The 72,089-nt window shown below is 37.2% G+C and overlaps 1 long non-coding RNA gene across 1 annotated transcript; it reads left to right on the top strand.

Moving 5' to 3' along the window:
• The first annotated feature begins 32,566 nt into the window (after positions 1-32,566).
• Positions 32,567-58,626, top strand: LOC135327511 (uncharacterized). The gene is made up of 3 exons (XR_010387731.1): positions 32,567-32,657; positions 44,348-44,554; positions 54,006-58,626. It is a non-coding gene; the product is annotated as an uncharacterized LOC135327511 (long non-coding RNA).
• The last annotated feature ends 13,463 nt before the right edge of the window (positions 58,627-72,089 follow it).

Here is a 72,089-nt window from a genome sequence, read left to right as displayed (position 1 = left end):
AGGTTGATTAAGCATGCTTTCCCTTCGGAAATCCATGCTGACTACTCCCGATCACCTTCTTGTCCCTCATGTGTCTGGAAATGGTATCCAAGAAGAGTTGCTCCATCACCTTCCCAGGGCCTGAGGTGAGGCTGACTGGCTTGTAGTTTGCTGGCTTCACCTTCTTGTCCTTCTCAAAGGTAGCAGTGACATTTGCCTTCCTGAGTCCTCAGCAACCTCTCCCAGTCGACATGACCTCTCAAAGATAATTGAGAGTGGCCTAGCAATGACACTGGGAGGAAGGCCACTTCCTGTAGCCCACATGGGAGCATCCCAGTAGGGCCATGGACTTTTGTATGTCCAGTTTATTTGAGTGTTCCCTAACCTGATCCTCCTCCACCAAAGTAAGTCTTCTTTGCTCCAGATTTCCCCTCTGGTCTCAGGGGCTTGGAATTACTTGTTGCAAGATCAGTTTTATAACATCTCAGTCTTATAACAGCTTGGTTCAATGCTGTCTGCATATTAACTCCCAAATTTCTCCTCCATCCTCATTGTTCTGATTAGTCCATTATTTACTGATGACTATCATCCATGCTGATATTAGCTGACCACTTAAGAAAAATATTCAAAAATATTTTTCATAAATTCTGAATGGCAATTTGAATCTGATGTAGTTGCAAATTATATATTCATGCTGCATAAACACTATTTTGAGGAAAGTTTCATTCTTACCATAGTTGACTGTAATTAGAGAAGTGCAGCCAGGGTTTAATTTATTGAAGAAATAAAATATAATTTGATTTTGATAGAAATAGAAAAAGATCTAGTAAGATTAACTGATCCAATTAGTGAACAGAAACACCACCATGTGGTGTGGGTGACCTGTCACAAACCTTGAAAATCAAGGATAAAAATGTTTACTATGACTATTCCATCAATTAGTCAATATCAGAACAACTCATAGATTCAATACATCAATATAACTTTTCGCTGAAAAAATGCCAAATATGAAAACAGTCGGCAGTGATGATCTCTTTGTAGATGATACTTCCTTAAAGAATTCTCAGAAAGTTGCAATGTGCAGATACCCTTCTCCCTGGAGAACAGTTTTGCATAGCTTCACATGTAGTTTTTACCCTCTGCTTATTACTATTTAGCATTACATTAAACCAACTGAGGATAACATGAGACACTTAGGTGTTAAATGTTAGTACTAGGTTTCACAGTACACAGATAAATATTATCTTCTTTATTTTGAGTAAAATACACTATTTCCTAACTTAGAAAAAAATAAATACGTGGATGGAAACCAGGCAGTTTTAGTTTAGCCTGAGTTCAGCAGGGCTGATGATCAAAGGGACAAGTGCAACTCCATAATGCAAAAGGTCAGAATGAGTTAAAATGTTATCTTTGTAGTTTTCTTGTTTATATTTTGAACAGAATTTTTGGAAAACAATGCAGGCGTCAAACTACTTCCTCCATTCTTTCCCCTGTCCCCATGGCCCAAGAGGACCTAGTTAGTGTTTGTGCACGATATCAGTTTTAAATGACTGAAAGAATGTCATTTTGTTTTTGACATGTTTAATAAATGATGCCACAAAACTAGAGTTATTTTAAATGTCATTAGCTATTTATTAAGATATTTGCCAAATGTGTTTATTCATAGTGTATGTATACCATCCTTGCAAATTGTAGAGGATCCAGCAATCTCAGAGTTTAAAAAAGAGGTAAAAATGAAGTGTATAGAGAGATGGCAAAATGATCAAATTTTCTTGGATTTTTTGTTCAAATGTTAACACATGTAACTGTAAATGTATCCCACTGTAAAATTAATTTTCAGTTGGAAAATCTTTTACGAGAAAGCATTGCTTTTATTGCATCTGAACATTTTAATGGGAATTTTGAAATTGTTCTCACTTCATTTAGAATTTCCATTTCACTGTGTTTCTTTGGAAAATTGAAAAGCTTAAAATCCACTTTTTGATAATGAATGTAAAAAATGAATAGAATGGAAATATTCCTTTTCAAACGTCTATTTTTTTACCTTTTTCCCTCTGGAGTTTTTTAAATCTTTATCAAGATCAGAGGATTGTTGATAAGCAAAGGAAAAAAAAGAAAGTATACAGTCTCATCTGTATGTTCAAGGAATTTGAAGGAAAAGAGAAGAATTAAAGAACTGAAGAACAGAAAAAGGAGAAATACCCTAGAATGGGTTTGTTTTATTTGTATTCCTGTAAAAAAAACCACTTTTTTTTTCCATTTACGTATTTTCATAAGACAAAAGTGATTTTCACCCATAAAAGTGGGTCCATCTAGTCCCATGTAGATTCTGAGAATGGCCAACAACAGATGAGCAGGAGGAACAGAATAGCACAGGCTTACAGGTTGCTTCCCCAAATGCTCTACCAGCATCTCATGATCTGTGAGTTCCTCAGCCAGTTGTGATTCCTGTGTATTTAATAACTTCAGTGTATTCCTCTAACATCACTCTGTGGCAAAGCATTCCACCATTGCTTTATAAAAGATCACCTTTTTTAATGTTTTGAACCTTCTTGTTGCTAGCAACATTTAATGCCCCCTAATTATTATACTGGAAGTGACAGTGAACTGACCACCCCTGCCACCCTTTCCATGTGACAAACGTTTTAATGGACTTTTATTATACCTCCCTATAGTCATTTATTTTCCAAACTGAAGAGACTGAAGTGCTTCTTTAGTGATCCATACTCTTGATTGTTCTTGCTGCCCTCCTCTGAACCATTTCCAATTCAATTATCTTCTCCTGGAGATGCAGGGACCAGGGCTTGTGCCAAGCAAGATATCAGCCAGGCTTCTGCTTATCGAGTGAAATAATAATATTCCCTTTTGTTCTCTTGTCTTTCCCTTATAATTCCTGACAGTTGACTTGCCTTTTTATTGCCACAGTGCATTAAGTTGATGTTTTCAATGAATTTTCTATCATAGCCCCTCTGTCATAGATCTCATACCTGAGGAGCTATGGTTAGCTCATTTTATATAGAAAGGAAGGATTGCTTTTTTTTCCATATGCACCAGTCTAAGTTTATCTAAACTGAATTACATGTGCTGTTTTATTGCCCAGCCCTTGAATCTCATGAGATCCTTTTGCTGTTCTTAAGTTAGCCTTTGTTTTACCACCCTGAAAAAATTTGTATGTTCATAAAATTTGTCACCTGGTTATCCTTCTTCTTGGGTCCATGCTGTTCATGTTCCTAGGGTAGATCACTCTGTTGGTACCCTCCTTTCATCATGAACATTGACCATGTATTCCTACCTTCTGTTTCCAGTCTTCTAGTCCAGTATTTATCCATGCAGCAATCCCTTTTATCATGTGACTGCCTAGTTGCACTGAAAACCCTTTCGGAAGTTCATGGAAAATATCTGTATCTTCCCTTATCTACATTCTTTTGTTAAACTCTTCAAAGAAGTGTCACACAACTAATTTAAAAATGCTAATAGGCACCAGAAAGATAAATGGATCATATCCATGTTTCTCCAGAAGAAAACTTGTTGGGTTTCCCATAAGATTCAGTATGATTACTGAAAAAAAAAAGTTATATTTCAAATGTATCATACTTATGTAGAGCACTGGCTTAAATTTAGACTGTTAATCGATTATAATAACAGATTGTTTCCTATCCTTTATGAAAAAAAACAGCATGTTTTACTTAAGTTTCCTATTTCTGATTTAGTTTTGTCCTATAAGAAAATCCTGATTAGAATTATTTGTGGTGATTCTTCTATTTATTAAGGAAAGGAAATCTATATTGTACACAGTTGTTCAGGAAGAACAAATAGAAGAAAGTTGTTCATGGTAATAACATAAGTCCTAAATAGAGCAGAAAAGTGCAAACTGGAATCTCAAGTGTTGGAGATAGCTGCATACTAGTAGTGGGGATACTAATATTAAATAGGAGGAATGTAGCAAATACAACAGAGTACATTTAAAATTATAACTAGGAATAATTATAGGATTTTCTGTAGGTTGAACTGACTCATTGACACTTTCTAGAGAAAATGCTGTGCTATTACAGTAATGGTAATATGAGAATGCAGACACTTCCAAGCTGACCATAGCCAATTATGTTGCACTTAGCATTCAGCTGTTTTCCTTTTTGCTTCACTCAAGATACAACATCTGGAGGGCCTCATTAAATGAAGGTTAGATAATCTACTAATAAACTATCTAATTAGGAATATACCAGCAGGAAAGGTACTAAAGCCGTTATTTGTCTTTACTAACATTTATTTGTGAGGGAAAAGAAACCATGCTGGAATTTTTTTCATCTTTGAAAAACACTTTTAAATTAAACTTACTGCAGTTAGAAGACACCAACTATGGAAGTCAAAGTTAAAATTTAAAGTAGTATATTAACTCTATAGAACAATTTTCCTTGTTTCATTCTGCCTTTCAGATGACTTTGTTGATTTCTTATCCATATTAGAAAGTTAAAAAACAATCAAATGCATTGCTTTTACATTGTATCTTTCTGCCATTTTCATATGAGCATCAGCAGGGAAAACGTTTTCCTAACTTTTAATGTATGACTAGCTGATGTACAATACTCTTTGTCAGTGATCCTATAGTGCACTCATACTGGACTTCTTTAGCATGTATTTCAATTATTCTAACACCAGTCTATTATGAAATATCCCTTGCTGTAATAAAGCTATCTATTTTGGTGAGAATGCTGAAAGAGTACCAATTTTGGGTATCTTCTGAGATGACTGCTCCTGTTCAGTATCAACTGGGTTGAGGCCTTCTTAACACATTTCACTTGTGATCTTTTAAAGCTGTCAGGATGGAATGATTTTCAGTCACTTTGCTCTGGAGTGGATTTAAAATCATGTCCCAAAGGTGGTAGATTAATAGATTAAAAAGGCAAAGTATTAATCTAATGCACTGCCCTGTCTCCTTACCCATAACTTATAGTATAACTGTCATATGATTATGGCAGTTCTCCGATGAAACAAAGTACCTATATTTTGTTCTCTGTAAAGCATTTCACTGACTGGTGCACTTGCTATTTCAATACATTATTCTGTATGGAGCACAGCAGTTAGCTAAACTGATTTTCATAGAATTTCAGAGCATATAAATTTTTTCTTTGATTATATGGACATGTTTGAATATGATTTAATTATATGCAGTAAATCTGAGTATTGCTCGGAAGAAACAATTTTCCTGGAAAAACAAAATGTATTTGTTGTATAATGTTGAGTCTCAAGAAGGCAGAGAAAGTTGTAGCACTAAATATCTTCATTCGTTTCAGGTTCTGCTCAGTAGCTCAGCTGGTATAAATTGTGGAAACAAATCATTTTTGTACAGAATATAAAAATGAGTTTTTTCTTTCAGCAATTGTGATGGAGTAGGTCCACCTGTTCATTAGTGTGTGTAGTCAGGATCTAGAGAAATATTTTTTGTATTTCAATTTCTGTCTTTTTCAGTGAAATTCAGATACCTTGCAAGCTTACTCTGTAAAATTGCTTTGCTAGGCTAAGACCTAGATTACTTTGGCTAAGGAATTCCTGAGATATCACTATCCCTTAAATGACCAGCTTCTACATTTATTTTTAGAATTTTCTTTGTACAGTTTTTAAAAGAAAGTCACTGATACACCCACTGAGGGAATTTACTGCCTAGTACCATAAACCAGCTCAACATCTTGGTGTTTTACAAGAAATGAAATTTATCTTTTGACTCTCTGAAATGCTGTTTTGAACTATTATGGGCCTCTGGCACTGCAGAGCTTCTCCTTGCATTTGGACATCAATATTGGCTAAGAAAGCAAGAAACCCAAGACCACAAGATGCAGTGTTTTTTCAGTCAGTGGCTGAAATGCCCATCTTTACAGTTTAACTTGCACATTTGGTGAGATAAAGGCTGCATAAGTAGGTCTACCAAATGTCCCTTGGTTTAAATTTGGAGGTTTGAGTAATGTTCTCTTCTGTGCATACTAGTATTTCTTAGATATGCTTGCATTTTTCAGACATGCGAAGCTGTACAGGGAGATCTCATGCCACACCTGTTCACTGGTGTTTTTCACATTTAAGTCACAGCTCTCAAAGGATATATCAAGGAATCCACACAGTTCTCATCTCTTGGTTCTCATCTCCTAAGAATATCCAAGAATTTATTCCTCTCTGTGTTTGCACAGACTGTTGGGAACAGACTCCTTAACGCAGCAGACAAAGCTTGAGTTCTTGTCCAAAGGAAGAAAAAAAAAGGAACATTATGTTCTAGGACTAGTAGGTTGAACATACAAAAAACAGGCAAGAAAGAGTCTGAGAAACTGTTTACAAAAGGCATAAAAACTGCTAATCATTTTTCAAACATATCAGGAGTAGGAAGCCTGCTAGGTGATCTGAAGGATCAAGCTCAGAGAAGATAATTTTACAGTTAAAAAAAAATACTATTTTTGCAGCTTTGTTTAAAATGAAAGATTTGGGTGGTTTGAACAGTATAGCTTTTTGGGGGTGCAAGTCATTGGCTCTGTCTCCAAATAAAGTGTTAGTAGAAAGGGCAGAGGAATAAATCAATAAACTGAACACTAAAAACTGTCAAAAGCATCTCACATTCATCTGCCTCCCAGGTTCTAAAGGATCCCTAGGATGAAATAGCTGAAATATTAACTGTAGCATATAATTTCCCTTGTACAACAGCCTCAAGATAAGAGGACTAGTAACAAATACTGTTTTTTAGGGGAACATTCAGGGGGTAATATGAGTCTATAAGGTATGCATGTACTAGGATAACTGTTAGAAACTACAATAAAGGATAGAATTATCTAACACAGGAATAAATATAGTATATTATGGATAAGGAATATAATACATGAAGAAAGGATCATCAGTCTTTGGGAAAAGAATTCTAATAAACTAATGAACCACGACTTCTTTCAAGAAGTCAACAAGCACATGGATGGCAGATCATGTAATGTTACTGTTTGGATTTCCCTAAAAACGTTTCAAAGTTCTTCTCCAAAAGCTCTTGAACTAAGTTGCCATGAGATAAAAGGAAACGTCACATGGATAAATAATTGGTATAAGATGAGAAAAAGCAGGGAGAAATAAACTTTCACAGCAGATGGACATCACCAGAGGAGACTTACATGGGACTCTGTCAGGTTTGTGTTGTTCGTTACAGTAACAAATGATCAAAAAAAAAGTGAGCAGTGAGGTGAAAAAGTTCATAGGTGCTATTAAGTTAACCAAGATTATAAAGATGAGAGATACTTGCAAAATATTGCAGAAAGACTTCATGATGCTGAGTGAGTGGTTGACAAAATGGCGAATGAAATTCTATGCAGATAAATGTGAAGTGATATGTATGGGGGAAAAAAAAGACTCCCAACTTCATAGTTCCTTGAAAACCATGCTCAGCACTGGCTAAGAGAGCACATAAAATATTATGAAATATGGCAACAAATACAGATTAAAATAGAAGATGTTACTGTTGTGCTGCATAAATCCTCAGTGCACCCATGTAGTGAGTATTGGGTGTATTTCTGGTCTCCCCACTTCAAAAAGAGTGCAGCAGAACTGGGAGAGTTAGCAGGGATGATCAGAGGCGTGAAGGACTCCCGTACAAGTAAATATCCCATGTGATTGGGACTTTTGTAAAGAAGGATGTGAAAGATATCAATACATTCCTGACGGGAAGGTGAGAAGAGCAGTTGTCAATATTTTTTCTACTGGAGACATCAAATGAAATAAATAGCTGGCAGGTCCCAAACAAGGGAGGAAGTTTTTCTTATTAGGTGTGGTTAGTTATGGAATCCCTTGCCAAAAGGATGTGTTGAATGCCAGAAGTTTACCTGAGATCAAAAAGTGATTGGACAAACTCATGGAAGAAAAAATATAAATATGAAAATCCTACTTATGGCTCAAAAGCTTGAGTTCACACTGAAAGATGAAAGATTACCCAGCAGAAACATTAGCATCAGTTTGTCCTGTTCCCTAACTTTTCCTGAGGCGTCTTCTGTCAGGTATTGTCAGAGAAAGGATTACAGGGATCTTTGGTCTGACAAGATATCACTGTCCTAGTGTTTTCATTTATTCATTTCCTTGCAGTCACTGGTTGCTGAGAAGCCCATCCCCTAAGAGATGTTACTGCTTGGTGATAATAGACAAATGGGTGTGGTAAGTGTGGTAATGCAAGTGTGAAGGTTGAAGTTATTTTGTGTTCAAAGCAAGAGGCTGAGCCACAAGAAAGCTTTTTTTGTCACAAGCGTGCACGTGTCAGCTGCTTTTAGACTGAGCCTGATGTTTGTGCTCCTTTCACTTGCCATTCACACTGAAGAGAGGGAGATGCAGAAACACTCTGTTAGACCAGCACTGAGTCCGTTTTATGGGGAAGCTGATGATAGGGAGACTCACACTGACGAATGGGAGAAGGGAAATACAGTCTTGGGAGCCATTTCCTATTTGTACTGCAGAGACACAAACTATGAGTGAACTCATAGCTCCAGCACATGTGGTCAAGCATGAATACTGAGCTACAGTGTACGTCTTCAGGTTGTCAGCTTAATTCTGAGCGGGTTTCCTCAAGCAATTTGCCTCCTATCCTCAAGGCTTGCTTTATTCACAGTGTCATGGGAACAGTGAAGGAAGAGGGATGAGGATGGTCTTTGTTACCAAAAGACACCTCCTGTGTATCTTTTCTTATTCTCTGCTTAGAAAGCAAACAAACAAAAAAGCACCTAAAAAGGTATTGCACTGTAACAAGTTGAAAATTAATAAAAATTCATATTGAAACAGCTGTATAGAAAAATGAGAGATGAAAACTACAGTAATTTCCTGCCCTGACTAACATGAAATGTAACAAGTGCGTTTGAAGATGCATCAGTCCCCTTAAAAGATAAACAAAAGCAAAAAAGAGAAGGGAGGGGAAGACAGACCAGGTATCTGCTGGTCTGACCTGCAGTTTACTAGGCAAAATACCCTGAAGGTGAGGAAGGAAGAATTGTTTGAACTGAAGCCTTTGTGGTATCTTCATGTGCTTTTCGAGTTGCCTGGGGCAAGGGCCCTGCAGGGCACTGTCAGTTTCCGGAGGGACCTTTTTACAGATCTTATTTCCAAATTAAGAAAGTATTTTCTTGATAACTCCAAATCAGCTAAAATGCATTGCAGGAGGAAGGTGACATTTACCAGTCCAGACAACTTGCAAGAGATGAACAGGAAGTGGATTGAAAGGCAATATTTTGTCAAGGAAGGCAGAAATAATGGAAAATCCAATAGACATTACAACTTACTTTCTGTGACAACAAATAGAGGTCCATCAGATGACAGCAATCCAAACCGTAACCCATTGTCAAGCTTTGATCTCTGTCATGCCAAGGAACTATATTTGAGATAGCAGTAATCAAACCATCTACTAACTCTGATAAAAGCCATTATTCTTGAGCAGCTAAAGATTCAAATTTTTCAGCTCTGCATTGGATATACTCAAGACGAAGTGATTCTCCCTTTATTAGGCTGGAGATATGTTACATAGCCAGAGGGAATATCACATTGGAAAGAAGTATGATTGCTTTCTCTGGTGGCTATTCAGATCTTATCTGGAAATGTAAGGCGAGAGGTGAGACTGGAGAAGGTAGGAAAAACAGTCAAAGTGATTTTTTCAGACACAGATCTGTTTTGTACACTAAATGGGCCATCTGGGGCAAGAGTCTAGGAGATACTCTTTTGTAAGTGCTTGCAACATACCATAAAATAAGTCTTTTTTACTTTTACCCCCCTTAGGAAGTAGGGGCCAGGATCTGGAAGAAGCAGCAGATTTGGGAAGCAATGGATGATGGTAGGAAACTGGGAGGCCAGGGCATAAAAGGGTATTTAAATGACCATGTTTCCTGGAAAAAGATGACAGGCAGTTCATGCTTATCTAGTTATTCTTCTTGATCCCCAATTCACTTTGTTCGAGGATGCACTAACCTGATATGCAATGGGTAGCATAACTGACCAGTCTTTATCACATATATAAGTCCATCTCTTTTTGTGTTATCCTCAAATTTTATTTTCTTTTCAGACCTTTAATGATAGTATCAAATCGTATTGTGCAAGAAATAAATCCTTGCAGCACACTGCTAAAAATACATCAGTTAGATGGTGAATATCCAATTGCACTTATTTATACACAGTTTAATATTTGCTTCATTAATTTGGTATGTTACTAATACCTTATTGGTTCTCTCTCATATGCTGCTCAGCAAATTGATTGTGTATTTGTAGCACTAGTAGTCCCAGCCACTTTAACTGAGCTGCACAGCAGTAGCAATGAAGATGCTGTGCACATGCATATTGGTTCACCAGCACAGATATCTTGGGTATTGGGAGGTGTTGTTTTGTGACGTTTAGCCATACCTACTGTCCAGCGCCAGATGAAAGGCCAGTCACACGCATACACACACACAATCAAACCTGAGCAGATAAACCTGAATTTTTTTAAGGAATCCTTAGCAGATTTGTTTGCCAAATCCTATTCTCCATAAAATTTTCTACAACTTCCTGGTAACTTCTAAATGCATCATTTTCTGAGCATCTGCCCACCTCAATTTTTACAGTTTTTCTTTGACCAACCATTTCTTTTCGTATGTGAGCATTCATGAACGTTCAGTCAGTGGTGGTACTTATGTCTGTGTTAGACCAGGGTCTTGAACCTAGAGTCACAAAGGGGCATGCACCCCTAAAGAGACAGCTGTGAAGTCAGCTGCAGACGGTTGCTTCTTATCACTTCAAATCAGCAAGATATGGACTAGCTCCAGCAGGAGGATGGGTAATCGCATTATCACAGTGCTGCACCTCAAGGAATAATCCCTACTGGATTCACATATCTGCTCTGTCTGAGGATATTTGGCTCTTTTGCCTTACAGCTCCCCCAGCCTCTTTGGGGTGGAAAGCTTGTAGGAGAGAAGGGAATGAGAGTGGTCATGACTAGCTGATGAGTCCTTTCCCTTATCGGTGAGAAGTCTAGGATTGTGCTTATTGCTTTGGGCATTTTGAATGCAGTAGTCATTGACTAAAATGCACTGGCAGCTTTGAACTTTGAAGTGAGAGCTTCCTCACTCTTTCTACTCCATAAATCTCAGGCAAGTTATGTAATCTCTATACTTTGATTTCTCAGATCTCTGATAAATCTTACTGTTGGCATTTTTAATGCTGATCTTAAAGTAATAATACTCCTTGTAACATTGATCTTAAAATAAAGATTATCATAAACTGCTTGCATTATTCATAGTATGTTGGTTTTGTTAAGCTTGGGAAGATGAAAATGGTATGATCAGAAATAAGTTAATTTGAATGTAACTGTGTAGTATCTTAGAATCTATTTGCTGTCTGCAACTGAGACAAAAATATTAAAATATCCTTCTGCTTCTATCATCCAGCCAAATTACAAAATAATAAAATAAATCTTTCATCAGAGAATAAAAAAATACAATAGTAGTGGGAAAGCACAACCTATAAAGTGACACCTATGAGTGAAATTTGCAGTTAGAATTTCTTATGTCTTCCTTTACAGTAATATAAGTTGTGTTGATGTGTTCATATGCTGGTGGGTAAAGGGTTTTTTTGGCACCCAAACAGAAAAGACTTTTTAGGCATGCACCCTGCTTTGTCTACCACAACTGTGCCCCATCCCCACATACAATGTGAACCCACCCTCCAACGCTCAACAGCCTCAGAAATTTCTTACTTAAATTTGCCCACTCCTTGATTTCCTTAACTGTTTTTCTATCTAAGAAAACAATTTCCTAAGAATGTAGTTGCTTGCAGGCACTTACAAGCAGGGCAAGAATTTGGTTGTTTAGCAATAGAACTGTGTAACCCTTCAGTAATTTCTGTAGTAATTTATAACAATATCAGTAAAAGATAGTATCTAAAGTCAATGACTGAGGGTTTTTTCCCTATGCTTTTTGCTTTGTAATGGAAGTCATTGCCACAAAATTAGCAATGGCCTGGCAGTGAGTGGCAGACAACTGATCTGGTTCAATGTAAACTTTTTTTTACCTCTGTATGTGAACATCACACTAGTTTTAAGTCATTTAATAACACCCTAAGCACAGCTGTTAACTTCCTATCATTCTTAATAAACAGAAGAAGAAAGTATTTAAGGTGAGGCAGTGATTATTACTTACAAGTTTTTACTACAATTTAAAAAGTTGCTCAAAACTCTAAATACATATTTATCATCACTGGCCAACTGATAAAAATGATTTTATTGTAAGCCATTAAAAATTTCAAAAGGACTGTTTCTATGCAAGTATTAAGCATCAAATACTGAGCCTTTGCTGAAACAGGACACCACATCACCTTCTGCTTTCATCTGGTGGCAAGTTGTTTCTCAATATACACCACTTCTTGCAGAAGTAAATATTTTGGGATTTAAGAAAGCAAAGGACAAACTGTTTTATAACCACTTCAAACTGTTCTGGGCACCTATCAAAACCAAGTGCTACCCTGATACCTGGACGGTGTTTCTTAGCATCACATACTGCATGGCTAGATCCAAATACTCCAGTTTCAGAATCTGTGCACCTGTTCAGACCTGCCCTTTCCCAAAGAAACTTTGTCTTAAAACGCTAGGGGCTCTACAAGGTGAGAGTAACTGTTTATAGGAAGAATTTTATGGCTTTTCACCCACACCCACACCAACCTCCTTTCAGCTACCGCGCTGTCAGATGCATTTAATTATTGCCATAAACTGTAAACACTACTGCATGACCATTTCCCCTTTAGCAAGATTGTGTGTGTGAAAAAAGTAAACAGATTGTATAACAAAGTGTTCTCTAGCTGTCAGCAAGGGCTTTTAAAATAAAACACTTCCCTCCTGACTCACAATTGGCTGACAGTTGGCACATAATGAATAATAGCTTCTGGGGACCAGCAGAAAGATGTGTGGGAAAACTTTAATTAAAAGCTTGTCAGTACAATTTTACCTGGGTGACATCACCTGACTGAAATTCTGCTGCTGGGCTTTGTTGTCTGTAGGATTGCAGGTAGCACACTTGTTTTGCTGACAGCAAACAATTCAAAAAGTACTTTAAAACACTAGGAGGAAGACGCTCCATTGCCAGTAAAATATAATCCATTTGTGGTGTTCTAATTTTCTAATTAGCAGCTATGGAAGGCTCTTCTCCATTGTGGGAGGAGGCTGACAAACAGGTTTTTGTAGCTCGTTATGTATGATGCCCTCTTGATTATGTATTTTCTTGACATTCCATTCCAGAAAAGTGTGTTCTAAAATCAAATACATTTCCAAATGTAGACAGCTGGGCTTGAGTCAGAATTGTAGACCTAGCATCAAATTCCCAGCTTGAAGCTTTCTAATGTATATTAAATCTGAACGCTGAATCCAAGCAGCCTGAAAGTTCACAGCAGATGACTTTCAGGATGGGCAATGCTCATATTGAATAGGATGCTTGTGATGGTCCAACACAGTCAAATGCATAATCCGGGAAAAAAATCAAGATGAAGGATATGATTCTGCCCAGCTCTGGCTGGTAGTAAATAGCAAAATGAAGAGTCACCTGTGCTTATGTATGCTTGTTTGCAGAAAATAGCAATGGGAATCTGAAAGCCAGAACTAGGTCCTAAAGTCATAATTACAAATATTCATGGAAAGAAACTCTCATATAACACTACTGAATTCATTAACACTAGTAAAGCTTGGCCATTTTACAAGTAATTTGTAGTAATGCAGAGCAGTTTCTCATAACTTAATGCTAATTAATTCAGTTACATCATGATCTAGCTCAAGTCCTGAATGGACTTTAAGGGAATTGGCTGGGTCTGATTCAGAATTTGCTGAGGCCAATGGGAGCCTTTCCATTGATTTTGAGATAATTTGGTTTGGGTGTGTGGATGGATGGAGTTTGTTTACCTGACACAAGGAAGACTCTCACTGAATTTTGTGTTTGCTTTCCTTGTGAACATTCTCTCAATTTCCTTAATTTTATGTAATTATGATTCTCAAAATGTTGAGGAAAGTATATATCTAATTAGTGGTGAATAAAAGTAAACAGGAGGTTTATTTTCTTATTACAAGCTAAAATTAAATGTTGTTTTTGGATATGTATGTGTGAGTAATAATACAGAAAGCAACTCCTAGGTAAGACTAAAGACAAAGCTTCTAAACTCAAACAGTATTCTATCAAGCAACTCAAACAATTTCACTGTGTCAAAAACTTAGGTAGCCTGAAGATTAATGAAGAAGTTTTTATCATTTATTTTGGTGGAAGAGGATGGAGTTAGGCAAGTGGGAAGGAAAATAACTGAAGCAACCACTTAAAATTTTCCTTATCTTTTGCTTCTCTGACATACTGTGCAATAACACTTATTTCTTTAGGTTAGTAAGAAATATGCCCATCTGAGGCTCTGAGTACCTGGATATTAAAAGAGAAGCATGTGCTTTCATATTCCAAGGGGAAAAAATATGTTAAAATGTAAAATAATTGTCATTTGCCAGTCAAAATGATCAGCACTTATTTTTGATAGGCATTACTTGAGAATTCCAATTACAGATGCATGATGTGCATGAAAGTTAGTGTGCTGCAGTACCAGAAAATTAAGACTTCCAAGGGAGGCCTGGATTCCTGATGCTGTGTATGAGTCAGAAATCTCTGATGAGGCTAAGTGACAGGTGGCATTTTGAGCAAAGTGCCCCAGACCTCCTTCTCCTTGAGACTTAAATCCTTACATTCCAAGACAGTACCCTAACAGAAAGGGCACAGAAAATTCACTGCTTTCACAGACTTCCTCCTAGAAATCTGCCATCTTGCATGGCACATGTAAACATGGCACAGATGAGTGTGTATGGGAGGGAGCTAAAAGAAGGATGAAAGATACATTGACTGTTAGGTGTAATGTTTAGAACATCCATCTAAGGAGGGAGATGCTACAACTTCAGTATTAAGTATTTGATGGAGCATCAACTGGAACTCACAAGTGTTCAGATACTGAACTGGAAAGCCTTTCTCTGTTTCAATGACTACTTTAGAGTGACATGAAAAGTGAAAACTTTAAAAGAGGTGAGAAAAATCTCATCCATCCACCATGGAAAAACTTTGAACTTGATGTTTAGAACATTCTCTTAGGAAATTCTGCTGGCAAAAGCAGAACCCAGACCCAGATTTCCTATAAACTGGGTGAGCATTCCAGTAGAGAACATAGAGACAAATTCATTTTGTTTTTAGAGCAGTTCAGGCAGAAGCTGTTCATTTGGTTTATGTTCACGTATACTCACATACACTTCTGCCATGTCTTAAAAAAATGAAATTTTAGGTATGATAAATAACATTTTTCTAATATTCCTCCTTGCTTTCTCTAGTACTCTTTTGTTGGATCATCAGAGGGAGCCCTTGATTTTTGGAATTTGCTAAAATGAAAAGCAGAATTTTCTCACATCACTAGCTTCATGCAGCATGAAGCATTTTGGATGGAAACTCAGTCATTTGCATTTATTTTGGCTAGCAGAAGGTTGTCATTGCTTCAGTCTTCCCAGCCACTTTCACACCACTACTCAAGAGCTGAAGCTTTGGAAAAAAACGAACTTTGCAGCCTAACAGCAGTAAACTTGATCCAAGACAGAGAAATCTGGCGAGTATTGAGAGCAGGAAAAACATGAAATAAGCTTGATGATTTCATTCCTGGTTCTGAAATCAGGAATTCTCATCATGAACTCTGTAACAACTGTCATTCTCAGCAGGGTTAATGGAGACTTCAAGGGATATTCTTTTCTTCTCAAGAAGTCATCCTTCAAGGTCATATGCATTAGTGATATGGTACAAGAATGCTTGCAGCCTTCCTCGCATATATAAAACTAATGTGATAAACCACTGTTGAGTATAGATGCATTACTATAAGCAAACACTTTGTTGTTTTTGTTTTTAATAAATAAATTCTGTGCCTAGTAAAGCACTAGACAAAGCATTAGGAGACAGTTTCAATTACTGTCACAGACTTCCTGTGTGATCTTGAGCAAATCACTTATGGCCTAATTCATTAAAGTGCAAAGTGTTAAGGATTAGGTGCCTGCATTTTAGGCTGTTGGTCTGTTGAATTCAGATCCCTACATGAAGGAGTCTTTTTTAGCTCTTGAGTTTTTTGTTCAGCACATAGAATGAGTTTGGAGCTGAAACAACCACATGTCAAATGAAACATGGATTTCTAGACTGGGCGTGGGGAAAAGCCTGCAATGAGTGTGTAACCTGTCTGAAGAAATCCCCACATCAAGGTGCAGAGAAGGGTCTTTAGAGGTATTGTACATCTATACATGTATATAGCTAGCTAATTAAAGAGCTTTAAGGTCATCTATTACAATACATATTGATTTTCATAGCATGCGAGTTTTTGGGTAACAGACTCTTCTACAAATGAAGACATAGCTGTCTTTTGCCTAAGTCCTGTTTTAAGTGCCTTTATCTTTTAAACTTTGTTTTGGATCTATTAATAGACTGTAATTTTTGTTAATATTAATAAATATACTGCAAATGTTCCTCCAATCACAAATTATGAGCCTGCTTGTGTAGGTGGGAAATATTTGTCCTGGTAGACATTTAGTTATGCCTTGAGTCAGAGCTTTGGATTTCTTAAAATGATGCCAGCTATATGAGTTTGCAGATGATAGTTGTTTTTGTCACTACAGGATTGTTACAGAAGCCACTAAGAAAAGTATAAGCAGACACTTTTATTTATTATTTACATATTATAAAAGTGAAAGAAGCCTCTTTTCATTTAGGAGAACTATGAAAAGATCTATAGGAAAACAGATTTGCTCTTAGTATTTGATAAACTACAATCTTTGATTGTACATGTTGATAAATTAGGTGGCTAGTCTCAATGTTCAGTCTGATTTACAAGATCATTTGAAATGAACGATGCCTCTCAGTCTGCAGTGTTATACTGCAAAGCAGAAGGATCTGAACATACTCGACCAAACAACACCATGTTTTGTTTCTAATAGGTAAGTCAGACAAAGCTGTATAGAGACATTTTTAAGTCACTTGTGTGGTGAAGCCACTGCATCATACAGAAGAAAAAGTACTTTATTTTAAGAATGACAGGTCTGAAAACAGAAGTTAATAGGAAGTCACAAGTCTTTCTTGTGACAAGTGTGTGAAATCTAAAGAACAGATTCCATATGGTATCATATTTCAAGTTGTATGTCAGTGACTTCATCAGAAAGTTATATCCTTTCAGTAGGAGAAATGATGCCTTTGAAAACATGTGTGGCTGCGTGTAAAAAGTAAGCTCTCCCTGTCTTCACAGAGAGCCAAGGCATTTTCTGCTGAACAAGCAAATGGAAGAGCAAGAACAGATGTAATTATCAATCACACACTGTCATTAGCCTAGCTCTCAGGATTTGTAGAAAAGCAGAACATATCATGGTCAGTTACTGTGCAAACCATAGCTGGCTTCATTACCTATGTCTTGACTCTAACATCATGAAGGCAGGATTAACCCGAATGTCTAACAGTTTATGCATGAGGATGGCTGCCTAGTTCATATGCATTTGCATATGGCAACTGGAGCATGTCATGCCAATGGCACAAGAGAGATGGGCCAAGGCACAGAAAGCACATGCACCAAGGTTCATATCAATCAACATCCTGCACAAATTCTCCCAGATTCATCTCTTTGGCACCATGTGCAGTGGATCTGCAAAGTTCAGATCTACTCTCTCTGAAAACCGAGGAACTAGTGAAGCTGCTTTCCTTTCTATGGAGGAATGGTCACCTACGTCATGAAGATCAGGCTTCATACTGCTCCTCTTCAAAGGGATTCAAACCCGCATCTCTAAGATCTCAAAGGAATGTGCTAACACAAGACAACACTACATATAGCAAATATTTAGTTCATTGCTTCTCCCCTGAGCTATTTCTGTTGTAGGAAAACATTTGCATCTATGCTGAGATACTACAGTGTTGTGGATAATTATACATTGCTGTTGATAAAGAGGCACCTAAAAAAACAAAGCTCAAGGTGCTTCTCTGAAGAAGTGGAAAAGCCAATACCAGTGTTTTCAGAAGTACCAGTGGTTGGGCATCTGTATTTATTTGCATTCTGGATGGCAATGAGAGTAGCTGCTAATCAGAACTACTGCATCTGACTAGATTACTGAGCTCTCAAAATGTGGATTAACAAATACAGCGTTATTACTATCTAAATATGGAATATTACTCTCTAAATTTTCTCATCTGTATTTGAAAATATAGGTTTTAATCACTTGCCTGTAGTTACCTTGTCTCTCAGTCTTTGCGTCTTCTAAATCCAGCTGATTTTCTCTAGACATCTTATCTCCCTAATATAGGGCCATTCTTACATTTTTTTTTTTTTAGTTAGAAGCAACATTTACTGTGCATTTGCATATATTATTTGTAAAACTTAGACTTCACAAAAGACAAAGGAAAGTAAGCTATCTAACTTCAGTTCCTTCTAGGAAACTTCTCCATAGGACATGGATCCAAAGAGCTCCACATGCATTCCAGGTTTTAAGGGACAGGAGAAATAACAGACTGTAATCAAAGGCAGTGTCCAGTTCTCAAAGGTTAAAAACTAACAGGGGAAAACCCACTAGAAGTTTCTCAGTCTGAATGGCTTAGTGATATCCTGTGAGAAAACCCTAAATAGCATTTGTGAACATTACTAAAAGTTCAGTTAGCTCTCAATGAAGCATTTTATTTTGTTTCTGCCACTTTTCTTTCACATATTAGAATGAATTACTTCATTTTGTGCTTCGTTCCTGTTCAGGAATAAATGTTGGTGCAAAATGATCTAACAAGTGTAGGGCTATTCTGTTTGGAAATAATGGATCAACTTGCTGCTGGACTGCTTGCTTCAAGTCTATACTATCAATCTAGGCTTCGGATGAGTAATCAACATAAAACAAATAGTGAGATACATAAGTGGTCAGTAGAAAAATGTAGATTGCTCTTATCAAAATGTCACTTTCTTCTGAATAGACACATAGGTCAGGAGAGCCTAGAGGATTAAAAAGAGCTTAGCATTATCCTTCCCAGAAAAAGGAAAGTCCATTTGGCAGTTCTGAGTTCAAAGATTTCGGAATCAAAATTGGTGAAGAAAAAAAAAATCAAATATATTACTATGAGATTGTGTCCTGCACAGGCAGCTAACTGTCAGACTTGCACAGACTATTAAAATATTTGCACAACAAAAAAGAATCCATAAGACCTCTGTTTAACTAGAAAACAACTTCTCCATTAGTAATAAGCACTAAGCTCAGCTGCTTTTATCATTTACTAACGAGAATAATCCTGACTGCCAAAGACTTAAATCTTATCTGAAGGGCTCTGCTTGAAAGATAGGGGGTTCTAACTTTCTTCTTTAATTACAGGAATATTTCCAAAATTGTAATCTCGATACAACTCAATTATGAACACCAGTTCTTGTTAAAACATAGTTCCTTCCTGAGACTCTTTATAACTGGGACCAACAAATATATCTAATGCAAATGAAATAGCCAAAGCTCTTAATTTTATTTTAAATTGGTCTGGCTTGTTTCATGGCATCCATTTCAGCGGTTTCCAAACTACAGCCTGGGAAGCCTGTTAAATTTATCCGGAAGTGTTCTGTTCCATTAAAGTTTTTAATCCATCTGTTTCAAATAGACAAATTCTCAATGCTAAAAGATATCAGGAACCGGACATAAGGTAAATGGAGTGACTAGTGAATCTATATTTTATTGTTGAATATTAATTTTAATATATAAAGTATTAATTTTAATATATAAATGTATTACATTTATATGTGTTTATATATAATGCATTATTGTATATATACAAAATAGATAAAGATATATAATATGTCTATGTATATTATGTAGATATAAATTTATGAAGATGTGAACTCAGTTGCCAGGTGGAAAAAGAAGTCCTGCCTTCTGTGTTCCTGTACTGGAGGTCCTGCCCAGCAGCAAAGTGTGGGTCCTTGCTTCGGAAAACTCCAGATAGTCCCCTAGGTCTCCTGGAAAACCATCTTCTTTCCATCGCCCCTGATGCTTGGTTGCTTGTGCACCAGGTGCTTCAAGCACCTTGCCCAGCTGCATGTGCCTGGGAACCTTCGAACAGGGCAGTCTCCCCTCCAGCCACCAGTTCCCTTCAGACACAGGATGTAGGAGCCGGGACAAATCAAATAGGCAGCTATGACCCAGCTGCTTAGCTTCAGCTTTTTTGAAGAAACATCATTTACAGAAATCTCAGCCCCCCAACCTGTTAATGTGTTTGGGATGAACTACAGTGCACAAAGGAAATATCCTCTCTTATCTGGTTATACTGCTAAAATGCAATTTTTCATTATTAAAAAAAAAAGCAAACTCTACCTTCCTTCCTTCACATTTATGCTTTCATCATTATTTGGCACAGTACTGACTGTTTTTAACTGAAACATGATATTAATTTTAAATAACTTTAATTTCAAATCTTATCTCCTTTCTCCTGAGAAGAGAGAAGGGAAATGAGCTGTTCAACTGATTTCATAAAAATGGTCTTAGCCTCCCTCTTTCCCAGCAAGAAAAGCTGGAAATTTTTTTTTCATTTTTTGAAGTTGCTTTTGGAACTTTAAAATTTATTTCATGATGAGTATTCCTTATTTATTTTTATTTACTACTTCTTTTTGCCATGTCTTTAATGCTTCACTGGTACTGTTTGTGTTCCTAGGCCCAAAGCACCTATATCTGTTTACAGGCTGGAGGTCTAGCAGTTTGAATAGCCAGTTATAGTAGAAACAGTGACCAAATTAAGTAAGCAGTTTCAAAAATTCTCCATATTTTTCAGAAACATTTCCATAAATATATTTATATCCCCGTATTTAGAAATCTTTCTTTTTCTTAATTTGTGAGAAAAGTCACTGAAGGATGACTAAATGCAAGCTTTATTAGTGGAGAAACTTTTCAAATATCCTGCAGTTTTCTTTGTCTGACTGAATTTTAGAGTGATCTTTCCCAAGCAGCTTCCGAGGTCTTATCTATGATTCCACATGAAGAAGCACCATTCACCAGGCTGTGCTCTTCCTTTCCCCAAGACAGAGGTTTTCATATCTGTCGAAGATGGTTAGCACATGGCAGGAAAGCACAACATTTATGGCAGTTTTTAATAAGTACTAGAAAATTATCTTTAAAAATAAATACTGGAGCTTTGCTAGGTTTAACTACTTGCTGTAGACATATTCAAGTCTTGGATCTCAAGAATAAGGCATCAGAGTGTATTAAGAGTGGAATTCAGTTGCTCTGCACAAGTAGAGATAACTTCTTCCAGGTTTTTGAGAAGGGAAGGGTTCCTCCATTTGTTGATTGGGCTGTCGGTGGAGTTAAGTCAAGGAAAGTTGGCTCAGCCCAGGAGTAAGAATCTGTTCTCTTGAACCATTTCCTGAAGGAATTCAGAGCATTAGAATCCATTTTGATATTTTCTCATTCGGCATATAGGTAAGAGTGTAGTTTAATGTGTCTGTGTTTACTTCAGCAAACCCTCTCCTTTAATGAAACTTCCGGAAAATAAGGAAGAGAAAGTTGTACCCAAGATTAACTGACCAGCTCAGTCCATTTCTCATTCAGCTGACCTACTTAATTATCATTCAGTTGATCTACTTAATTAGAAAAAAGAATCTTTTCTCCCAATTTTTCTGGAAAGGAAATAAAGGAACAAAATTGCAAGTTTAGCAATTTCCATTATGAAGTTAACTTTTCTCAGGCTACCAGTGTTCTAAAGAGTCTATATGCATTTAATACTTTTTCATGCTGCTGTAGTGGTGCTCATCAGCCATACATACAAAAGAACTAGGCTTTCATTATTGCCAAAATAGTTTTTTCCAACTTTGTGTGATAGAGAAAATTCAATATCTGCCTTTCTGCATCTGAAATTTTTTTTCAATACTTCATCTGGATTCAGGGAATTGCTCTCACCAAGAAAGAACTAAATAGTTGCCAGTTAAACTGGGAACAACTCCAAGAATTTGGAAACATGTTTTAGTTGAATCATCTTTTTTGTCTACAGATATATCTGCAATTTGAAAGGAAATTCTTTTCTTCATCTAGTTGATTGCCTTTGTGAAGTCTCAAAAGCAGTACCCAGTGATGAATATGGTAATACTTAGGAAGGTCTCCTTAGAACTTTATCACAGTGTAATCCATACCTTCTGGGATATATTCTACATTGTGTAGTTTCTTCTAAGAAAATGTCATTTGGTAGATTGAAGAATGGGGAAAGCACACACAGAGTATCAACCCAGTAATACGCAAATGTGAAAGGGCAAGTTCATTTTATTCTCCATCATATTTAGTATTGTATCTCTTATTCCCTACTAATTGAAATCTGTAGCATTTAATTTTCAGAGGAAAAAAATAGAAAAATAGTTGCAAATCAAATCATCATACTTGAAATCTAGTCTACATTTAACCTATGTGAAATGTTCTGCAGTACTTTTCCGCTTAAGTTTAGATATTCTCCCTTTTTAATCTGTTATATTTTACTTATTGCCTTTCTCCCATCTTCTTTTGTAATAGTAAGTCTTCCACCTCATGGAAGCTGAATGTTAATGTAGTGCAATTTAGCTATACTGGCATGTAAGAAATCACTTCTCAGAAAATGGTACAGTGCCAAATGTACTAACCTTGGACTGTGGTCACTGGATGCTAATACAACGTAAATCAGTGACCCCATTTAAAAAGCAAATAAAAACCTAACACAAAACTAAAATCTCCAATGAACCTCTGACGCTTAGCAGGAACTGTATAGAGATTTTATTCTTCTCTAAAACTTAATCCAATCAAGACAATAAAGAAACACTATATTTGCCAAAGATGAAGAATGGTGGAAAATTTTAATATTGCAAACGCAGTGGCCTAGGTGTATATGTCAGTGTGAAATTAAAGTATAACCTTTCCATGACTATTAATTTTTAGGTTCTAAGTGCAAAACAGACATAACTTATTAAAGATTTTGATGAGCCAATCTCTTGATTTCTGAAAATCAACAAGAAAGTGTAAGTGGAGATTCTGGTAGCAGAACCTGGAAGAGGAATGACTAAAAATCCACAACTGAATTGTCTTTTTCTTGAAAAGATACAATAGATGCACTCTATATTTAGATTCCCAGGGTCTATTTTCCTTCAGTGTCCTAGATGTCCTGGATGTCCAGATTCTTCATGCACAGAGTGCAATTCAACCCAGTGAATTTGTATATTGTCTTTCTCCACTTTGAAATGTGGCTAAAGTAAAAAAAAAACTTTGGAACCTGTCAACCTACTTATTAGACACTCAGCATTTAGATCACAACTTGATCTCTGCATGAGAAATAAACTTCATATGTATTTTGATTTTTTTAATTACTCTTTTTAACAAGCTAACTATTCCAGCTAGGTTAAATAGTGAAATTTGCATTATGAAAGTAGAGGCAACATATATTGATAAACTAAATGCATTTCCAAAGATTCATTATTTTAGTTGGTGTGTAATTTTCAGTTCTGCTAGTTCAGCATGTCCTGTGGTGATTATAATACGCTAGATTGGGCACACAGCATTATGCTACCTTTTTTTCTAAAAAGAACATTTATAATTTGCAATAAGACATTCTACGTATGTACTTTGTATTCAGTGGAAAAAATACCTTTTTTCATCTTAAAGAGAGAGGAGAAAATTCTGAAGTGAGTATACATAAAAACCATCACAGCCAAAGCTGTGGCTACTGGTGAAGGCTGGTTAGTGTTAGCTCAGCCAGAATTCCTTCTGGACTACAGTGTAACAGAAATCACAGTAGCAAAAGCCAAAGGAAAGAAAAAGTGAATCATGAATGCATTACAGCCCAGAAGCTGAGTCTTTTCCCAAGGCTGAGTGACTACTTTTGCTTTGTGATTAAGATCATGCAAAAAAGTTCTCTGCCGCAAATGGAAAGGAGAGCTATATTTCACTAACAGTTCACAACCTGGGCACAGATTAACTGATTTAATTACAGATTTTTCAAGAGGTGGACTCTCAGCAAAATATCCTTGACAGATAACTGTTCCTAAGAAAGATGGCTATAAATCATTTATTCAAAACAGTAACTGGAAGTTTTGCTTGTCAGATTTTTTTAAAGCGCAGAAGTGTTTCCTTGAACTTTTGCCTGACTTTGGCTGCCAATATATTACTAGCACCTGGGAGAAGCCTCAGGCTCAAACAGTCAGAAACACATGAAGTTCCATTTTGTTTTAATAAGGGTCCCCTTCCTGAATTAGACTTTTTTGTATTATTTAATTTATTCTATGATTAAAACTAAAAAACCTGAAAAGCTGGCTTGCCATCAGAAGACACTCAAACTTAGGTTTATAGTAAAAATGGTTTTCATAAGAGCTCGACCAGAATTTACTAGCTTTTCTAATTCTTGCTGAGCCATCCTCTGCTCTGCAAATACTGTGAGCAAAACAAATGATGCACCATTTCTCTAATGCATTTTATTCCTGATTTGAAGGAACAAAGAGGCAAGGTAGTTCAGTGTTGAGGTCATCTCAGGCCATGGCCTTTTTGCCGTCCAGGTGTGATGGTGTCATAATAATCTGTGTACTGATGGTTTACAAAAGTGTATTTGGACTAATGCAAAAGAGTAATAATACAGTACATGCATGGCATGAATACCTGGAGCAGTCTAGCTAACTGAAGGTCCCAGTACCTTCACACACAAAGGTTTACTAGAAGGTGTTTTTTATTTGCTTCCTTTGAGAACTTCAAGAAGAAGTTGAAAAAAGGAAGAAAATAAAGGAAAAAATACGAGCTTGTTATTGTGGTGCTTCTGACTTAAGGTTTGATTGAATTTCCCATTTAATTCTCTCTGTGTAGAGTATAGCTCCTGTTTTATAGGAATAATATAGAGCATAATCTCAAATCTTATGAGTTCAAATTTGAAGTTGAAATTCTTGAATATCTCCTTTTAGAAATAATGTGAACTTTTTGGATCCCTCTGACTAAGAATCAGCTGCTGTACAACCTTTTGGCTGCTCCAAAAATCATATAACCACTGTCTCACTAACTTTCAAATACACATTGCAAGAAATTAATTTGTGGCTATAAAATTTACTGCCTTTTGCTTTTTTTTTCCAGCATTATTTCAATATCCCTTTCATAAAATGGCCACTATTTCCAATAACTTTCAATGGTATTTTAACCAAACAGAAGGGAACAGCTTACGTTCAGACTATTGCAGCATCAGTAGTGGCTTGACTGGCCACTACTCTCATTTTTCCAATGACATTCAAGTTACAGGCTGCCACAGGGAAATGGCAGACCTCTTTCTTAAAATTTTCAGTTATATACTTGAACTTTCAAGACTGCCAAAATGTGACACAATCACAGTGCATTCTAAGTTCTCAGGATATACAACTGTGTTTTATTTTGTGGCAGGCCATAGCTGAAAGATTGTAATGGCTTTTCCATTATAAAGCTTGTAGGAGAGTTTTGCATCATGTGAATGTCACAAGCCTTTAAAAGAAGGGAAAAAAACAGTAATGTTATTGTTGGCAGCTGTAAGTATCACCACTGAGGCTGCTATTAGAATGTAAACTTTCTGTAGCCTATTTTAGAGTGCCAACAATCAAGTTAGTGTTTGCTTCATGTAGACCTACCTGCATAAAAAGATGTTAAACATTTAGTACTTGTAAGGCTCAGCAATAAAATATCATCTGGGAGGTATATAGTTTTTTGCAGCAGAGACACAGTATGTGGCCTCGTGGCTAATACGGATCTTCAGTAGCCATCCTAATTAGTACTTAGAATAAGAGAAAGTTGGTTTCCAAGCACCAAGGGCTGTAGACTTTGCTGGGAAGGAGAAATAATCCAGGAGGTAAGAAATGATTTGACGGGCTGCATAGTCAAGGCTGAAGACATGCAAATGCTCTTTGCAGAGCCAAATGCTGGGCTAATACAAATCCAGCACACGAGTCCTGTCTTTGCTAGGTCTTATTTACAAAATTAAACCTGTTTATAAAATGGGAGGAGAGGGGAGAAGAGAATGATTCCTGTCACTTATGCTAATAGGAACATATCTGCTCTCTAACGAGCAAAATTTTGCCGACTGCATCTTTACTGCGTGCAAGAACAATTTCAGTATTTTCTTGTGCTGGACATCATGTGAGTATATCTGGTTGTACATTTCTTCTGTTGACCAGGTCAACTCTTTGCAGACCACTTGTCCATGAGAAAAGAACATCAGTAAGGTTGATTGGTGAGTAGGGTTCTCAATGTTGAAAGAAACTTCAGCAAAGTATATTCAATCAACATAAACTTTGGAAGTGTTTTGCTTCATTTTTATTCATTAAAGTACCAGTGCAATAACTTCACAGAGTATTAGATTGGCAATCTTTTAAGTGTTTAGCATTTTATGTTTCTTTGGGAACTTGCCCAATCTGACACTTTTAAGGAATTTTTCAGTAACCTGACATGGTTTACGTTGGATAAAGTGATTGCTACCATACTCTGAGCTAATGGTATACTTGAATGTCAGTAAAGGACAGTCATTCACATAGCTGTGGCCAGAAAACTTTGTGTGAAAACTGTACTATGGTTTTTAAGTACAGTTCATTAATGTAGGGGCACAATAAAGCAAACTCTGCAATTGCAAAAACATCACAGTTTTATTTGTGTCCCAAGACGGTCACTGTCAGACACATCTACTCTGGGCAACTCAAAAGCAGAAAGCAAAAAGTTCTGGCAGGGAACTGATTTATTCATATGACCACCTAAGTGGGCCTGTTCTGCAGCGTGCCTACGTGTAAGTCTTAGCAGCTACCAGTACACCTTTTTGCTACACCCTTCTTTCATAGTTTCAAGCCTTAGATTTCAGATGTGGGTGTATTGGATAGTAACTGCTCCTCTCCTTGTACTATTTGATTGCCAGTTATTCTTTGCTTTCAAAAAAATGGGAAAAGATATGTGGTTTCCTCAAATTGAAATGGTTTCTGAATTGGCTTATTCACTTCTCATGGTAGCAAATTTTTGTTCACAATAATAATCAAGTATTACTAAGAGTTTTCTTCGTAATAGAGACAGGTAACATAATTGTTAACTTAATGTTCAAAGATTATTCAATCAAAAAAACTGAAAAACTGGAAGTTAAAGTAATTTCTGTGAGGAAGCATCAAACTTTTCCTTTAATCATAACTTTGCCCTCAAGTTGACTTGTGTGTCCATGATGCCTCTAAATCTATGACTTGTGAATCTGTGCAAATTATAGCTGTAGCTAGTCCAGGACTGACAGACAGAAGGAAAATATTTTATTCTTAGAAGAGAATGGCATAAGTGAAAAGAAGGGATCTAAAGCAGCCTGTCTGTCCCACAGCACTAACAGTTGTTTGCAAAGCCTCTTGGAGGTCCTGGTCTGGTTGGTCAAAATGGAGCTCATTCTAACATATGATGGTGGGAAGGCTGGTTTGGTTCAGTTGGCAGTCAGTCCTCCCAGGAATGAGGAAGCTCAGCCTCGAGTGCCACGTGGAAGTTTCAAACTCTTTTGCTACAAGAAGGTTTAAGCATAGTGCCTTGTAGGTGCTGCTGGGAGCATCTCTGGAAGTAATTCCACTGTGTTTTTTGTAAAACAAATCCATACATCTTTCTCTTCACCATTTGTTGGCCACAGGTGTTCCTGGTGATTGTGTCTGTCGGTGATCATTCATGAGAAATCTGATCTGGACCTTGTAACTGCAGGGAATCTTTAATAGTATAAGACACTAATAATCATTAAAGAAAGCTACTTGGAGAGAGTAGGATTTAAATATAACTCCTAAAGAGTGAATCTGGAACAACATCTGATGGGGATATTCTTTGGTAGAGGTGAAAAAAAGAAGGGAGGAGGAGGACACAGATTTCTACATGATCCACTTTGCACTGGCCTGAAGAGGAACCTTTGGTGACCCTGCAGAGGGAATCCCATGTTATCTGTAGGACTCTGGCCTGGTAACTCTATCTCTTGCGCGAGTATCATGGGCACACAAATGCAGGACATGCATTAGGATAACTCCTGTTGTATCAGAATGTTTCTGATGGCAGTTCACATAAGCTTTGGGTAAGTGGCTAAAGCACAGCCAAACAGTTGCAAATCTCCTCCTCTGCTGCCTGAAGTGGGAGCTGTTTTCCCCCCAACCTCATGATTAGCAAGGAATTACATTAATTACTCCTTGAAAAGTTGTACAATGACTCAACTTTCATTCTGTGTGCGTGGGTGACCTTTGTCACTGCTTTAGTTTGATTTCCTTGAAAAGTAGCAAGGCAGCACAAGTGAAGAGATAAGCATTTGAGTGGTTGTCTTCAGACCTTCATAGATGTCCACCCCATAGGAACACGAATATCTTCTCTGCTTCTGGTCAGGCCTAATGAAGTTCTACTTTCTACTTGTTATCCTTCGCCTCCACCATCCAGGTGGAATAGGCAACACAGGTACATCTGAAGTCATGGGGGTTTCTTCTGCCTCTACAAAGGAAAAATGGTGCCATGGCTACTGGTAGAAAGGTTAGAGCCCTTAATAGGCATGAACCTGTATCTAGCACAGATTTTCAGATGAAATTTCCCTTTCTAAATATTTATATATAAGTGAAGAAATTAAGAAATATCGTGTCCAATAAAGAAAGATTTGGGGCTCTGTAAAAATAAATGGTTGTAAAACCATAAAAGAAAGCCATAATATGAAGATCCTGAAACTCAAGTGTATCTTTTAATATGCCAAAACCTTCTAACATGGCATGGCATCGCTGGAAATTTTTGAGCTCCAGAGGGGCAACAATAAGAACTGAAAGAAGATCTGAAATGTCTTTCTTGCAGCCCTACATTATGTTCTATGCCTTCCCCTTATCACCACACAGTTTGAAATCTGTTAAACTGCTCCACAATGTAGCCCTTGGGAGAGAAGCATGTGGGGACAGTAGACAGCCGTCTTTTCCTTAGGGCAGCAGTGGTTGTACCTGAGACCACAGCTTCTCCAGAAAGTAGCTTGGGGCTGTCCTGCTGCTGTCCTGACCTTCACCAGCACTTCCCTCATTCCACCGCTTCCTTGTTACGCTGCAGGAACATGCAGCTGGTGTAAACTAAACCTGAGGTAGACCACATAACCATGGAGAGAGTTGGCTTCAGGCAGTCAGTACAGAAGAGCTGGAGGGAATGTGACCTCAATGGCTATGTCTAAGTTAATTCAGAGCTCTCTGATGTGGGTGTGTTCCCAACCTACATCTGAATAAGAGCAGATATGCATAAGTTTTCCCCTTCCTCCTTCCCCACCCTCCAAAAAAAAAAAAAAAAAAAAAAAAGGCTTTGTAGGAAAAAAGCAGAGGCATGTCAGCCAGAAGGAAGCTGCATTCTCCCAGGTGAGGCCCCACCACTCAGGCAAGATATAGGGGAGCTCTTTACACAGGCAGAGGATATGGCTGTTTTCATGCAGGCTTGTGTCACCTCACTCTACAGTGAAGACACACACTTCAAGGCTCTACTTCATTAATCTTGCTTTTTTGTTCCTGTATAGCACACTTTTATGAGATGTAAGGGTATCATAGACTGTATGCTATATGCAAGACAAGTCAAATGGCTAGTATTTCTTGGCCCTATGTGTTTATAAAAGTTTTTTTTTTCTTTGAAATGTTTGAATAATAGGTTTACTCAAAATTGAAAGTTCAAAGCAAAAGTCTGCCCAAGCAAAAGTCTGTGAGGGGTAATGAGCAAAAAATGAAAAATCTATTTCAAACCACAAATTTGCCTGGACAGCAAAGAAGCTAGAGAAATACAAGGCATAAAAAATGCAATAAAATGAAAACTTTCTTCTTCCTCTTTGGTCCTCTATGTGACTGTTCTTTCTACAGTGCTCTTAAAAGACCCTACCATGAAAGTAAAAGAACAATTATTTATGAATATACGTTGTAAGACTGTCGGAGTAAGGTCTCATGCATCAACAGCTTTTATACAACTATATACTCTAGTGTGCACTAAAAACTGAGTAGTTGCCATGGTAACTGTAACATCAAATATAGCTTTTCCGTGAAGACACCTTGAAGTCAAGCATTTGTACTATCATTAATACTTTGAGATTGTGACAATGGGTGGACTTTACATTCTTTTCAATCAAGATTAAATATTGTGGAAATATTGATTCTTTTCAGCATCATTTTGATTTTAATTCCTTCCGCATATTATAACAACAAAAAGTAGTATGGGGATTCAGAATTGTGTTAGAGTTCACTGTGAATGAGCTGTAGTAGGCAAGGTTTCTGTGATGGAATTAGAGGCAAAGTGAACACGAGAGCATTCTTTACTTCTAAAATCCTGCAGTGTAAAGCCATATCATTTATGCCTTGTGATGTTTCGGAAAGGCAATGATATTTCCAGCTATATATTTGACTAATATTGTCCTCTAGCTCATTGTGATTGTAAATAAAACCAGTATAATAACTAGTTATTTGCACTACAGCTTAGGTAGGAAAAGCTGCCAACATTGCCATTATGTTCAAGTATCGTTTTTCCAGTTTTCAAATAGCTAACAGCATTGCTTTATTAAATTTCCTTTTTAAAAATAAGCTATTAATTTGCAATGTGTACTATCTTTACATATTTTATGTTCCATTTGTTTTTATTTAATTCTCCTAACTTTTGTTGGAACAAATAAACCCTACAAAGCTTTCTTCTTTGCTCTAATAACTTTTCACGTGATCATAACAAGCCACTCATTGCAAACTGAAAAAACAAAGAAACATCAAACCAGACTGAAATGAATGTCAAATAGCTTTGTTTTTTTTTTCCTGAGAAATTGTGCTTTCAACTGCTCTCACGTTTCTCAAATCTCTTAATTCTAAATAAAAGTTCTGTGATAGTTAATTGTCTGTACTTACTTGTGCTAATGAATAGCAGAGTTTGGAACAGAGAATTTTACTAGCTTCCTGCCCTACAATTACATGATAAAGTGTTTGCAAATATATGTTTGAAGGAAACTGTGGAACTGTATTAGTTGACTTAATGTGCCACTAAGTAAAATGGCATAATTCTATTTTAATGGTATCATAAAATCCTCTATGTGTCTAACCAGTCTTTAAAAGCAATATTGATTTATTATTACTCCTAAGTTTTGCTGGACGATTTCTAAGCTGCAAGAAAACTGTTATATAAGCATTTCAATTATAAATGTTATAAAAAAAGAAGAAAACATCATTAAATATCTATTATGAATCCAGTCTCGCACTCTTTGCATATCTGAATTTCCAGCTGAAGCAGTAGCAATTAAGTGACTGGAGACTCAGGCTGCTCACTTGGTTTGCATGGCAATATGCTTTAGTGACCAGGGGACAGGTAATGGTTTGGAAGACATGGACTCTGCTTGTGGCTCTGTTACTGGTTTGCTGGCTTAACCAGTTTCTGTTCCTCAGTCGTCCTCTTTGTAAACTGGGACAATAGCATTGATCTTTGTACTACTGTGTCCCAGTATCTGCAGATGAAAATATAGAGCTAAGGTTTGTGTTATGTTTTGTATGAATTGGGACGAGTGTGCATGAAGCAAAAATGGCCAACTGTGAACTAAGGTATGGTGCAGAAAAGAGTGATAGATGAGAAGAATGGAAACGAATGAAGGACAACACTTGATGCGATAGGCAAGGAAATGGAGAAAGCCATTAAGTAAGGGGTACTCATCAGTATGGCAATATCAGTGTAGCACTGATTCCCTGACCAGGGAAAAATACTGATAGCTCTGGGGTAATGATGTCTGGCAGCCAATTGGCAGGAAAAACAGCAGATCTGTAGAACCATCTAGTGATAAAATAAAAACTGTGAGATTGTAGCAATGGCATGGATTTTGTACACTTTTCTAAAGCTTATTAATAGTAGTTAACAGATTGAACTCTTATATGCTTATATTTACCATTATGACCTGCTTTCACTAATGAAGCTTTTACATCTGTAAACAGCTGATGACTGAGTTTAATACGCAGTATCAGTGCTTCAAAATTTTTAAATTTTCCATCTTTGGTAACCATACTGTGCATAGTCAATTCACATGTTCAGTTTATAATAGTTCTGTAGAAAAGATGAGTGCCAGAAAAGGCAAATGCATTTGACAGCTGATATCAGGTCAGAACTGAGCTCTTTGGTGCTTACAGAGCATCTAGCAGTTGTGCTAAGTAGGTTCAAATACCAAACACTAGCCAGCAATACAGTAGGACATACTGCTTGTTATGCCTTTCTTTGCATGGTAGTTGTGAGAAATTATTAATTTTTTAAGGGGAAAAAGGAGGTAGAAGAGTCTGCACGTGTGCCTGATGACACATGCCTGTTTGTGCCTAATTCTTTGGAAAAATTGCTTAAGAACTGTTCAGCCATGTTCAAATATGCTGCCAAAGTCAATGGGACCATTCCAAAAGTGCTGGTTATGTGAGGTAAAAGTGCTTGAGGCAGCTTCAGCTTAAGCATTTTTGTATATTTGCTTGATTTATTTGGAGAGCAGATAATCTGATGGTTTTGGCAGGCCCGTTTCTGAGTATTACTGACAGCATACCTTGGATGGCTCACAATTGGGGTTGGGTTTGACTAAGTGTCTAGAACATTGTTGTACACAGGCACACAGCACGGATCAACTGAGGGTGCTGAAAATATGTTCAGGCACTACAGATATTCAAGTCAAATTCCATTTTTAAGATAGCGATAATCCAGAGACGGAAGAGAGGTATGTAAATGCATGTATTTCTTGTCCTTTCATTATTTTATGCATTCCCAGGAAGAATCTAGAAAAATGTGGAATGAGTTGATTCCAATCTTGAAATGGTCAATATGCAATATTTGAAGACAATCTGAAAGTAAGTTAAAAAGAACAGCAGTATCAAGTACCAGACATTGCTGTCTATGTGTCTCTGGAAATAGTAGCTAGGTAAGAAAACCAGCCTAGGCAAATATAGTTTGCATTTGTATCTGTGAGGCTAACCGAGCCTGTTTAGATGGTTCGAGTAACTGGAAAAAGTTGCTCGGTAAAACCTGGCCACATTCATCTTAATTGTTTGCTCTTCCAGCCATTGTTTTGGCAGTGTGGTTTGGTTATGGCTTCTACCCATTGCAGACGAAGAAAGACTCTTTCAGCAGAGACTAAAAGATGTTTAGAATTGAAAGAAACCCAGTGTTTGCTTAAACTTTGAACTTTAATATAGGCCAAGAAGGGAGAAGAGCTTGGTCCTGATCCCATGAGAGTGAGTGTGAACAGGACTAGACATAAAAAATACTTTGCTTCTCGTATTTCTCTTAATCAACAAGTTTGAAATAAGAAAGTCCCATATATAAGGAAGGCTGTTCTGGGTGTGGTTTGGTTTCCAACCTGGTGGTTAAAAAACACCTCCAGCAAGCTTTACTGCCCTTGCTTTTGGGAGCTGCAATGTCAGTGCTTGGCTTAGCAGGCATTTCCTTTGCCCAGGACTTCTGATTGCCTGAGGCTCAGACCTGGAACGCCTCACAAGCTGGCCCAGGCTCCCTTCACCTTGGCTCTTCTTGCAGTTGGCTGATATTCCCGTGGCAGGAATATCCCTGAGGCAAAGCAGGGTGATGATACAAGTTCACCTCGTTTACTGGAATGTCATTTGTACCATCCAGTGTTTTTTGCATTGTAATTATTTCCTGGGGATAATTGCATGCTTTTTGGACTTTCTTTTGTGCTCCCATGCTCAGTGCAAAAAGGGCCAGAGGGCACTGCCGAACTGTTCCCAAGGAGAACAGCAACGTCTACGAGTCACTTTGACATTACTGTTATTTATAAATCCCAGACAGAAAAAAATAAGGGGCCAGATACTGCCTGACCATCTATTTGGGGTAGGGAGCTGGTCTGACAGTCCTTCCCCTGATAGTGCTAGGTCTGCACTAATCATGTGCTTTGGTGAGAAAATTGGGACTGCGTACTTCTCCACAAGTAAACGTGTTGGGGATGTGTCAAAGTGGTAAAAAACAAGCATAACTGTCAGTGTCTCTTTACATGTGTCAGCCAGTAAAGCTATCCAAAAGGAGAACTAAGTAACCTGTAATCTCTAAAGAAGTGAGGGCATGTGCTGTTTCATCTAGAGCAAGTCTGGGGTTCAAGGGAAGAGCTTTGAATCACAATTCTTAGATGGTGCTGCTCTCTGGTGCCGAAGCTAAGTACCACCATTTTCTCCCATCTCTCTCTAGCTATAAAATAAAGTTCTTGAGATATTATTAATTATTCATTCTTTTTGTTATCTATTGTGAGTAATAGACTATGGCAAAATAGCATTAGTATGCCCAAATATTTCCCAGCTTTAAAGAAAATTTAAGTGCCTGCCCTCTAAGAAAGAAATGCAATATGGATATAGAACATTCAAAACTCGGCTACCTTGAAGAGGTAAAAGAAACACCCATTTTGCAGGGTAAGCAAAGCATCTTACATGCTTTGCAAAACTAGACAGTAAAGCACAGCTAGCTATGGTGCCTAAGAACTAACAACATTTATTAGTAGTAGCTTTTCTAAGTGTTATTTTTACATACTAAATTGAATAATTGTTCTTAGTTTCAAGAAGTTACTGATTCATTTATCTCAGTTCAATTCTTACTAAATAACTCTGCTACTAACTATTTAATATGAACTACCAAAAATTACATGGAGAATGATTCTTTTACGGTTCCTAAAATATTAAAGTTATTAATTCAGAATAATTTACTTGCCTTGCTGAAAGACTCCTCATTTAAGGGTAATCACTACATATTAAAACCCAACAGAGCCAGACACACAGAACTTGCCACAACACTATAAAGCTTCACCATCAGATATATTGTGAAACTTGCATTATAACCTGATGAGTAAGCAATGGAGACTTCAGCTTAATTGTGTGTTAGCAGTAGAAAGTTACTTCCGTATTGAGAAACTTCAATACAGCTATGTCATTTACCTTCTTTTTTGCTCCTTGAGGGAAGCTGGTATAAACCTTTTCTAGAGTTCCAAAATGCAGTGGCAGATTTTGTGAGGAATTATTTCTTCCCTTTTAAAGAACAGTCTTTAACCACATACAAGGAAACTCAGCTTTCTGTTTGGTTCCATTTGCAGTTTTATCCTTTCCAAATTTATATGTTAATTTTATGTGAAGAATTTGTAAGTTCATTCCTGGAATCTATACAGTCTAATCTTAGTTTTGGCCCATAAAACTGTTTAGGACTTTTCTATAAATTAGTTCAATGGGTGAGTTTTCGGGCGGTTAACTTCTAACACTATTTTTATGGGATCGGGGACGGAAGCGGCTAAAAAGAAAAGGCGATACAAGAAAACTTTTGAAAATGCTGGGGAAACAAAGAGAGATTTTGGAGGAGCATAGAGAAATACAACAGGGGGGAAATTTTATTCCTTGCAGGGTGAAGCAGTTCATTTTCACTTTGGAGCCTGTGAAATACATATAGATGTGTGGAAGTTCATCCATAAGCCCTTACTACCTGTTTGCAGACATGCAACTCATAATGTCATGCCCAAATCATTTCTGATTTAGTAACCACAGAATGTGACAGAGACCAAGCACCCTGTTCTGTGAAGAGTACATTGTACATTGAATTAAATGGGACTTAAAAGTACATATCTATGCACGTCGTTTAGCAGGGCCTGGATTTTACTCCTGGCTTCAAAATGGTTGAGAACTACAGTCTTCCCTTTGGCAGGTGGTGGGCCAATATGTATGTTTCAGACCTCCTGGGCAAAGTTCAAGCTATTTTTTTACTACGCACTTTAATAAAATGCAGGCAAGGTAACAAAAACTGGACCTGTGTAAGACTGACTAAAAACACAGCAAGAGAAACTACCAGGAAACCCAGCCACCTTTCTGACATACTGCTGTTTTAGAATAATCCATTCACTGTATCCAAAATGGTATTATAATTTAAAGGCAGTCACATATGGAAGATGTTAACAGCTTCCATTGCTTCGTTCCACTCGGTAGACGCACCCACTGAACCCATACAAGGTCCATTACAAAGTAGGTGATTTGTGAAAAGTTTTCATGCTTCTGGTTCTTATAAAAACTTGTATACAACCAGTGTTTGGGTTCCATTTTGTGTTTGTTTCTACAGAGCAAGCATTGTATTTTACAGAAAATCCGATTCTAGTGTTACTCCTAATACGTCCTGACATTAGTAGGTGGAGCTCTCTCAATTAAAGTCTATTTATTCATTAGTACTATCTGCATGACAAAATGAAAGCTTATTTCTAATACAGAATATTTACATGATCTTTATCACTTGTAACTATTACTGAAAAACAATAAATTAGGAATATACTTTCAAAATAACACCTGGAACAGAACTCCCTCTATAAACTTGTTTAACCTTTTATTTGTTAGTGACAGATTGGAATTTATTATTTTGAAAGTCTTGGAGCACCTGGTCTGTGATTTTATCAGATTTATAAGAAATGCCTTGGAGGCGAGTGTGGGGGAATGGTTAGAACAAGAACTACAATTCTTTAAAAGGTGCCTTTTATCTTAAAAACAAATTTAGTTTGAAAACTCAGAGCACTCTAGACTGCAATTCATTTTGACAAATCAGTTCTTAAGGTGTTAGTTATATTGCAGTTAAATAAACCTAACATCTCTGCTGGCTTTCTAAGAGTAACCTCTCACCCTAGGATATCTGATTAAGAGATAATTGTAGATGGAAAAATACACTAAGTATTTGTTCCATTTTTCTCTTCTCTGAGATGGTTGCTAATATAATACTTCCTGCACCGAGAACATGATGACGAGTAGGTAACAGTACATTTAAAATGATGGATAATTTAAAGCAGTTGAATAGAGACTTATCCAGAATCTATGTTTTAAGCAAATATATTATGGACTTGTCCCAGTAACTTTTCTGTTATCTCAGATCTGAACTGTGGCACTTACAGATACAAAAGAGGGATAGTTTAAAACCCTCCCTGCTTTTCTGACACAAACACAACAATGTGAGTATCAAAGCAACTTTTTTCCTTGGCAAGCATTTAATGTATCTAAGAACTGATTTCTCTCAGATGTGATGCCTGCACCATGACTGGCCGCAATTCTGCAAGTCTCCAGCTTCTGTATCTTCATCAGTGGGACTGCTTGCATCTGTGTAAAGGAAAGGATGCCAGCTCAGGATTGGGGCCTGCAAAGCTGGTCTATCTGCTAAATGAAACTGTTTTACCATTTGTCTGGTTCGTTAGTCATACTTTATCAAAGCTAAGCTTGAGTGGTCACTTTCATCTGAAATTTTTTTTACTGTTAAGAACTGCCTGACTTCAAAATTGGACTATAGCTGTTATTAATGCAGCTGGAGACACACTATTTTTGTGCTAACTTAGATATTAGCCTTGCTCCTTAGCATTTCTAAAATTAAGCTGGCATGAAAGTCCAAGAAAGCAAAGCAGCACTAAACTCAAGGTCAGCATAAAGCATTCAGATCACTCCACAAAGGAAAAAAGGGAAGAGTCATATAATTTAAGAACACATTTCCGTGTCTGCAAAAAAGCAAGTGCACAATCTGGGTAGCAAAGGAAAGATGGATTTTTGCTCTAGTGCAGATCAACTAATTTTGTTTTCTTTCCCATCTGTCCTCCATGTGAGTCTGTCCACATGAAAAATCCCGCTTGGTGAAGCCCCACAGGGATGGCATTCATATCACAGCAAATGCTGGGACCATTCATCACTTTGGTGCCTGGGATAATTTTACAATAACCTTGGCAGGCATACTTCTACGAAAGACAATTTTCAGCTCTAGGCCTGAAACCAGATTAGATATTGTTGTTTAATCACCAACATAGTCATATTCCCAATGCTCTTCAGTGAAGTTTCTTTGCGCTGCATATTTGTTCGTTTCAGTATTACACTTTGGATGCTTAATGGTCTGCCTATAAACTTCTCTGAGATGTTCTAGTATTAATTTTGGACAAAAACAAAAGGGGTAAAATTCATGTGACGTAATTAGTCAAACTGTGATTGAGCTGATATTAGAGTTTGTCAAATATTTAAAGTTCCTGACCTTCATAAACAGTATAAAGGACAAAAAGTACAGGTTCGGAGTAATCTCACCCAGAATAGGTGAGTAACAATGGAGCTTTCAAAGGAAAGTTCACATATGTCTGCGTGACAATGAGATTTATGATTAGTCTGAGTTGTTCACTTCAAAGTATTTTTAAGGATGAGTATTGTAAAATAGAGCAAGGCAGAGTGATTTTCACATTTTGAAGAAAGAAAAATTATCACGGAAAATTATCCACAAAATCAGAATGGAAAAACGAACTAAAGTCATTCAAATTTGTTTTCGGTTTAAAACTGATGGCATACAGATATTTCTAGAATAGGAGAGTAATGGTAAAATGAGGTAAAGTTCTTACGTTGTGTTATTTGTCTCTACTTGGTTTCGTAATAACCTGCTGCTATTAATGTCTGGTGTTCCCTAAGGTTGTTGAAAACTGTGATCAGACTCTAATGAGAACAGGATCAGGGCCCCTGTAAGTGCACTAGAAGCCTCTTTCAGACTTTTTATTTTAACCAGAGGCAGGAAAAAATCTCTACCTTTTTCAAAAGTCATTGAGTAATAAGTGTGAAAGAAATGTAGACTAGAAGCATTTGTATTTTCAAAGCATAGTTTTGAGTACCACTGTGCAAAGTTTTCACTATGAAATTTGTAACCATTAAAAACATGCTAGCCATGGCTAGCACTCCCTATTTTTTGAAACATTAAGGAAACCATGGCCCATTCTTGCTGAATGTAAGCTGATTTATGCAAGTGAAGACAATTGGTTCTCTGTAAGCAATCATCAAATTCAAAGTGAAACTCCAGAGCTTTGAACCAACATGACCCGAAGCAGAAACTAACATTCATACCAACCCTTGCAAGGCAAAATTGCTGAGTTCGGAAGAAATATCAGCAATGGCTGATATATCTAAATACTCAGGAAAAAAATGGTTTCATGAGTATCACCAAAACAAACTCATTATTTTTAATTTATGAAATTAAAAATGGTTGTTTGGCACCCTCCCATCCCTAGAAAAAATTCCATATTTTAGAATGTTTTGTGAGAAATACAGTAATAAACAGATACTCATTTTTCCTAGGCAACAGGATCTAAATATTGACTAGAATGCATGTATGCTAGTATTTGCTCACAGGAGTATAACAGAGGGTATGCAGGAATGCAAATATTCCTTCTAATGAACATGTGTGGTAACAAGCAGATTAATTTCTGTGTGTGAATCCCATTAGATTTTTTTTCAAAACTAAATATGGAGCCACATCTTCAAGTATTGGAAACTCAGTGATGTTCAGTCTGATCCGTGGAAAATAGTCTGGTCAGACAAAGTTAGTATTACTCTTCAGAGGGGTTATAAATTTGCTTACAGAGAGGCCTCTGTAGGTGTATCATCTGAGACACATGTATACAAGGCTAACCATTCTGATAAAGGATAGGGTCACTCCTTGCTCCTGTGGACCAAATGTATTATACCTGCCAGGTCTTGTGTTTCTTCCGCATATCGCTGTGTGCCACTGTCCCATCTCTCTGTTTCTTAGATGCTCCATTTCAGGAGGTTTTTATCATCCTTGCAGCTGCATGAATGGCACTTCTCCTGTTTCCCACCATTCCTCCATTCCCACTGTTTTTGCTTCTTTTCTCTCTGTCTGAGAAAAACCATTCAGGGTGTCAACATAGTAGCCTCTGCTGAGATGAAGGGCTCATTTGAGCTCACAGGATTTTTTTTTTTTTTTTTAACAGTTAGAAAGCTCTAATGGACCTTGATTTCCATAGCCAAAAATTAATTTTGTGGGAAATCACTGGAGTAAAGCAACTGGATTAAAACCAGACTGACTGAATTTAAAATAAAACAGCTAAAAGGAGTCATCGCTGTATGCAGTCATTTGCAACAGATCCCAGAGTTTTCTGTTACAGTCTATCCTTTCCAAAGGTTTGGAAGGAATATAGAAAATCTTCACTAATAAGGTTCACACATGGTGCAAAGGTTGTACATGTGAAGTGCTCATACAGGGAGCAATCTAGACTTCTCAATAAACTGCACATCAGAAAACAAGAGATATTGTAGGTGGGAACACAGGATTGACAGAACCTTTTTAATGACTGAGCTGAGCCACATATAAGTATCTCCTGCACTTCTTCACAAGTCTTTCTAGCTCTAGGAAGCAGCTTTAGGGTGACTGTGATCTATAAATTGTTTTCCAACTTTTTAGCTGCTTCCAGTTGAGCTGCTACCATTCCTACTTGTTAGAATGCAGGTGTAGTGAGTTGTCTTGCTACTCTGTACAGACACTGGGAAGAGTTTGGAATCACTACTGCTAAATGTTGTTGGTGCTTCTCCGCCTCCTTCTGGGGGAAACCAAATTACTTTCTGCATTGTAAAAGAATTATGCTGTGCCCTGTCACATTAGTCATGTCAGGACTTTGTAGACTTGTTTTCTAACAAATCATCCCTTCATGCCTCCTCACCAACCTTGTACCAAAGTATTAGCACCTGACCACTGTGGCGAGCTTCAGTGGTCCAAAATCAAGAGGCTGGCATAAAATTCATGAAATTGTAGAATTACAATGTCTATTTCTGTAAAACTAGAGTGTGTATGGCAGGAACAAGGAGAGAGAAGGTGGTGTCTTCTATCTCTGGCAGCACATGAGTATTGCTCCAAGGCCATGGGCTCCTGAGTGATTGAGTAATGCCATTCAGAGCACTGTTTATTTTCTCAGGGGAGGGGACTGGCTGTAAAAAAGTTGAGAACCACTATCCTGTAAATGTTGAGTTCTGTATTATAAGAAATTTGGCAACCGTCCCCATTTGGTTGCAAAGAATTTTAGCAAAATGAAATAACTGGAATTTGAAGCCAAATAAAATCAAATCTGAAATAGGATGCGTATTTTTACCAGTGGTCGTAATTATTTATTGGAACCACCTGTCAAAGGTTGTGGTAGATTTCCTAACACCTGAAATCTTTCAACAAAGGCTTAGTTATGTTAGTGCTTATCTCTTGTTCAGCCAAAGGTTATGAGCAGCGCTATGCAGAAAATCAGATTAGAAACTCATGATGGGCCCTTATGGCCATAAAGGTACATGGAAGTCAGTGGCACCAGTCTACAAGAATCAGTGATTTTGTTCAAGGCTGAAACTTCTAAAGGCAGGTTTCTGTCTCCTGTTCTGAGTGATGGATGCAGTTCAATTGATGTGACTTCAATAGCTTCAGTGGAAGTGCAGGATTTGATACAAGGACGTTTCAGATCTCTCTGTTTCTACAGAAGCATGATTGCCACTTAATCACAAGGTTTTTTACCTTGAGAAGTTTGTTACCACAAGTATTTATTGTAAGGGGCAAGCATTTTTCTCTTGAGAAGAAAGAAGAAAAAGAAAAAAAAAGGGGGGGGGGGAAGAAGTGCATTTTGAAATTATAAATGCAGCTGACTGGTTTCACTCTGCTCAATAGAGAAATCTGTTTTAAAATGATATATATATCTGATTCAGTAACCAAAAATAAATACCTGATTCCTAGTAATCAAGCCCAAATTCCCTGGCTAAAGATGCTGAAGAACTCTGAGAACAGCTTTGTTTGCAAAGGGGTGAGGATACCTCACTCTCTTTCTTTCAAGTTGCTGTACACCATACTGGGTAGAATCCCACAACTTTACAGGTGGAGCCACATTGCAGCTAGTGACACAGATAGATGACATATTTATTAGCTTGTCAAAGCTTCCTCTGTTTATGGAAGACTCACCCAGCTAAACAAAACAGTCTGCTTCCCATTGGCTAATTGAGCTGGCCCCTGTTGAGAGTCTCAGCAAAGTGCTTGATGAGGCATAAAATGATGATTAATTAATTTACTGCTCAGTTGATCATCAAACTGAGAGGTTTATGATTCTCACAGCGGTCAACACTCTCACTTCAATATGCAACAGCATGAGCAGCCTTCACTGTGGCCTGCTGCTGCCTTTGCTATGACCTGAGATATGGTGGCTTAACTCAGGGGAAATGGAAAAAAAAATAAGGGAAAAGTTTCAAAAGGGATATACTCATCAGCCTCTTTCAGAGAGGCTTGTGAGTGCCAGAATGCTTCTCACAAAGGGGCTTTTCATATCTCAGCATTAATCAAAGCTAATTTGCTGGACATTATTTTGGTTCAATGGACTACAGAAGAAATCCCTTAAAAATAACAGTTTCTTCTCTGATAACGTGGCTAAACATCAGAATTAGAATGAAGTTGTATAGAGATAAGGCTACACAGTTACAGTTATAGGTGTGGGGTTCTCTCATTCTTTCTCTTTTTTTTTTTAATCTTGCAGTTGAATTTTAGTCATTTAAAACTCCTCAAAACCTTAAAAAATTAGGCTGAGGATGTGAAGATTTAACAAGATGTATTCTGTGTATGGTGGGCACCACATTTGAAAACACTATTCAAAAAGCACATTATTACTTGTGCATGCACTTGCATATGAGCAAGTGTTTTGCATATGTTTTTTAAGTGCAAACTTTTAAATATTTGCATTATGGTAATACTCTGACTAACTCCTCTCTGAAATTTTAATGTGGTGTCCAGCATGTATTTACTATGTGAATACAGCTAAATTCTGCTTAGTTTCAGTCATTTAATTTCAGAATAACACCAGGTGAATGAATATACATATAAGAAAGTAATTAAATCCAGTTGTCAGACTGTCAGACAGTATATTTTCTACCAGCTACTTGGTCCAAATTTTCATGTCGGCTGTGTGGCAGGTCATACTCATTAGCCCAAGGACATGTATACACCAACACATACATATTTAGAAAATAACTTTTCTTACTTTTCTTTAAGACTGTCACCAGAGTTACCAGATGAACTGGAATATACTAGAAAAGATTCTCTAAATGTCTACATACCTGAGTATCTGGGCGGAAAATAAATGATTTGCATGTATAATCAGACAGGAGGGAGGGTCAGTTGGCAAATTAAACTTTTCACCAAATATGTATAACCTCAGCTTAGATGGGTTTATGGCTAGGAAGAACCCAGACAGAAAATGAAGCTGTTTAATATAACTACAGTCACCTTATTTGCATCAAAAGAACAATGAGAACAATATGCAAGAACAAAACAGAATTGAGATAGTACAGTCAATAGGTCCTTTGTTTCTGACCTACATTTGTTTTTTGATTCGTTCTTTAAGAAGCTTAGTCTGGCTTAGGTAAACAGGGGAAAATTGTCTCTTCCCAGCAAAGTAATGCATATAAACCTGAGTTTGCATATTTACACAGAACGTGCTATAATACAAGAAGAGAGCTCAGAAAGAAACAGTAGAAAACCAATAAATTCTGATAGAGGAATTTAATGACAAGAAAAAAAAGGGATGAAAAACAGTGCGTAAAGTAGGATGAAATATCAAGATGTTCCAAAAACACATGCTCTGGTCAAGAAATGGAGTATAACATGTCTCAAAGGGCAATGTAAATCACTAGATAATACGGTCCCATTCAAATAAAATGATTTTTCTCGTACTTCAAATGCAACATATCTATCTTTGGAAGAAGGTGTATCAGCCATACTTACAGGTAAGAAATGATTTTCAAACTGTTGAGGAGCAACAATGGACAAATATTTGGTGTGAACATCAGTGACTTGACGCGACGGAGTAGGCTGATATTTACTCTCTGGTGTGTAAACAGGGAACAGTTATTAAGCATTTGAGGTTTTTCTAACCTCTAAAAATGGGACTGTTACACAGGTCTTATAAAAAGGCGTTCTGAAAATAAATTTCTGAGCCATGTTCCAGCCAATGAGATAGACTTACTGTCACCTGATACTAGCTGTATGCTGCTTGTTGCTTTCAGATTTGTTAAAGTGCCACTGAATCCATCTTAGAGGTGTGATTACAATATTTACCAACTTGACCACAAAAGAATATAGGCACCAGAGAAGGCAGAAGTTAATTGCTGACTCTGTCATGGTCAGATATTGATTGTTGGGTAGCTATATTTCTTTTGGGCATCTTTTATTCTAGTTTTATTTTATCACTGTCATGAAAAGATAATCACACAATGGAAGCTCTGCAGCTCAGTCTGCTGTGGACATTTTAGGGGTAAAAACTTGCTCATCTCTAGTCTCCCTGATTTTTTCCCCACTGTTCTTAAGTATTGTCACAATGTAAAATTCATTGTTCTGTTATCATGCCTGCTTTCTCTCAGATTTTTTTTTATGATCCCCTTTTGAGGATCTGTGCAAGGATGCATAGTGCTTCACTTTTATAGCTTAATAAAATGTAATGGCAACCCGCCCCCCCCCCCCAAAAAAAAATAGCTAATCTGGTTGACTACCTTTGAAACATAGGCTGTAGAATTTCACCTGGTTATCCCTGCACTAAGCAGAATAATGTGTATTTGACTACACTGTATCTTCCAGATGGATATCTAGTTTTGATTTGAAGACATCAAAGGCCACTTCCCTGACAGTTTTGAAAACATCAAAGAGCACTCAGCTTGTGGAAGATAAAAGAAAAAGGAGCTAATTGCCTGGATGCTAAAGGGAAATTTTCAGCAAATATTTTGGTCCTATTCTGGCTTTTAAAAATCTGGCTTACTAAAAAGACTGCAAACCATTATTACATGAGTAAGTAAAATTGGCTTTCTTTTTTTAGATCTGGGCCTCATATGGTACACAAACAAGTCTGGTGGGGAGGAATTTTTTAAAAAGCAGAAAAAAAATAAGATCCACCATTGTCTACCACTAGCAATTTTTGTAAAGGACAGGCTGAAGCAGAAGAAAGTGATCTGGGTCACTGTGAATGTTGAATGTATTGAACCTTCTTAGTTAAGTTGTAAGCTAGGAAAATTGAACAATAAATTGGAGGGAAGGGAAGGGAAGGAAAGGGAAAGAAAGGGAAGGGAGAGGAAGGGGAGGGGAGGGGAGAGGAGGGGAGGGGAGGGGAGGGGGAGTCAGTGAGTGAGGGAGGGATCTATAACATTTTCAATTATAAGTTTCCTAATGTAGTAGCATACCAGTCCACAGGAGATGCCAGCAGATGATGCTGATTCTTTAGAACCAGATCTTGAGAACTGGTGCTCTGCAGGGCACTGGATACTCTGTTTTCTGAGCCAACTGCTGCTTTAGCATCTATTCCAGCTTCCACTGCTGAAATAAAAAGTATGATACTGTGGAATCAGCCTAAAAATCTGATGGATGGTCCCATACCAATCTCAAAACTGTATTACAGCTGAAAGCCAAGCTCAGGATACATATGTTGACATAGTTTAAGATGTTATAAACATACATGCTTTTAAATTAATATTTCCTTAAAAACAATGGTTGAAATGAAAAGGTTATACATAATATGAAGCTCAAAATGTTGAAGTTTCAGAAATTTCAGAGATTAAAATTTAAGATTATGCTGCTCTTACGTGCCATAATAGTCATGGGTAAAAAGGTGTTCTGGTTAGCTGAACTTAGTCTTTATTGGTAGGAAGTCCAGCCATAGTTCAGCCATCTCAGTGGGAATTAAAGAACAGCTCTCTTCCCTTCACACTCTTTCATAGCAAAAACAACATTAAAATAATCTACTTCTACTAAGAAGTGTGGTTTGTATAATATTCCATCTTTTTATTTTACCTTTTTAGATCACACATTATACTTTCCTACTTACATGTGAAAATGAATAATAAGAAAACATTTCTTAGGGATTTAATTAGTTAGTAACATGGTAGAGCAGACATGCTGCATGCATAAAGATATAAATTGTGGCTAAATTAAGTCTTTGCATCCTATCTTTGGCCTTTTTTGAGAGCATTCAGTTTTGCACTTCGATAATCATCCAGAACATTTATTTGGTTCTAGGACTAAAGTGTCCCTAAGACCTATACATACTTCAGTAGTAGCTTACAACCTTTTGGCTGGTGTGGACATAGGGACTCTCTGATATCTTAGCAGTGCTTGAAATCAAGAGTTTTGAAACGAGACCAGACTACAGTGTTGAAAGTATTCTCAAAAGTGTGGAAAGCAGAATCAAGAATATTAAAAAAAATGAAATACATTTCACAGAATGAGAAGAAACAGTGCTTCAGACAAAATGAGGAAAAGGTTTCCTGCCTGCATGTCTGAAAAGAGTGTGAAATACTTTTCTTAAAGTCTTGTCTCATAGATTGACCCTGATGAACTATTACTCACTGCAGCAGTTAGGAAATAGATTAAAATGAATGAAGGCTTTGCTTGGTTTTGCCCAGATACTTGTGAGATTTTATCCCCATGGAATGTGACTTGCTTAGCAAGGAAAGACTCATGACAGTTAATTTAATAATTTACCCTAATGGTCTGGTGATAGTTCACATTATTTGCAAACATCCTTCTGTTAATTGCATTCTTCTGGCAGTAGGTTCAGCAGTGGACCCTGGACAGCTCCTGCCAGAGCAAACTGCCTTGTGACCTTTCCTATGCTACGTTCATATGATATAGCCACATGGGCTTTGTGAAACCACGATTTTTGTCAGATAGCATTAACAACTGACAGATTTGCCATTGAACATCCTGTTAAAATATGGCATTTAATTTGTTGAAAAAAATCTTTCTCATTCACTGAACTGAACTACCAGTCTTTAAGAAAGTTAGCCTCCTATTAAATGGTCTGTTAAAGCTCCCACTAGAAGAAGTGGGAAGGGAAGCAGAAAACATACCTTACAGTCTAGCTTGGGAAGCATTGTAGTTAAATCCGCAAGGGCATAGCATGCATCTTCTGGGGAAGGAATGAGTAGAATGGACAAAATGAAGTTGCAGGGGAAAAGAATGATTACTATTATAAATAATTTATTTGATGTGGATCTGAAAGAAAGACAGATTGGTGTGAGAAGTGATCCAGCTTAGCATTTAGAAAACAACACAGTTTGCTATGTATTTATGATCTGATTTACTGAATCTTGAACATTCCTTCCAATCCTTGTAATAACATTAAATCAGTCAGAAATCATTTCATGAAAATAAAATCACTGTGCAAAAGATGGTGTAAAATTAAATAAAAATACAAAATCTAGTAATTGAAATAGATAGATTTTAGGTCATCAGCTTATATGTCTACTTGCTCTGAGTGACATTTCATTCTACACAGATTTCCCTGATCTAAATCACTTCTTATTCAATTTCAGTAAGATTATCAGAATGGGAATGGTATATTTCAAAGGAGATGGCAAGATGACTTCATCAATTTCTTTTCATTTTTTTATCAAACAATACCAGTCTTTGGACCAGGACCCCACTTACAAAGGCACAATGCAGTACAAAACAATATTTTTGTCCCACCAAATTTACAGTACAAGGAGAGCTGGCAGTAGTTATTCTGTTTCTGCATCCATAACAGAAGATATATGGTAGCTAAAATATAACACGAGATCTTACCAGTCATGGATGCAAAGCTGGTTTAATATAAAAACTGCTGCTTTAACTAATGAGCATTTTATTGTGATATATCATGACTGGTACCTTCCCAGTTAAAATGCTTGACTTTTTTTTATCATCCACCTGCCACTTCAAGCAGTTTTTTTGTTTGTTTCTTTTGTAGTCCTATGGCTACTTACCTATTTAACACCTATGTTTCTCAACCAAAATTTCCTAGGCATAAAGCTGAAAATTGTTCTTGTTTTATGCAAACATGCTATCAGTGTTTGCATACACCAAAATCCATTTATTAGCAGCAGCAGTAGAAAATATTTAAAATATATATCTAATTTTATTTAATTTCAGGGAAAAAAATCAAGTTCCCTTACAATACCAGAATAGGTATTACCTAAATTCTTATATGTAGCTCTGAAAGAACATCTCTATTTTCTAACATCGGACCAAAAGCCATGCACTTTGAAACATTCCTCAAAGGTAAGAAGTTAGTTCCTAGTATCATAACATGCCCTCAAGCTTAAATTTTGCTTTGGATTTTTGTTTCTCTTTGTCTCACACTTTCTTAATTTTTTTTTTAACCACAGCTAAAACTAAAACCATTGCAATTTTGGTAACGTCATTCACTTTGGGAAGTGCCTTTGGTGACATTTACCAAATCTAGACTTCTGTACATATCATATTGTAAATGATTATGAACATTAAACCAACTGCTATGAGTTCAGTTACGTACTGGGCTGGATTACTGTGTTTTTTTTTTTTTTTTTAAGAAGACAGAAACTATGATATAAACTTTAAAGATCAAAATATTACATATGAGCTTAGCACTTGCTTATAATACTTTCTTCCACCATAAGTGTTTATTTGTTGTTGTATGGCTTTTCAGTAATGCATCCAAATAGGGGGTGGTGGAGGCCTTATTGATCCTAGAAAAGATTTATCAGGTACCAAAATTCTCCTCTATCTCAAAATTATTTTTATCTGAATATACTTTGGGCAAACAATCACCATAAGATTCAGCAAAGTGGGTAGCACTGCATGAAGTAGAGCTTGGCTATGTTCAACTATCAGAGGCACTGATTCTTTTGTAGAAATAAGTCTTAAATGGTTTATCAAAGCCGATAAAATAAGAAAACAAATAACACTGTAAATTGAAAAGAATAAGTGTAGTGTTTAATGACCACTTACTGGCCAGTAACCTGCAACTAATGTAACTATAGATTTTTATTTGGGCTATTCACAGCTCTAAAAAGCAGTCATTTGAAGCTGTGCAGAAAATAGGGTGAAGTGATGGTTAACAGAAATGCATTTTGTTAAAAACTAAATTAAATAAGTCTAAATTGGAAGTAGATGAAAAAGTCTTCTTGGTTTAATATACCATTGGCTGTTCATACTATTCAGCCTTGATGGCCCTTTTACGTGTAGCATGAGGAGGTCAAATTTTGAGTGCTTTTTTTTTTCCTATTTCATGCATTTCTACCAGAAATCACATTTTAGCTTGCTACTTCTTACAGATAACTTGTAAGCTAGCAATACATTATAATGAGTATGCAGCCAACCTCTAAAGCCAGCCCTCAGTAAAAACTGTGTGTTGCAAAGTGTACACACTTTATGTGGGACTAAATTGGACAAACTGTACTTACACTGGGTGCTATCTCACTATAGATGTGGGTTTGGGTTTTTTGTTGTTGTTGTTTAAATAAGAGGTATGTGGAACTCAGTGCTTCCTGTCATATATGTTAGAGTCTGAAGAAATCTTTTCTGGTATAATTTATGCCAGAATTCACTGCACGTAAGAATCTCAAGATTTAGATACAGGAAAGGTCTATTAGCATGCATAGTCTCAGCATGGCTTTTCCAATGTGACATAAACCATTGAGCAAAAACCCAAGACATATTATGTATTTACCAGATAAAGCAGCATTATTTTTAATTGTCCAGGTAATAAACTTGATTCAGACATTGTAAAGCTGAAGAATTCTCTATTATAAATTTATAATCTCATGTAGATGTGCAAGCCATGAAGCAAAACAAAAATGCTTCATATGTTTTATCCAAATATCTGTGTAACAGATGTGATATAAGATAATAAATACCTATAGGTGACAATGCAGTAGTGCTCTGGCAAAGAAGCTACATGTTGAATCAAGTGGTAGCTTTAATGCACTTTAAATTTAATTTATTTCAGCTGACTTTAAGTAAAATGCTTATTAGTCAGCAATGAAAAACAAAACCTGAAGTCAGAGACTTCAAACAGTCGTTTTTTTTTACATTAGTTACAAACAAATATTGTTTGATAGTAAGACCCAGATCCAGAAAAAGAATTTTGTCCCCAGAACAAGTCTGGCCCATGAAGGAAATACACAGCCTTGAGTAAAGCATTTGAGATTTCACCCCGGTGGAAGAGAAGATTTTCTTTTTCCCATTCCCATTTACTTTCTAGGCACATTATTACTGTGTGGAGTGCTTGTGTGAGCCTGCCAGATATGTTTGGCTGACACACCAACCATCCTTGGGCCTAGAGGGCTCTGGCATACCTAGAGGGGCATGGTCTGGAGGATGTTTTCCCACTAAACTTTCAACACTGCAATATGGAAAGCAGCTTGTTTTTTTCAAATCATATAAACTCAGTCTTTGCTATGTGAAAGAAGAGTTAGGCATAGCTAATGACATCCCCCCCCCCCCCCAAAAAAAAAAAGATAGAAATGGAAGTATGTGCTGAATATGTAGAAGCAGAGTGCCTCAGCCAGCAGATGGGAAAATCAAGTTATGACTTACCAGTAACAGAATAATTGATTTGGGAACCTTTCTTTGGACTCCTGGGACCTGCAGTTTGGATCTTGCTCTGTTGATATATGGAAAAACTTCTTACTCCTCACTGACATTTTGAAGCAAAAATGATGTAAGACAGGCAAAGCACTGCTCTGAATTCCCTTGTTAGTTGTCTTACTCTACGTATTCAGAGATAAATATTAATGTGTTCATATAGTACATTAGGCTATAGACAGGATACTTTTTTATTCCATACTGACTCCATAAAGGTGTCATAATGTCACCTTAAGTACCTTTAAAAATGCTAGAAGCCTTAGGATCTGGATATACCATAATTTTAAAAGTGAGGTTTGTTGTCAAGTAGTGCTGGCATTGCTTAGGAAGAAGCAATAAACACCTGAACTACATCAGCTCTGGAGAAGAGCTTGAGGAATCACAATGTGAACCAGAAGTCCTGGGATGCATTGCCACTGCACCTTTTAGAAGAAAGATGATCAATACTGTAGCTTTCCCTACTGTCACTACAGTAGCTTGTTTGCATTTTATGAGGGTGAAGAATGAGGCAGGATTTCAAAAGTACTTGCAAAGTTTGACTCCCAGTTCCCACTTATGCCACGAAGTAGAAAAAGAGGAGTAAGTGCTTTTGAAATTCCCACAAGACACTTATCTGCCTTTGAAAATCTTATCCATAGAAACCAGAAACAAGTAAAGAAATGGTCTGCAAACTCCAGTAAATAGTTCCGTTTTTAAAATATACCAGTGTTTTAATAAACTTATTACTTTTTTTTCTTTTTTCATTCAATAGAGCACAGCTTAACTGACAGAATAATGCACTAATGCTATATTTGTACACTTCCAGTTCAGTGCTGGTTTTCATTTAAAAATTGCTTAGCATAAATCCTGGAGGGAGGGAGAAGAAGAAAGGATCATCTAATCACTAAAAAATGAGCCATTCATCATTCTTAATACAATAAATGCAAAAGTTAAAATCAAAAAAAAAATTTTTAAGCTATATAACCACATGAACAAAATTTACTGACATAGTTAACCAAAGGAATGTTACATTTTGCATGAAGGCTATATTTGATGTGGAAGCAGAATGTTCTAAAGGAAAAATAATCTGACAAGAATGCATCTTTCTTTGAGGAAAAAAAATCAAAATAGAGGAATACAAAGCAAGAGGGAATTCAAACAATCTTATATGCAGTCTGATTTAAAGCACTGTGAAAGCTGGCAATGTCTTTCATTGCCCATCCATTTTCACTGCTTGGTCTCTTAGGTACAGGTCCCCTAAAAAGAGGAAACAGAGAACTGCCCAAGTTATTCCTCCATGCTATCTGATCTGGCATGTCCATCACAGGGAATGCGGCTTAATGCACACCTCTAAAAACTGGTGTGGTAGGCACAGTCCTCTTTGTCCAGAGGGCCATGCAGGAGACCTGCAGAAGGACTTTGGTGTCTAAATCCTATTTAACTGCCTTTGGGGCTAGCTAACTTCAAACTCAGCATGTTCTGGGGGTATGTTCCAAGATACATTGTATCAGGAATGGTAAGTCAGGTATCCCCTTTCTGGATAAAGGTTTTGCCCATAAGGTTACAGAGTCATTCATTTTCTCCCTCCAGCTCTACTAATTTTGAATTGTCTATACAACTATAGTTTCCACTAGCACCATGACAGAATGACACCCCAGTAGCATATAATCACAGTTTTCACTTGAGAAATCTGAATTATGAGTAGAAAAGGGCTTTGGCAGACACTGACACTGAAAACATACGAATGTTTTGACTGTTGTTGACTTGTTGCATAGCAAGAGAGGACCACCACTTTTACACCCATAAAGCCTTGTGTATGGGCTTTCTTACATGGTTAAGCATGTAAAAATATTCTGGACAGTGATTTCTGACATATCTTTCCCAGAGAAGAGTTATATTTAAGTTGTAAGGCAAACAGATATGACTCAATTATTTATAGTCTGATCTCCTACATTACATGCTCTCTATTCAGTATCTAGTATAGCCAGCTTCTGATGCAGGGGGAAGGTGGAAAAAAATTTCTATGAATAACTCTCCTCCTCAGAAACCATATTCTATTAAGGAGAGAAATATTTTCCTGGTCCCACAGGTAAAGCAGTGAAATGTCATTATAAATCTACTCTTGGTGTGTATCCAAGGCCCAGAGAATGATCTTCTCCTTTAAGCATATCCTGTATTCCTATTTCCAGGCACGTTAGCCTACATTTAGCTGTAATTTCCCTGAGTAATCCAGAGTCATCTCTTGCCTTGGTGTTTGCAAGTAGCTAGTTTAAGCAGCTTCTCAGAGAATATGCGAGGGTTCGGGGATCCTGTTCCTAGGTACACTATTTCTCCAGCTTTTACCAAATCAAGAATGCAAGGAGTTGGATTCCACAAGGTAGCTAGATATTTGGCATCCTCAGTGCCACAACACATAAACTCTTTATTGTACTAATGCCATGTACCTCCCAGAGCTCTCCTCAAGTTGGTGAAGCCTTGGGTAATTCCCCTCAGAGCCACATCCACTGGACACAACTAACCTGTAAGGCAGAGAGCTGGGATCAATCTAATAACCTTTTAATGAAATAGTCTTTTTAATGCACAGGCTGTTTTCTTGGGGTATTTTCCTGCTGTTACATCTTATTTGACAGTAATACCTGCACTGACAAAGGGAGCTTTCAAGAAATAGAAAGAACAAACAGCTTTTAAAATTAAATACATGCAGATAGAAATGACATAGGGAAACTTAAACTCAAGGTGAGCTTCAAGACAACAGGGGGTGGAAGGTGGAGGAAATGGAAGCCATGAGCAATGGCAGTGATTGAAGAAGGGAAACCAAAAGGAATCACAGGGCACAGACTCCTACACATGCTTCTCTGCAAGGCTCCATGGAGCAGGTGTTGGCCTGCCCCCTCCCCACCGGCCCTCCTCGGCAATATGAAACCATCACTGCTTTTGTATAGCTTGTCCTTTAAAGATTTGAAAGGGCAGAAATCCAACATCTCGGCACCATCCATACTTGTGCAGATGATGGAGGTGCAGGAAATATAGACTTTGCTAGCTTTGTAAACATAATGTGAGAGCAACAGTAAACCATAGTTTGTAAGGGCTTAACTTCCTTTTAAAGCATGGTGATACACAACTGCGAGTATAAACCTATTCTGCTATGTCTATAAGGTCACAAAGGAGTCAGTCCAATAGCATCCTCACTCAGACAAAACTTCCTCAAGAGACTTATTCGCACTAACATATAGACATTTTTATAATACTGTTACCCAAAGCGTGCACTTAAATATTCAGAATAATAAGGAATATTCAAGATAAAGTTTATTCTAATTCTTAAAATACTGAAGGTAAGTTCAGAACTATTTGATTTCTAAAAGTGCTTCACATGACTTTCCTGCTTAATGACTGCAGTCAACAATTACTGACCACAACAGAATGGTGTTGCCAAAGTACCATAGTACCATAAATCATAAAGGCTTTCTTACCTTTAACAGTACATCTCTCTTAAAAATATATACATATATATATATATATATATATATATATATATATAACAAACCAGCTTTGCAGCATATTCCAGAGATTTGTAAAGTCCATAATGGAAAGCTGCCATAATTCAAAAGTAAGCAAACCTACAGATAAGGAAGACGCCCTAGTAAAGAGAATATCCTGGTAATGCTTTGTTTTCCCTTGTTTTCCAAAAAGAATTCTACCTCAAATACCTTCAAAGAACAAACCTAATGTAATGTAACATACAGAGAGAACTCCTTTCTCAGATAGTCCAAACCAAGCCACTTAGGACTTTATAGGTCAGCTATGTCTTCAATTCCACCAGGGAATTAAGCAGCAGTCAGTATGGATCTCTGCACTACATTCTCTATTTGCATTTTCTTTTCAGAAAGACACAGCAGCAATTTCATCTTGTTGAACATTATTAAGGTGAAAATTTATCAAAACATGCAATCAAAATAAGGATATTGATCACAGATTTATCCAAAGCAATCTTTCCTCAAGATCCCAGCTGGGCAAGATTTAATTTCTACACCAGTGACTCTTCTGCTCCTATGATGTCACGGTCTGATAATCAATACCTTGCTATTTTGACATACTAGAAACATTATATTTTAGAGTGGAGAGAAAGTATTTTGCTGATGTTTAAATATTTATATAGTTTTTTGAATGTTTTGATTTTTTAAAATTGTTTCCTGAAAAAAATTTTGTGTGTGTGTGTTTGTGTGAATATATTTGCATTTAGAAGGACAGAAGTATAATAAAATATATTAGAGTGTATGAAAAAATATCCACCTTTTTATACAAGCTAGCCTAACACAACACATTATAAACTGTGATATGTTTATTACTGTAAAGTATATTATTATTTGTGAAGTCTGCACTTTTTTTTTTGTTTTTACTCTCTTCAAAGGAAAATATTTTGTAACTGAGGATGATATGAAAAAATCCTTAACCTTAGTTGTGATAGCTGGCTCATCCACAAGGACTGAACCTATCATTTCTGGATCTAAACAAGTGAGTTCTTATGCTTGAGAACACAGCCTTACTAACTAGGTAGGTTCAGGCTCTATTTTATATAAGTATGCCCCAGAGAGAGACAAAGAGAATTATTGCATGAGCTGCCTGGCACAACTCTCAGATGGCAAAAATGCAGCTGGGATAAAGCATTTCCAAAATGTCTAAATAATCATAGAAGCATTAATGTACCATATACCTTATATCTATTAGAAATACTGCTCTCCACTTTACAAACATGCTTTGTGTATCCTTTATATACAGATATTTACACTTATGCCAGTGTACATGTACATAGGTATATACTTATGAAGATGTAGCTCTTGCCATGAGGTGAGAAGTATGTTTGCCTTCTGCCAACACTTCAGCACATAAATTAACTTACAAGAATGTTTAGTAAAGCAGCAACACACGGGAGTACTGCTGAATATCAAAGCTGGGTTCTTAATTGCAGTTATGCAGCTTGATAACCTGATTCTAACTTTTACGTATGCACAGTTAAATAACAGCAGGATCACTCCATCCTCAGCCAGTCTGGTCAGCTGCCCAGAGATGCTTGATCAGGGGCTGGTGTGTTCAGAGCACTTTCCAACACCGTTTCATTGGTTGTGAGCTACTCGCACACAAGGCAGAGGATTGACAGCATTGTTTTTGCTCAGTAACATCAAAAAATTTGGTACAGGGCGGGGTAACCTGTATCCTGGCATGAAGGGATGGTTATGCTTCAGATATTTGATGTCAACAAAAGAGAAACTTCAAAAAAATGAATGGTATTTAAATAAAAATTAGAAAAGACAAGCAAATTGGCAGAATGCTACAGAAGGATTATTACTGCTGGAGACTGAAAATCTAATACAGAGAACAACCCCAGGAGGTGGCACAAAAGCCAATACGAACCTCCCAGACATTTTGTGTGGCAAGACAGAGGCCATGCACACCGCATTCACAGCAAAACTGAGCAGAAATCAGTTTTTCTAATAACTAACCCTGGAAATTAGTCACAAGGTTATCCTTGTCATTTTGCTGTAGAGACCTATTAAAATATGTTGAACCAATTACTTGAGTAGACATTGGTTCTTAATAAGTGACTGAAAACACCAGGTCAAAGAGAAAGAGACTGACCCATTTGTGAATTATGAGGAGGCTGGCATCCAAAAGACTTTGGAGGGAATAATTATGAAACATCTATCATTTCATCATAACAGTCTGCCTTCAATCAAAGCATGTTGTAAATAGAAGTGTTCAGAAATTATCAAAGGAAACAAAGTTTTGTCAAAAAATGCTACTTCACCCAGGCCGAAGTCTTTCATTTAAAGCATCTTGGGTTCAATGTGGCTTTACCAAACTCAAGGAAGAGTTCAAAGAGAACTTTGCCTGGATTCCTGCAGAGTCTGCCTGGGCTACCGACATTGGAAACAGCCACGCCAGGTCAGGTCAAAACCAAACTAGAAGGAAACTTCCAGTAAACTTGGAATCCCAGTTTTGGTCCACCTTTGCTTATGAGGTATTTTTACTGCTATTTAAAAAAGAAAACTTTGTATCTAACAGCTAGAGCTCAGGAGGGTGTTTTTTATAGAACAGATCTTTATCTTCAAGAACAACAACATAAACTATTTAAGATTGAAAGAATGTGATTAAAAATGCACATTGTTGTTCAGTTATAGCCTCTAAGCAGGCAGTGAATTTGAAATGAATTCATTTACAAGTGACTTTTTAGGAATATATGAAATCAATATATCTAACAAAAATAAAGTTCCTAATGGTACAGATTCCTTACACCACTTAATTTGCTGTAATGTTTGGTGACTTTTGAAAACAAATGTCAGACATGGTCTTCATTACTGAAGTGTAAAGTGAAAATATATGTGCATTTGTGCATAAAACATAAGCAAAGTAGTTAAACTCAAATATGTACATGGACAGTGTCTAATCAAGAGGAAAAAAAGTCTAAAAGCTCAAAAGATACTTATGCATATCTTAGTTTCTTTAGAATGATTTCAGGTACCTCTTGTTGCCATTAATAAGTGGCTTAAGGTTGTAATATGTGTGGATTATATGTATAATATACATAAATATTCATATTTAAGTATCCAAATTACTAGGTGGATTTTCAGAAATACAGAGCACCTGGTAATGATACAAATATGCAAGTAGGTGGAGAATAACATTATAAATATTTTGTTTTGCACTGAGGTGAACTAGTAAACTTATCAAGCAAAGATTATTTACATATCTTGTTCTCATATTTCCTTCCTCGCATCATGATGGCATAGCACATTAGCATTAACATATGCAGACAGATTGTATACTCTGAGGTGTACACACACGGATTAATGTATTAGCATTATTGTCCTGTACAAGATATTTAACTCAGCACTATCTTTAAAGCTCACAATAGTTTTTAAGTAATTTTTGAAACCCAGATTTGTTTCTGAGCCCTTCTGTCTGTACTAAAAATAGGAAAAGCTGTGTTTTTCTTATCAACTTATTTTAAAGAAGAATCCTATTGAAAACTAAACTCATTTCAGTTACATGCTGAAGTGATTGTGCTAAAGGGTCTTACTGTATAAATGGAGCACACAAGCCAAAAACAATACAAATGTTTAGCTGCTGGCTTTAGCCAGTCTCTTTCAGTGCAAATCATAATTGCTTTAGGACTTTCTGAATCCACTTTTGAATTCAAAGCTTCAGACAAATAATTGGATTTCCTGAAAACATGCTGAGCTATGTTGCTCTCCCTGTCTTGCTTTATGTCCTCAGGGCTCCAGCCTCTGCTTTGTATCAGGCTGCACCTAGTAGGCTAATTGGAGGGATGGGTAGATCACTATGCATTAACATGTCCATCTGTATTAAATAAAATCTCCTCAACAGTCTTTATCATCTTCAACAGAATTATCGCTTTACAGTTGAAGAAACAGTAAATCAAAGAAAAATCGCTATGTAATTTACCAATGGCTCAGGTGCCTTAGCCCACAGACCTATGATCCAAGCCAATTATATTCTAGCTGACTTATTTTTACAGTACTTTGACATTGTATACTCACTTCATGTGTCTCACTGACTGTAGGGCAGCTCTAAATATGCTCTGGGCTATCCGCCTAGATGTTTCTTGCTCTAGGTGAAGTACAGTTGAAATACTGTTGAGTTTGATCTACAAGACTTGTAAATATATAATATCAAAGATTAAACCCTTCAGTTTCCCAGTGTTGTGCCAGGTGTACAAAAGATATCATATTAATAAATTAGGTGTTACTTTTTTATTGTTGTTATTTAACATTAATAGAATGTAATAAGCTGGTGACCTTTCTTTTCCAATTGTGTGGAAGAGGAATAATCAAGCTTAAGTGGCTACTGAGGCAAGAAACCTTCACATTGCCTACAAAATCTCTAGAGTCAGGTATGAACCAGAGAGTTCTCCTGGCATAACTGTGTTTTCTGAGAGTACGAAAAATTCATTCCTTCTCACTGACCTCACCGTGTCTGAAAAAATAAGACCCAACAGTGTGAGGACACAATACTGCTTTAAGAGAGCTTTGGATGTCTTTGCTCAAGTCTTTCATGGGAATGGCATGATGACCCCCATGACAGGAAACTTTTTCATGTTTCTCAACACTAATCTGACGATACTTTTCACCCTCTTGCTATTTGCAACCCCTTTTGGCACCATTGCTATTTTTTCTTTACCTCTTTTCTCTACCTCCATCCCAAGCACAGCAATACTTGCCTGATTTTGGAGTTAACTGTCTGGACTTAACTGTGAACAACTTGTCTTTGCAGTCCCTGCCAGTTAACTTATAGGTTTTGACTTACAATTCTGGTTCTTTGAGTGCTCATTCACTGAACTACTTTCAAGAAACATATTGCATTTCTTATATTTCTTTTTCTGCACACGTTTGAGTGTCAATATCTGCTTCTTTTCAATGAATTATTGATTTTTTAAAGTATATTAGTGTTAATTATAGTCTGAACTTATCATGGTGTCACAATAAATGATTCAATACCATCTTAATTCTTTGCTTGTTCTTGGCTTTTGATTTTTTTTATCAGTTGACTGCATTGCCAAGTAGTTGCTATGTTCTTGGATTCTATTATTTTGTACTTACTGCCAACAGAGGCCATTCTGTGTAGCAAAAGGAGAAAGGCTGCCAATACTGCAAAGAAGTATGTGTTAAAATATCACTATGGAGAAGCATACCTACATGATCATCTTTTCCATTTCTTGCTGTTCTGATCTGCTTCTGCATTAGTGTAAAACTGTTTTTGTATCCAACACTTTGTACCTTCACATAATACAACAAAAGTGCCTCATTGGCTCAGACAGAAGGATTAGTGCCAGAATTCTGCCTTCTGGCACTGGCCAGGAGGGGAAGAAGGGCTAGTGCTGTATGCTTCTCACAAGATGCAAGGCATCAGTCACCTCAGGGCTTAGCACCTGCCACTTCTGAATACATTTATCAGCAGAGTCCCAGTACTGACCCTTCTGAACCTTGCAAATGACTTCTCCATGGTGAAAACTGACCATATATTCATACTTCCTCTTTCATGTCTCTTAACCAGCTTTTATCTGTGGAAGGACAGATTTGTCCTATTGTCCTCTAAAGAAGATCCTCAGCATGCCTGTTTTCTTTTGACATTGCGGACAATCCTCAGTCGTGGTTTGAAACAGCTGGGGTGTCGTTAGGGCCTCTGCTATTTACGGATGGATCTTATTACCGAGATTAACTCCTAACCGCTGCTTCCCCACCATCACTTGAAGACGTGTAATAATTTTGACAAACTTTAATGGCCATTCCAGCTGCCCATTTACTGCAGAGTGACCCACAAGCTATCGCATTATAAAAGATCACAAAAATATAGTCACCATCTGTGTTGATGTTTGAGTTTTCTCTGCAAGTCTTGACCTATAAACCAGGAATTCAGTTATGCCGGGTGATAGAAAAGTTGTCAAAGCTGAAATTAAATCTGCATATTAAATAAGGTGTAGTATCTTCCATTTTTAAATGCTAATCCATTTTTTTCAGAAACCAAATTTAAATTTAATGAAGCAAACCTCCATGAGTAATGTAAGCTTAACCATTATGAATCAGACTACAGTTACATGCTTGATTTTTCCCATTCTCTCTGGATAAAAGAAAATGTATCAAGATGAAACTGTGAAAACCTACATTCGAGTTTCAATGCAGGATCATAAGATCACAGGGTAAATCAGGTTGGACGAGACCTCAGAAAATCTCTGGTCCAACCAGAGCTGCTCAAAGCAGCATCAGCTATGAGGTCTGACTGGATTGCTCAGCTTTATCCTGTCTTGAAAACATTGAAATCCTCAAGGATGGAGCTTGCACATTCTCTCCCGGCAATCTGATCCACTGTGTGACTGTCCTCACCATTAAGAAGTAATTTTGTATGCAGTCTGAACCTCTCATTTCATTTATGCTCCATAGGCTTCTGTTAGGCCTCCTCGAAGACCTCTCTTCCTCAGGCTGAACAAGCCCCACTCTTAACAAGACAGGTATTCCAATCCCCCAACCACCTTGGTGGTCCCCTGCTGTACTTGCTCCATTTAATCAACATTTTTCTTTTCTGAGCCCAAAACTAGACTCAATGTTCTAGATGTGGTTTAATGATTACTGAGTGGAGGGAAATAATTACTTCTCTTGACCTCCTGGCTATGGTCCTGTTACAAGCTATAGCACAAGATACAGACAGATAGATATGTAACTAATAGTGCAGGATAAAGTAAAGCTGAGAACTGTGACTTTAATGTCTTGATCCTTCATACAACAAGCACTGCAAGAAAGGGGAATCACTGCTGAGCTTGTTCAGAAATGAGAGTAAAACCAGATAGTGGCTCTAAGTTTCAGCCAGTGGAGCCACTTTACTCCACTCTAGCGCTCTGACTTTGGTGAATACCTTGTGGGACAGAGGAAGTTCTCCACACTAACAGAAGTGCAGAGGCTGATTGTGACTAGCATCCAAAGCCAGAAGCAGTCAAAACCAGCATGACTTGAAAAGGCATGTGTTTAATTTCAAAGCTTGCCAGCCTGATTAATGTGGAGCTCTATTCAGAAAAGTAAATCAGTAATAAGGTCCCTCTATGTCTGTGTTCTCTCTGGATCAGATTTTCCTCTCAATGGGACCTCTACTGAAGAAAAGAAAGGCAAGGCACTGTGCCAAAATCCATTTACAAGCTGAGTTCCACCTGTTTGAGATGCTGAAGTGAGCTGACACACATAGGTTGTTTAGATGAGACTGTACAGCTGCTTAAAATATGACTACACATCCTCTGCAAGATGCCAGTGGTAGCTTCATAAGTGTCATCCTTGCGTATAGAAGGATTTGATTTTACACTGCAGTTTGCCCAGGTAAAGGCAAAAAATGTGTACCTAAGAGACCACCTCCAGAGTCTTAGATGGTGTTTAAGCTTTAATTTTAGAAATTCTGTTTGTAAACCTCATGCCTTGATGTTAAGGATGGAAATTGAAACATTTCCTTGAAACTGCACAATGTTAGCAATGCCACAGTTGGAAAGAATCTCATACGTCTGTCAGAACAAATCAAGCCTCAGTGAAACTTAAGAAAGGAGGCTGCTTAGTGTAGGCAAGGGACTGGATGGTCCTCACTGATGTGACATGGATGCCTGTAGGGGTCTGTTCTACTCCTTTCTCATGACCTTGTGTAAATTACCATTTTATGATGATTCTAGGCATAGCGCAGTTAACTGCTTCATCAGGAGAAAGATGAGTTTCTCCTAGCTTTTCAAAAAAGTTGTTGGCTTAACATCAGAATAAACATGTTGCAGAGCCCAGATCCCTGCAGCCAGCTATTATTTAAGCAACAAAATCCTTACAGCCCTTTGGCTTCGAGCCTTATATTTTTGTGGGAAAGGAAGAAGTTGTATTATTTTCCTTCTTGCTATTTCATTTATATCACCAAAATGGAATGTCTTTCACAGTTGATTGTATGTATTTTTGTAAAGCATAGATGTAAAGCCAAAAAGCCCCTGTGCTCCCTAAACCTTCTGCAGCTAAGCTGCTCTTAAGGCTGTTCCATAATTTATTAGTACACAATTCAGACTAGGACCCAATACTTTGATAGCCCTGCTTAAATCCCTCTGCCAGTCACCTGATAGAAAACATGCTGTATTGCTGAAGTAGGGAGGAACCACCTTCCTTTTCCTAACATTCTGTCAATAAATGTATTTTATAAACCTTCCTTTAAATTCTTTACAAAAATTTTTATGTCAATCTTATGCCCCTTGGGTGTTGAGATTGGCCATAGGGATGTCAGTTACCACTCTTTGCTTTAAAGAAAAGAGGCAGTGGCATATCAGAAAATGTAGATGTCTTGCAAGGGGCAGCCTCTACACCTGAAGGAGAATACTTGAAACCTGGGAATATTGCCTGAAGAAAGAGGGATTAATAAAATCTCGACCCATTCTGTTCACCCAAAGAAGAAGATGGGAGGTGACTTTGGTGCCTAATGTACATAAATGCAGAAACGATTTCTGATTATTTTTTTCCAGAAAAATGTGTAACCAGTTGCAGTGGTTAGAAGTTGAAACTAGACAAACTGAAGTTAGAAGCACATCTTTTACAGGTAATTAATTGCTTGAGTGGCCCTCCTCAATGTGTAGTGGTACTCCATCACTTACAGTGTCTAAAGCAAATTCCCCAAATACTGACCATGATTCAGTAATCATAGTAGCAGCTCAGGCTCCATGTAAGCTTAGAATCTAATAAGAGGTGGTAGAAATTAAATGGGTTTCCCTCATCAGCTTTCAGGTAAAGGTAGATGACTAGATTTAGGTAGGCTCTGTTGTTGGTCATTAGTCACATTTCCAGTGGTAGGACTGGAAGCAGGAGTGGTAGAAGGTAGGACTAGGGACCCACAGAGGTCTCTTCCAGCCAAGGTTTCTATGCTTTTGTGATTCTATGAATCAAACAACATTGGCGGAAATGGAGGGACAGTGGAGATGTTGAAAACATCATGACATCTTAAGATCTTCAGACTGATGCACCTCATTTACTAGGCTGGTAGATCAGATGCCTTTACCGATATTCTTGTCACACTTAACTATTTCACTGTTCCTCAGGGTGCAGGAAAGCACACTATGGAAGCCTAGTTTGAGACTTTGTGTTCAAAAGTGTGGGGGGGTGGACATGTTAACAAATCTTAATTCTTGCTTAGAAAACAGAATTTGTGATTTCTAACATATTAATTGCTGACGGGAAATCATAGATGGACTGTAAGGTTTACTTTACTTAGCTAATATGTTAAAGTTACAGTTTACCTGGTCTTCACTACCAGGTTAAAATATGTAGTTAGCAACTGTTAATAGCCTATTTTTTCCTCAGTATATCTTTTTTTCCTCCATGCAGAGTCTTAGAAGTACAGAGCAGGAACATGGTAGGGATTCAGTTGGATTAATTTTCCTAAAATTTGATTATTTTTCAGGAGTAAATATAATTGTTTTAAAGCAGTTTAGAATATTTAATGAAAAGTCTTTCAGTTAATTCCAGTTCTCTTTCAGTTTAACGAGCGAATACTTATATAAAACTGCTTTTAAAAAGCACACAGTCAGATCTCTATTACTTAGGTTTCAATAAAAAACAGTTGGTCACATGATCATTAGAACTATTTGAAAAAATATATGTATCTTTTTAAAATTTAAGTACATAAACAATGTTTTGCTTTTGATTGCCAGCAAAAAAATAGTCCTCGTTTGCATGTGATACAATAAAAAAACTACAGACCCCTTTTCATGAGTATGTATTTTGTGTTCTTTGCTTTTCCTCAAGGTTTCTTATGACTTAAGGTGTGTCAAATTAAAGTTTTACTGTGGATCTGAAGTGAAGCTTGAGATCGTAACCGCTTACCATGCTTTTGTGCATATTGCAAAGTGATCTCAGAGCACATGGACTAGATGTTGGATGAAACTAAGCCAACAGGTGCACTCCAGGTGTGTACCCAGCATGCTTCAACCTCCAATAGGCATTTGATTCACAGGGATAAACTAGAGCTTATCCGAAGAAATGCCCTCAAAATGTGTATAGGATAGAGATGGGGTCTTCAGCACAGATCGTTTTGCTTTACAGATCTGCATCAATAATGCTGCACCATTTGCTAGTGTAGATATAGTCTTAGATAATTAGGACATATAAGGATCTGGCTGAAATGGAAACTAAAATAAGCTCTTCTTTTGTATACAACTCAAACAAACTGTAGTACAGGGATCTAAAAAGTACACTGCATTCATTGTTGCAATAGCATTTTGAATTTTGTGACTCATTAGACTGTACAAGATTTTATGGATCACTGTTTTTCACATACGAGACAGACTTATAACACATAATAAAAGATATAATCTCTCAAAAAAGGCAGATAAATCTTTTCTTTCTGTATTAATGTGGAAATCTGACTTGAGGAAGTTGAATTATTCCAGTTAGATGTCTCACTGATTTAATTTAACATAGTGTAACAAAAGTATCAGTGGGAGTATAGATAAATAGCCAAATAGTCAGATATTGGCAAGAAACAAATTCTGGTTTCTCTTCTCACATACCCCAGGAAAAGCCTGACATGTAACAACTAGGATATACATGATTGCACTTGTAATGCAAATTCTATATGATATTCTTAATCTGTATACAGTAATATGATAGATCATGATAGACTGGAAATGTAATCACTTCCAGACCTCATTATCACAAGAAATCTCTTACAAGATACTCTTGATATTAGTCTTTTGTCAAGCCAGGTCATATTATTTAATTAGGTGTTAAGTGAGTTAAAAATGGCATCTTTAGAGAGGAAGGGATGATTGGGCTGGAAGTGGATCACTATAAAACCTTAAAACATCATAATCTTTCAAGTACGAGAAAATAACAGTTTTATATTACATAAAGAAATTGTATATATCAAAGTTCAGTAGCTAGAAAATGTATTTTATCCAAATCAAGATATATATGGTAAAGAAATTGGTAATTCTATATTTTGTACTCATGAAGTTATAGTTTTGATTTAGTCCACTGTGCTCTAAACAGATGGCATTTGTTGACCAAATGGTATGGAAAAAGCACACATTCCCAACTAGGTAGGATTTTATCACCTGGTGCCAAATTTTACTACATGCATGATTTCTTAAACTTGATCTTTCATCTACAGTGAAATGCTAATGCAAAATGTAATTCAAGAAGTCAGGTAAGTACGCAAGTACACTTATTCCATTTACCTCATCTTTTTTTCATTAGAAAAAACAAGGAAGAGAAAAAGTAAAGTTTTCTCCGCTTGAAGCACAGTGTGTACCTATCTCCCCTGTAGGAGAATTAGTTCTGACTCACAGTACTATTTTGGGAGAGAAAGTCATCAAAGGGCTGGAGCTTGAGATGAGATGATAAAAGCAATGTTAATATCCCAGGTTTTGCTCACAAACCAAATTCTGGCTTTTTAGATGTCACTATTTACTCACTGAGCCGATGTTAGAAATATGAGGCATGCACTTTGCTAAGCTCCTGAGGGTTGCTCCCAACCTGCAAGTATAATTCAGTATATGGGGACAGTACACAGGTGCTTAAGGTCTTTGGCCTTGGAATCCAATGAAATTTCCAAAGCAGCCCCTTTCCAAGCTCCCTGTAATGAAAAACGATGAAAAGTGATTCAAGAATGACTCCTTTCTGAATGAAAATGTGACTTGTAAAATGTTGATCTCTTCTGAGACATGGGAAAAATGACATTTGCATATCCCAGTGAGTTCTGAAAAGTCTTCCCTTGTGGTTTTTCCTCCCACTAGCTTTTTCCTAGGGATCACACACTGGAAAAGGAGCTGATGTTCTTCTAAGAGTCATCCACAAGTGGCACTAGACTATCACACATAATATGAGCTCTTCATAATATGTGCTCTCTTTCTTCTTCTGTACTTTCATCCGTAGTAATTTTATGATTGTAACAATGTTGGTATTCAAATTATCATAGCAAGATGCTTGAAATACCACTATTAGACTCAAAGTAGCAATGTCCTAAAGCTTTTATTTCAAGATTTCAGACACAGGCAGATATCTCTGCCTTAAGTTCATTTTTAATTTACAACTGTAAGGGCCAGAGGTGATTTTTTTAACAAATTAAAGTAGAAAAGGTGGAGAGTACCCTTAGAAAAATATTATCAGGTCACTGACCTAGTACAGGTTGGACAATTTGGAGCCCTGAGGTTATTCCTCAGAAAGAACGCTCCCTGAAGGACTGGCAAGATAAATACACCTATTTAAATTTTAGGCACAAAAAGAAGGCAAAATGAGAGGAGAGGCACCAAGAAGAAGTAAGTCTATGTGAATGGGGAGGGCTTTTTGAGAAGATCTGAGAAGAGCTGACTAGCCAGAAAAGATCTAGAGAGTGAAAAGAGAGGAACTTTTGAAGATGCAGGGACTTTACATATATGCTTTTTTGATCAGAGGTCTTACTGAATGTTTTTATTATGAAACAAAATATGTTAAAATGATAGAATATGCTGATGACCTGAGGCATGGTCAACACGATGAAGGATTAAACTATCATACAGGAAGAACTGAAATACCTTGGGAATGGGAGTAATGATAATGGGAAGAAATATAATATTACAGAAAGTGCAATCATGCTTTTGGGGGGCTCGTAAGAAAAAATTCTACAGTCTTGTAATTTATGATTTGGAAACCTCTGACGAGAAGAAAGAAATGAGTGTGCTAGTTGATCATGTAAATAACTTACAAGCATGATATGCCCTTGTAAAAGGTGCCCTGTGGTGTATGGTGAGGGGGGTTTATTTCCCCTCATCATTTCTTCAGGAAAGGATTAATGCAGATGCACAGGGCCCAGATAAAGCATCCTCCTGAATTCTGCATATACTTCTGGACAGCCATGTTCAAGAAAAAAATATTGACATTAAAACAGATGCAGGGATAGCAAGGGAAATGTTGAACCTATAGTGTAAGAAAAGCCAAAACAATCTTGGTGCATGTAGCCTAGTAAAATGAAAGCTGAGATGGGATATAACTGTCATGCATAAATGTGTCCAGGGATGGGAATAAACACTGGAAAGGGAGAAGAGCCAGTTACAGTACAGGGCAAAGTTAACCCATATGGCTAGAAATTAGGTAGAGGTTTTGTGTATAAGAGTGGTTAGAAACAATCACTCTGCAGCAGAATTGGTAGCAAAATATATAAAGATATACATTTTTAAGATAAGTCTTGATCAGTGCACAGAATGAATTATATGTACAGGTTTCAGCAGTAGCAGGAGAGAAGGCTTGATTGTGTAGGATATGTAAGTTCCAGTTTTGGAGTGTGTATTAATATACTATTTTGGCTGCTTAATAACATCCTAGTTTTGCTTTTAATGTTTTTCTTAAGTATATTAAAATGTAATAATTAAAGGAATCTGCCTATACCTCATAGGATATCTGTTTTATGCTACATGTCTATTTATTGAAAATGCAATTTTATATATTGCTGTGTAGAGGAAGTCATGATACTGAAAGCTACCAGCTTAAATTAATTGACATCCTATCTTCACAAGTATTTACACCAGGGTTCATTGCATTTCCTAGTAAGTTTGTGGGAGACTTTAGTCCAGGAGCAGAAATAGTTCGGCTGATCATCAGTAGCAAATTATGAATATTGGGCTTCAAAAACAAGGTCAGAAGTCCCCAAACCTAAGTGGCTCATTGATCTGTCATGGTTAAAGGATGCTGACTCCAGAGGCCCAAGGAGGCTGTTTGGATAGGAGCCACAGACTGTGAAGAGAGCCTGTGGTCTGTGAAGATAGCAACCAGTATACACCTGTACAGAGTTCCTTCTTTCACCATGAATGGCATAACTCATTTTTATCCTATCTCTCCTGACAAAACTCTAGTTTGATACCATCATGTTTTAAAATCCACTTGTATAACCTACATTCAACATTTCCCTCCTCTATTTACAGGGAAAGTTCTTTTGGACTGTATATGCACATTGCTAAGCACATAAAACTTTCCCATTTCAACCTAACCCTTTGCATTAGTCTATTGTTATTCTTTATTTTTTTATTCTTTTCAAACTCTTGGGTTTTTTTTAGAAGGGGATGGGGGAGTTTGTCTGTCGGTCATTAACTTTTCTAAATTACTTCTGCATACTTATCCTCATGTCTGGCTTTTTTTTTTCCCCCCCCAGTGCTTCATTTTTCTCAAACTTTTCCCTCTTCCCTTCTGTTCATGCAATTGTAAATATATTGCAGATACCAGTTTGTATCCTGAAATATCATCCTGAAATGCAAAAGTAGCTTCATTTTACTATGTTGTGTGTAATGGTAGTTTTGGTATCTTTAGAACGAAAAAATATCTTATTATTGCACTTCTATAAGCTACAACTATTATTGTAGTTTTTAATTTAATATACATTTCTATATATGAGTCTATGAGGGTAATCTTTTTATTAATACACTTTTTTCTTCTCAGTGCAGGGATTCAATTATATTATTTGCTTTGATTTGGCTCCTATACTGCAAATGTTCCTGAAAACTGAAATGACAAATATGTATTATGATCTATAAAAGAGGATATTTCGCCTTGTTTTCTGAATATTTTCCTTGTAACTTTCTCAAAGTGTAACTCTTTGAAAAGTAGCATGTCTTTCATTTGTATTAATGAAATGAGGTAACTGCCTTTTTATATGCAAATATATTTGTGCAGTAAATAGTGCAGTTTTATTTTAAAGGAGATTTACTAGTTGTAGTATAACTTAATCCCTGAAATATACAAGCCATTTTATCATTCTATTAAATTAAAGGGGGGGGGGGGAATCACTGTTATCCCCATGGTAATTGTTACCATACTCTCTCAGTCTGGGCAGACTCACTCATAGTTAGCTTTTGGCACACTATAGATCAATGTTAGCTATTTTAATTAATCCCTGTTTGTGAGAAATTGTATCTAATGTATGTATTGTCATATTGTCACAGATATTGTCATATCTAATGATGATATGAGGCAAAAATAATGTAAAATTCAAATAGTTTCTTTCTACTGGAAATAACCAAAAAGTTTAAGTAGCAAAAATCTGTGAAACTGCTAAGTAGATATCAAATTCCTTAACATGGGAATTAGATATACTGTAGACATGAGCCAGGGTAGCAGCTTTCCTGGCAGTGCTATAACCCCCTCTCTGCTGAGCTTCTGTCAGCTTTAGGTAGTGGTTGGGCCTATATACACAGAGGTCTGCAAGGAGCCCTTACATATTGGCTTTTTATATGATTATTCCACAAAACAGTAAGATATAGTAGAAATTGTACTTCACACAGATCATAGAATAATTTTGACTGGAAAGGACCTTTGGAGGTCATCTGGTCCAACTGCCTCGTTGAAGCAGGTCAGCTTTGCAGTTAGGTCAGGTTTGTTAGCCCTTGTTCAGTCAAATTTTTAGTATCTTTGGGAATGGGGATTCCACAGGCTTTCTGGGCAACCCGTTCCAGCCACTTACATGTGGAAGACTCCAGTCTTCCATGGGAAGAATGTTTTTCCTAATATCTAATGAGAATTTCCCTTACTGCAATTTGTGTCTATTGTTTTTGTACTTTCAGAAGTATCTCAGGGTTTCGTGCATAACTTTGTACATACAGAATACATAACACAGGTACAGAAGGATAGCTAGTGGTGGATTCAGCTATTAGTGGGAATATAAGACTCTCATTAAAATAACCCCGTATGATATAAGTAAAGCAGTATGTGTGCATTTGCCTTAGGCTTCCAGTTGCTTGAACTGGAGTTGCCAGATCAACATGACACAGAGGAGTTAGAAGGAGCATGGTCTCCCCCAGCCCACACACAAACATCCCACTCTAGTGCCTGGATCTCCTCATCACAGTTCATGAGCCCACATCAGAAACACAGTTCAGAGAAGCCCGGATTATCACAGGATGCTGAAGTTGCTCTGAAGGGCTAGATTTACATGTGACATTCAGAAACCTTTTCATTATCACTTGATAAGAAAGGGAAATATTCCATATGGAAGACGTGCCACAGAAGCATCCAGTGCCCTACCACATTTCAGGCCTAGACCCGTTTTCTCTTAGGTATTCACAGAACAACCCCAACTCGGTATGCGTCTCATGGATGGAGAAGAGAGACTCCAGAGAGATCTAGAAGATCACAGAGCGCAGCAGCTCTTTGATGACTGGTGGTGAGAACTTGTTCTTTGCTTGTGGCTCAGGCAAGCAAAGAGAAAAGAAGCCATTTGTATTTGAAGTAAAATAACTTTTTCTGACTCTTAAATGCCTTCTGTAAGGAGAGGCTATAGATCTCTAAATTACCTCAAAATAACAAATAATTCCCCAAACTGCTATTTTCAATCCACATCCATACCTTTCTGCTGCCCACTATCTTGGGACACAGTTCTGCATTTAGTCTGCAGACTCCCATCAAGGGATAGAGCATGCAGACCATGGCTCACATAATGCAGAGAGGATGGAGAGAGCCCATGCTATGCCACTGTGCTCTGTCAACTTCAGGTGGGCACATTATTTTTTCTGAAGAAACACAGGTTGTCTGAGTCTGTTGAGGTGGTTTCTAGCGTTTGACCTTAAGTGATGTGTCAGCTACAAACACAGACAAAGTCTGGGAGTGTGTAAGCTTCTAGTCAAGAGAACTGGTCACTGATTTGGATTTTTCCTTTCTTCTGCACCTTTTTTTTTTTTTTTTTTTGGTAATATTCCTCATTTCTTGTATATATTACATTATAGATAGATTCTTTTTTTTTTTTCTGTATCTTAAATCCATTTCCAGTGTTATAATCAGAGCCAAGCACAACTTACAGCAGATAAGAACATGTTAATATGGGTGGTTAGATCAGTATAACTATCCATTGTAAATAAACACTTTACTGTAGGCCGCAATCCACACTGTCATAGTTATGGCAAATAGGGAGAACAAGGGAATATGGACACAGCTCAGCTGTACCTTTATTCTGGTAAAAAGTGACTCAGAAATGTCCCATCTTGAAAAACCCTGAAGAAGTCTTGGCTTGTGCAAATACAATTGTGCCATAGCTCCCTGGCTTCATGACAGATCTAACAATCCTAGGAGTAGAACATCTAGGAGAACATAAGGAGAACAGCAGAATTCTGCTCCTGAAGAACTGGCATGTGTTATGAGCTGAAAACAAGGAGCAGTTGATGGGAAAGTTTGTAAGTTTTATTGCTTCCACAAAAAATATTCTTGAATGTCTGCTTCAAGCACAAAGTCTTTTTTTAAAATTCATATTTATGGGAGAAAATGACAAGCCCTGTACAGGCAGGCTCCCTACCTTTTCTTCTTCAAATGATTCCTCTGGTTTTCTTTTTCCTCAAGGAGTTTTCATTTCTCCCTCATTTCCAGAGAAGGTCTGATATTGGATAGAGCAGAAATCCTCTAAGAGTTAAGAAAAACCTTTTCTCCATGAAATTTTACTTACAGTTTTTGGCAGAGGTAGGTATTGAAATTTTTCTCACTTGTGTGTTGCAGCAAAATGTTGGCAGTTTGCCACAATCACTCAGCATACTAAGTCCAAGTCCATGCTGCTACCAAAGGAGCATTCACAGCAGTTTGTTGTACTGGGAACACCAGAAGCTGTCTAGAGCAGCTGTGGAAGAAAAGAAAGAAGAAAACTTCCTCACGGAGTCATCTTCCTTCATTTTAAGCCTCCAGTCCTAGCACACAGTCTCAGAGACTTGCTCACCATAGGCTCTCCCATGATTTTTAAAGTACTACATGAGTTGGAGCTCTCCCAGTAGAGCAACAGATCATTTGGATTCTTTCATCTGCCCTCAAAAACCAGAAAAACTTGCAGTCTGAGTGCAAGAAATGGACTTGGAGTTGGACCTACCTTTGTGAGGACTAGAGGACTAGAGACTGCCAAGAAGGAATCAACTGCATTTAGCAGGATCCTTCCCATCTCTGGAGTTTTCACAATTAAAGCATGCATCTCTCCACTATGATACTGTCTTGGTACATGCATGTTTTCAAGCTTTACAGGTTTCCTAGGTGATGAGATGTGTGTCCATCTGCCTACTATCTCTCCTTTCTCCCCAGGTTTTGAATCTTTCTTCTGATCTTAACCAAATGTGACTGAAGAGAACCAACTTCCTCCAAGCTTCACGAAAACTTGCAGAACAGAGAAATCCCATTAAGTACCCCGATGGACTGATGCATGGATTCATATCACTAGTCTCTAGACATAGGAGAGAGACTTTATGAACACCCCAAAAGCTTCAGCTGAAGCTGACAACCTCCTCGATACAGATGTCAATCAACCGAAGTTAATCTTCAGCAAGCAGCTTTCCTGAATTCCTCCAGAAAAACTTACTGAGATTTGAGAATGACTCAAATAGCTGCAAAAGGGACTGATATCATACAGTCAAAACAGACTTTTGTCTGTTTAAATTTGGCAGATGAGTGCATTCTAAAAAAACTGACCAATG

The sequence above is a fragment of the Dromaius novaehollandiae genome, chromosome 2, assembly GCF_036370855.1.
Source record: "Dromaius novaehollandiae isolate bDroNov1 chromosome 2, bDroNov1.hap1, whole genome shotgun sequence".
NCBI classification, from domain to species: Eukaryota; Metazoa; Chordata; class Aves; order Casuariiformes; family Dromaiidae; genus Dromaius; species Dromaius novaehollandiae.
This window is presented reverse-complemented; position numbering and strand designations above follow the sequence as displayed.